The 66,986-nt window shown below is 47.1% G+C and overlaps 2 protein-coding genes and 1 non-coding gene across 4 annotated transcripts; all 3 read left to right on the top strand.

The window, feature by feature from the left end:
* The first annotated feature begins 23,724 nt into the window (after positions 1 to 23,724).
* On the top strand, positions 23,725 to 29,567 carry LOC119303297 (probable xyloglucan glycosyltransferase 9). Of its 2 annotated transcripts, XM_037580414.1 has the most exons (6): positions 23,725 to 24,546; positions 24,630 to 24,938; positions 25,040 to 25,330; positions 25,423 to 25,536; positions 26,091 to 26,765; positions 29,418 to 29,567. In XM_037580414.1, the coding sequence occupies exons 1-5, from the start codon at positions 23,800 to 23,802 to the stop codon at positions 26,739 to 26,741; spliced, it is 2,112 nt and encodes a 703-aa protein (XP_037436311.1). In that variant the 5' UTR covers positions 23,725 to 23,799; the 3' UTR covers positions 26,742 to 26,765; positions 29,418 to 29,567. The 2 variants fall into 2 exon arrangements, with proteins under 2 accessions (XP_037436311.1, XP_037436310.1); XM_037580413.1 differs by lacking the exon at positions 29,418 to 29,567 and having other exon boundaries at positions 26,091 to 26,847.
* A 3,038-nt stretch (positions 29,568 to 32,605) lies between these two features.
* LOC119304463 lies at positions 32,606 to 32,723 on the top strand. Its single transcript, XR_005148287.1, has one exon. It is a non-coding gene; the product is annotated as a U5 spliceosomal RNA (small nuclear RNA).
* A 4,941-nt stretch (positions 32,724 to 37,664) lies between these two features.
* LOC119298037 (chitinase 2-like) lies at positions 37,665 to 39,204 on the top strand. The gene has a single exon (XM_037575580.1). It carries the CDS (start codon positions 37,676 to 37,678, stop codon positions 38,657 to 38,659), a length of 984 nt encoding a protein of 327 aa, XP_037431477.1. The 5' UTR covers positions 37,665 to 37,675; the 3' UTR covers positions 38,660 to 39,204.
* Positions 39,205 to 66,986: the final 27,782 nt, after the last annotated feature.

Here is a 66,986-nt window from a genome sequence, read left to right as displayed (position 1 = left end):
AGGAGCCTGTAGAACTGCGTGTAGTCGCCGCTGCCGTCGTCGTCGTCGCCTCCTCCGCGACCGCCGTCCCTGCTGCTCCCCTGCCCAGGGTCGCCGACGCGCGGCGGGTTGGGCGGTCCAGGGGCGTCCTCATCGTCGTCGCTGTTGAGGATCACCACGCCGTTCTCGTCATCGCGTCCACGCTAGCGGGCGGCTATCTCCTGCAGGGCTCGACGCTGCCGGACCATCTCGTCACGGAGGTAGTTGTCCCGCGCCCACTTTAGGGCGGCCTCGTCGAAGAAGCCGGACCAGGCTATGGCCTCGTACTCCGCGGGGAGGCCGAACTCCACCTTCGGCCTAGCGAGCCGGGCAGAGGTGGGGGAGGACTCGGTGATGCGGACGCCGCAGCTGCAGGTGCGCCGGCTGATCGACGCATCCTGGGGCTCCAGCTTGACAGGGAGGAGGGAGGGAGAACTGGACGAGCGGCCAGACGAGGAGGAGGACGTCGGGTCCATGCGTCTTGGCGTCCAGGAGCTCCCACACTGGCGGGAGAAGGTGGGGGGAGCGGGGTACTCCAGCCTCGGCGTGTTGCCGCCCTCGATGTACTCGAGGACGGCCTCCAGCGTGCGGCCGGGCACGCCCCACCATCGGCATTGTGCTTCCCGGAGGGCATGATGCCGTTGGTGGCCTCGAGCTGCTCGGCGTGGCGGCGGCGGAAGTACGGCTCCCACAGCGTACTGTCGGGGGCGTACCTTGGCCCTTCTCTCGCCGCCTACGACAGAGAGGAACGGATACGGGCGATCTCCAAATGCCTAGCCGCCCCGGTGGGCGGCGGTGGCACCGGGACCCCGCCGGCGCTTATCCTCCAGTCCCGGGCACCCGCGGGTCTGGCGGGACCGGGTACACGGCCTCATAGAGAAGCCGAGCTTCGTCCTCGCGAAGGTGGCGGCGGCCGAAGCCGTTCACCGCCGCGCCATCACCTGGGAAGCGCTCGGCCATTGGGTGAGGCGAGAAGAGAGGGAGGAACGGGGGCGTCGACGGTGGAGAGCGAGGTCTGTGTGTGGCTCACCGGTGCAGGAGGGGGCGACTTATATAGGCGGCGCCCGCGTGGCCACCGTGTGTACGCGTGGCGGGAGAGGGACGCGCGTCGCCCCGCTGCCCGTGAGGCATCAATGGAGGCTGACCGGCGCGGCAGCGCGCGCCCGCGGGAAACCGAGGCAATGAGGGCAACAAAGCGACGAGAACAGCCGAGTCGCTGCCAAGGAGGGCCCGCCGATTTTCGCGCCAAAAACGATTCGGCCGGCGCCCCAAGCGCCCCCAGCGGGTTCGGTCTGGGCCCGCCGGCGCCAATTTCGATCCAAGCCAGCAAAAAAAAAGGGCCTTTAAGGACGCGACTGGGCCGATTTTTTCGACACCGGCGACCAAAAAATCGCTATAGGGGCCTTATTCGGGGCGCGGCTGGAGATGCTCTAAAATCTGAAGCCCAAATGGACAGCCGGCGACCGCCATTACCACCTAGACGACCTGATTTGCGGCTTAAACTAGGATTAAGTGGACTATATGAACCGCCATTGCTTCCAAGACAACATCCATCGAAATCAAACAGAGCACCACTCTCCGCGCGTTCACGGAAGTAGAAATTTCGAGAAATCTATCGGTACCTCTGATGCGTAGGAGGGGAATTAGGGCAGAACAACCCCGCGGGTCGGTCTGATCGGACAGGATCGAGGAACCCTAGAGTTTGGATTGGGGCTGGTCTGCCTCCGCCTCGTCGCGTCAGACTCAATCCCCTCGAGGCGGAGGAGAAAATTTGGCGGCAGGACTAGGATGCAGGCGATTTTATTTTTCTTTGAGGTCTGGTGCAGCCGAGGTTGTGTGGGAAGCCGATGAGGAACGGTAGCATGGGCTTGACTTTGTTTTTAGGGTAATAGCATGGCCTTGATAACTGGGTTTTAGCCCATGAGGCTGCATGGTAGTAAATGGGCTTGGTGATCTCGTCTGCTGCTTTGCTACGAAATCACTAGTAGTAGTTACCCAAAAAAACTATTAATATTATTTAAGGTATACCCGATTCTCAAAAAAAAGGATTACCCTTTGCAAAGATGCAGGAACTATATCCCTGGCGATATATATGCTACCTTCGCCTGAAAGCTTTTCCCCACGCGTAGCCATTGCGCCGGTCCGATGAAACAATTTCATCTGTTTTTCTTCGATCGGTCAGGTTTCAATCAAGAGGACGATTGATGTTGGCTGCCTTCGCTCTGGTTTCTTCATTTTTTTCTCTTTGGGTTTTATTTTTTCTATATCTATATCTACTATTAAAAAAATAGATATTCTTAGTTTGGTTTAATCCTTTTCGTTTGGTTTACACATGCTAAGCGATATGGCCCAAGTACTTGTATGTTGATGGGCCTTTTATGGGTTTCATAGAGACCGCAGAAAATAATTGGGTCAAAATAAATCAACATTGTGGGAATTGAACATAGGACCTCATGTCTAACTCTTCGATGTAAAACAACCAATGACGTATGCGCCTTTCATATTTACTAATCCCAACTCGCTCTAAATATACGAGTGATAGCCATCATATTTAGGACGAGCTAATTGAGAGAATAAGCTAATAAATGAAGGATTGTGGGCTTAAATAGAATATTAAATGGATGTGGCTAATTAAACAAAGAAGTATGCGTAAACCAGTGGAATAACTAAAAGAAAGATTGTGGTTTTAATAAATTCAACATGAAGGATTTAAGGTAAAAAGGTAGGATAATTAAAAGGAAGGATAAGTAGGCATCAATGTGTTAGGGCTACTAAATTAGAAAATGGGTGACAATATCATGGTAATTAATGAAAGGATTATACTTAAATGCCATTAAATATACTTAAAATGGAATCGGTGGAAGATTATGCCCGGCAAAGAAAATATGAACACGGCTAAATTGCAACGTATTTTTTATGTTCATTTTGTAGAAGGATGCTACGTTGCAGCATGTTCTTCATAGTGAATTTGATGATGTGGGACATTATGCTTGCACAAAATATCCAGTTTTCCCGTTGCAACGCACGGTCATATGTGCTAGTTTACTCCTATATTCTTTAACAAGTTTTCTTTGGTTTTTCATTTTTCAACAGCTTTTCTTCGTTTTTTTTCTTGGTTTTCATGTTTCTTTTACTTCTTCAGTTCCTTATTTCTTTTCTCAGTATTCTATGGATTTTTTGTATTTCCTTTTTTTTCTTGTTGTATCGATTTTTCTTCCTTTTACCTTTTTTCTTTGGTTGTCTTTTTCTCATCCCTCCTTTTTCTTCTTTCTTTGTTATAGTTCTTTTTTCTTTTTTTTAATTTCTTTAGATTTTTGTTCTGTTTTCTTATTTCTTCTCCCGTTTTCAATGGTTTTATTTTATTCTTCATTATACTTTGGTTCTTCATTTTTTATTTTAATTTCATTTTTTGTTTCTCTTTTGTTTTCTTCCATGGTTTTTGGTGGTTTTTCTTTTCTCTCTGATTTTTTGTTTCTTTCTTGATTTTCAATGGCTTTCTTGTTTTTCCTTGTTTCTTTTATTGGTTTTCATTGTTTTCCATACTTTTTGCACTTGTTTCTTGGGTTCCTTTTTTATTTTATTTTCATTGTATTCTTTTGTTTCTATTTTTGGTTTTCCTTGTTATTTCATTTTTCCTTGATTCCTTTCGTTTTAGTTCTACATTTTTCAATACATCAAGAACATCTTGTAATACAGGTTGAATATTTTTTAAATACAAGTTTAACATTTTTCATACATGGTTACCATTTTTTTCTATACACATTTTAAAAACTTTTCAAATGCTTGATTAAGAATTTTCAAATACAAGATTATTTTTTTAATACATGGTCAACATTTTGCTATTCACATTTTAAGATTTTAAAATGCTTGATTAACATTATACAAATACAAGATTAACATTTTTTAACACATGTTCAACATTTTTTATACACATTTAACTTTTTGAAATGCTTGATTAACAATTTTTCAAATACTTGTTTAACATTTTTCAAATGCTTTATTAACATATGCTAAATACATGATCAAATTTTTTGGCACACATTGTATATGTTTTCTATAGATGAGAAACATTTTCTTTATACACATTTAGCATATTTTAAACAATCGGTTGACATTTTTTGAATACAAGTGGACTAGTTGTTCCCTACTTTTGAACGGTAATTATCTACGAAAGGAAAAAGGCTCGGCCCCTGACATATTGCGTCGAAACGTTCATGAGCTGAATTTGCATGGTTTGATCATGTAATTCCTATTTTCCGCTACTGTCCTTAGCTAGATTTGCATGGTTTGGTGTAATTCCTATTTGCCGCATACTGTCACGGGAGCTATTGATCGTGCGATGGCCGCAGCTGGCAATTTGGTAGGCTGGGATAGCACGCAAGAGCGCCAAATAATGTGCCCAGCCGTTGACGTATGTCGCGCACTGGGCGCATCCGCGGGAGAACTTTCTCTTTTGCATTCGTGTGTTTGTTTGTTTGTTTTGGGGGTGAGGGTGATTTTGGATTTTGCTTCGTTCTTTCTAGGTTTTTTTATTATTATTTTGGTTTTTGGGGGGTTATGTCTTGCTAGGTGTGTGTGTTGCACGTGAAGCACAATTTTTTTCCATCTGAAGCGCATGTGTATATTTTGTGCTCTGCTTGGTGCAGTTTAGTTATGCTTCTTTGCTACCTGAAAAGTGAAGCATGGATGTTCTCTTTCGCGTGAAGCCTAATTGCGCTTCACAGAAACTGAAGCAAAGATGTGCTTTTTGCATGAAGCAAAATTGTACTTCCTCGTGAAGCAGCGTCGTGCTCCTCCCACAAGTGTGCTCCTACAAAAGTCAAGCAGTTCGTATCGGTGTTACAGGCTTACTACGTGTTTTTTATTCCATGTGTGTTTCTGTGTTGGTTTTCAGCAGGGTTTTTCGGGTTTTGGTTTATTGTGTTTCTTCTTTAGGGTTTTTCTCTATTCAGTTTCTTTTCTTTTTTGACACTTCTCTACTTTTAAGTAAACATTGAACATTTTTTGTATATACGGGGAGCATTTTTTATACATACTGAACATTTTTCAAATACATGATGTACATTTTTTAAAAATCCATGTTTGGAAAGATTTGTCCTATCCTGGCGTCCGGGGCGTCATATTTGGTTTGGCACCCCGCACGACCTGAGACGTATCCCACTTCATGAGGCATTTGATGAATAAATAAGGTTTTTACCCCTCAAAAAAAACCTATCCTGGCGTGCAGAAATTCTGGTTTTAGAAAACCTCTACGAAATCGCTCAAAAAAGTGGAAACCTCTACGAAAAGTGTAAGTCTCTTTTTTGCCGTTTACGGGAACCTTCCAGAAGGTTCTATCTTGATTTTTTTTTTACTATGTTTCCTTTACCCAAAAAATTCGAAAAAAAATTGCTTCTTCCAACAAATGTTCCGAATTTCAGAAAAATGTTCACATCTTCAAAATACTCCCTCCGTACTAAGCTTTAAATACTTATTTTGGGACGGAGGGAGTATGTTAGTGCATTCCCCAAAAAAAATTGTGTTTTCAAACAATGATTGGATTTTTGAAAAATATTTGTATTTCCGAAAAAATATTCATGTTTTTGAAAATTATTAGTGTTTTTATAAACTGTTTAGAGATTTCAAAAAATGTTATGAATCTTTTTTAAACATGTTTAAAAAATGTTTACTTAAAAAGATTTTTCCCTAAATTTATTTTAAAAACATTGAAAACCAAATATTGTGCGATCGGAACAGTTTGTTAATGGATTGTCCTGCTCGCCATGCCCCCAGCTCATAGGAAAACATGTACAATATTGCTCTGCCACTGATTATAATATCTTGTAACTCCTGCTTGCTAGTCATACACCCCCTCCCTTCCTTTTTCTGTCATGGTTTGGTTTCCTTGCCTAGGCTGAGGAGCACCCATATTGAACCTATAAAACAAAGACAAGTAAGTAAATAATAGAGGACATCAGCCAAGGGATTAGAGGTTTTGGGTTAAAGACTAAGGGTGGTTGCCATCGCCAGACAAGACTCGTGCTTTCTGCAGTTTGGAGGGATGGTCAACGGTGAGTAATACATATGCAGCAGTAACGATATATGAGGGTGATGAGGTGAGGCAAGTTGACATATTATCGCCAACGTTGGAGGACATGACAGATAGGTACGATGATAGCTCTAATCGCACACCACGAGAGATGGCTAAAAGAGTCGGGGATTGTAGATGGTGATGAAAAGTGGTGAAGTTATGAAAATATGGATTGTCCATTGTGGTGCTGGTCTAGTGACAGTAAACATAGAAATCGGTCGAAGAACAAAAGCAGTAGATGAGGCATTTACGGAAGACGAACACAAAAAGAGAGCACATTATACTCCACCAAAATAGTACGCCAAGTAGACCACAAAAGAATATACAATTGTCGAGCCTACAAACAAAGCATGTATTATACGTTAAATGTAAGATTTAAGTGAAAATCCTACATGTTTAGAATCACAGACTTTTATCTACAATAATGTTTGAGCTAGGCAACTGCATACTTTAAAATGTACTTAGTTTATAGTTAATGCCACAGCAGGTTAACCAGTATTGCTTGTCACAATGTTAGGCTTACATATTAGACTTTTTTGTTACATTTTAATTAAACTATGCATAGAAAATAGATGAAACAAAAGTAATAATTATTGCATACGGAACATAATGGAGCGGACATTGAACCCATGTATAATAATATTTTTTTTCAGAAGTTCAGATTACTCATGTGTTTTATGCTTTTGTACCATTATGTGTATGTTTGAACGAAGAACTTTTGTCTTGGGATTTAGGGCCTAGCAGCTTGGCGATATGTTTCCTTGCTTAAGGTTGGCAAAAGGTTTTTCTTTTCTTTGTTTACATCGATGTACTAAACTATGTAGTTTTTGGTGGTTTGTCTAATAGAAATCGACGTGGTAGACCGTTGCTTTGAAAACAAAAAGTACATTTTACGCAAAAAAATATACATTGATTACGATTAGTTCATCAAGACCACATGTTATGTGTAGTAAAGCAACTTCATATTTTGAATGATGAAATTGAGCTATGATCCTCTAGGTGATTACATCATATACAACAGATAAAAAATCCAGAAAAAAGAGTTCATCAAGGTGTGGATATTCTTCTGACATAAGAACTTTTCTATCACCAAAAAACTAAATAAACATCTTACAACATTATGCGTGTATTTCCATATTGCACGGTACTACCTCGCCACAAATAAAAGGTCCAAAATAACAAAACAGTAGGGACATGACTATTCTTAGCTCGAGCACAAATTAGCTCAGATGAACCATAAAATCAGAACTTTTTTTAGTGTGTGTGAAACACTGACAAATGTTATGAGTGCTTGCAAAATGTCATCATGAAATCACATTCGTGGAAGTCGTGGAAAAAAAACGATGCTCCAAAAACGCTATTTTCAAAAGCATTTTGGAGTGTTGATTTATTTATTTTTTTGCCGCGACTTCCACTAATGTCATTTTAACATGAAAAATGGCAAGCTCTCAAAACGTTTGTTAAAGTTTACCCAAGATTTTTTTTTAAGAAAAACGAAAAATAGCAGCATGGTACTATGAAAAATAGCAGTTGGGAGATTTCCAAGAAGTAGCAGCATAGTACTATGAAAAATATCACGAGAAGCCTAACTCTGCCGGCCAACCAATCCGACCGTGAAACAAAGAAGCGCTGGTCCCTCTCCGCGTCCGTCCACCCCGCCTCTGCATCTGCATGCATGCACGCACAGCACGGGAGAGGCGACGCGTCTCGCGAACCCACGATCCGACTGACACCTCAGATCAATGCCGCGATTCACCAGCCAGCTCGGCGGATCCGGAGCGGAATCACTGTGAAGCCCGTGGGCGCGCGCGCGTCCACCGTCCATCGACCATCGTCTGTGCCGCGTTACGTCGGGACGTCGTCGAGCTTCTCTCGGTTGTCTTCAGGTTGAGGTTGAGGGCAGGCGCCCCCTCGAATGGACCGAGCAACGGAACGAGAATCATTCTCCCACGCGGCAGGTTGCTTGGACGAGCACGTTCGCCACGGACAGCGACCGTATCGGGAGCTTCTGCCGGCTGAACGTCTGCAGGGTGCCGCCCAAAACGGACCGAACAAGAATCATTCGCCCATGCATCAGGTCGTTTGGAAGAGCGCGGTTGTTGCCTCTCACGTCCGGTCGCGTGTACCATCACAAATTGATGGTGCTGGTACCGTAGCTAGTGTCGGCCTTATTAGGGGTTAGCCCGAGACCAAGGCAGAGGGCACGTGGACTCCGTTAACCATCAATACCTGCATGCATGCCCAGCTAAAGCCAGTGGCCAGGCCACATGCTCACATGCGCTCGAAACATTCCAGGAACCACGGCCTCGAACACGGTGCACAAGTGTGTTCTTTCTGGTTTAACTATTCGCAAAGGTAGTACTAGTACATGTTATCACGAGCACCCCCTTGCCCAAAACGGTGAAAGCAGCGAGGCAACCACTTAATCTGATTCTGGTCCGTCAACGAGGCTGGGTCGGGGCGGCGGCGGCGGGCCGGGTGGCGCCGGGAATCAAGCAGAGATCGCGGCGGTCGGCGAGGTAGGCTCGAATCGAAGGGTCCCGTCCCGGGGTGGAACGTGGCTGACCTGACCGACCTCACAGTCACAGGAGAGACGACGAGGCGACAGGAGGACAGCGGGGGTGGTCCGCGGGGTAAATGCCGATTTGGCCTGCATGTGGCGCGTTGGTGACAGGCACGCACGTACGGCCGCCTTCCGGTTCAGCTGCCGCCCTCTTAATAATACTAATAAACAAATGAAAGCGAGATAAGGTTGTTTGTACGTACGTGCTACGTGCCACTGTTACCATCTGCATGACCACTTGTACCGTGTACGTGCTACTGCTACTCATTTGAGCGTTTGTCGGGTATTCCAGCATTATACTGTCAGAGTGCAGTAGTGCAAGTCTAAGCACATACTATACCACACCCTGAAAGCACGAGGAGAAGTTGAGAGTGAAACACGTCGACTTTGTCACCCGTTTTGCGCTAGCAAACACGGCCAGGCACCGTCCGAAGCCAGTGCCAGAGGAGCCCCTCCGGCCGCTCGGCTAGACGCATCATCGTCTCGTCATGCATGTGGAGCGCACGCACGTATGGCAAAGCTACACAAAACATGGTCCAGTCCAGTGACAAGAGCACAAAAGAAGATGCGGCCGACCTCGCATCACCCACATGCGCCTTCCCGCGACTCCAGGGACGCTAGCGTGGGCTACCCCGGTCGAGATTGGACGCTAGCCACGACAGTTCCGGCGTACCATCGCACGGTCACTCCCATGCATGCCGTGCGCGTTTCACCGATTCTCGCAACGCGGCTGGTTTGCCTGATCCGGCGCCGGGAGCGGGAAGTTGCTACTAGGTTTGACAAGAAAGATCTGCCAGCTTTACACAGAAAAGAATCTTGGGCATTTGTTTGCATATATATGCTCCTACTTGAACGTGTGCGCTGTGAAGTCAGGAATAGTCGTCACTCATCAGTGCTCATCCGGAGTGGGTTTTCAGGTCCGGAACGTGCTTCAAACAAAACAAAACAGATGTCCTTCCTTGTTTACTCACTTGAACTTGGCCGACATACAAAGCCTTTGTCTCTCTCAACTTTTGCCATCCGCTCCGGGAACTGAACCCGGGGCGTGTCGTTAATCCGACCACGACCCTCGTTATATATATTCGAAAAAACAGATTCAAGCTTGCCGGCCGTCGCGCGTAGCACTCCATTTCCGGGCCAATCCATTAAAAATCGAAGATATGTCGATCTCGAGATGAAAAAGGAAGCGAAAGAGAAGCAAACATCGCGCAAAAGCTTTTGAAACGCTTTTAAAACCGGACGAGGACAGTGCCGATGGTCCCTGCGCTACACATGTTCGTCGGTTAATTTAAATGCATGCGCTGCTGTCGCCCCGGCGATCTCGTCCCTAATCACGGGCCGGTTCTCGCCGGTCGCCTTTCGCCATCGTCTCCCTTTCTCCTTTACTCCGGCACATGCGACACGACCGCCCCGGCTTTGTCAAGTCGCCTGGCATGTACCCGTACGTGTTCGACTTCCACTTGCGTCGCAGTTGGAGATATGCTAATTAATGCCGTAATTCGTGGTTCATGGCACATTCCCATCATCAAGGCCAAAGATAAACAAGCCCATTCCCATCATCCACGTAGGTAGTAGATTGGTGGGAGGTCACCCTCATGCAAAGAATGAAACAATCGGGCCTCTGGACAGTACTGCACGCAGGATCATGAAACCGCGGCCGTGCACGGAGAGCGCGTAGACACACGCACACGCACGCACCGCCCGCAGCAAAACGCACGTAGGTTGGGCGTGCACGCTTGGCACTTTGAACCCTCTGGTCGCTACAGGCATCCAGCTACGTGCCAGTGCGTGTGTGTGCGCCAGTGCCACCATGCCGGAACGGTCAGCGGTACAAAGCAAACAGCGTCTGGGAGCGAACAGGAAACGACGAGGGGCAGTTCAACGGTAAATGTATTGGGATTTGTAGGATTTTGCTCCATGCCTCTTTGAAGCCTGCCACCCACTCACCTAGCTAGGCCTAGGCACATGTGGACATGTACGTGTTATTTTCACTTGTGCGCTAACGTGCGACCCATGTTACCGCTACAGAGACAAAGACGAGCCGCTGAACCATCATTATGTCCAGTCAGTATATACAGGTGTAAAGCGTCCTGTAGTTAGTGGCCTTGGGTCCGCCGGTGCGCAAGATACACTGCGCGGGGATAAAAACGCTTTCATCATCACAGAAAGTACCAAGGAAGCCAAAGGAACTCTCCTTGGATCCACCTGTCAGTCAGTCAAGCCATGGCTCCTGACAAAGTCCGAGATTATGCTCAATCTGAACACTAGTAGCACGCAGTCAGTCAAACACGTGTTTCGTAGCCGTTAAGCTACCAGAAGAGAAGAGCCGTGGACATGGCTGCCTTACCTGGAGCAAAGACAAAGTGCCCACCCAGTTTGGCCTTCGGAAGCAGCATCATCTGCGGACTAGTTTTACCACCCCGAGTTGACACGCTGGTACACAGACGCACATGTCCATGTGGGCTTGTGGTCTGTGGAGCATGTATGTCTGTCCCCGATCCCAGTGGCGCGTTAATGGACACACGCACGTAGGAGTACGTACGTACGGGGGGCGGCGCGTGGCCTCCCTCCCTGTCCTGGCACCACATCAAGGGCGCGCCACGGACGGACACGGGACCTTCACTCCCTTGCCGTGCAAGCTCCGCCGAGGCGAGGCGATGCACCCACCCACCCGGCCACCCCAGCTAGGCCGCCCATTGATGGCCGCATTCATTGGCACACGCATACGCCCGCTCGTCTCCAAGAGAATCCGCCCGCTCGTCACGTAAAAGATCATGGATGGGCCGCCGCCCGGGCGAAAGATAGTCCATAGGTCGCTCGCCCGGAGGATACGGGAACGTGCCCCGCTTTCCGAGCTCCGGCTTCCTTCTCGTGGGGGTGGGGCCGCCGACCGCCGGAGACCCGTGCGGGGCCCGCCTCTGCCTGCGGCACGGGTGGGCCACACGCGCTGCGTTACGCTTTGCCTTTTACCACCGCCGGCCTTTTTCCCTTTGCTTCGGTGTCGCTTTCTTTACCGGTGTGGGCTACGTACGGCGCGGACAGGGAAAAGAGTGTCAGGGGCATCCGACGGCCCTGTTTGAAAGGGCCGACGTCGGTCAGGGTCCCCGCCGTCGGATCCGCGACGTCGCGCGGCTCGAGAACGCTGTGCCGCTGTCGCTGTTCACGGGGTGACACGAGAGATGATAATAAGCTGCTGGGTCCTGGCTGGCTCCATTTTTGCAGGAGCGACCTCGCAGGCCCAGCGAATTACCGTGTCGGTAAACAGGCAGACGGTTGTGTGGAAATCCAGGAAATCAATCCTGCGAAGATACTTTGTTTAAAACACAGGGATAAAAAATTTCACTGCGGTGCCAAAGAGAATCACCGTGATTTACTATCGGATATATATACGGGCGGGACAAGTGCTCACGACGTGGACCTAAGCAGGTCTTTGGCAGCAATATGACTGCATTTATCAGCTTTGGCAGTGCTACGCAATCTTACAACATAATTTCCAGATCTTTTTTTTTATAGAAATTTATTGTCCTAGTAGCACGTATAAAGGACCTACATATGGTTAACCAGTAAACAAATTATATGTGTAGTGCTAGGCAGCAAGGTTGAGTAAATACCACGTTCACCTCGCGGTGTGATCCTCCCGTTTGTCTCCCACCCTTTTCCCAGCGACGCCTCCCCCAAGTCTCCATGGCAGGCCCCTCCGATGTCCGGTCGGCGGCGGGAAGCGGTGGTTTTGGCGGCGACACTGGTGACCTAGGTGTGTTTTTTCGATCAGCTTGATCTGAAAGACAGGGTTTTTGATAGTCTGGTGGGGAAGATCCAAAGGTGGAAAAGGTGCTAGATGGTTCGCATTGGCTAGGGTTCACACCAACAAAACCTTTAGCCATGTATGCGTTCTTCGCACACATATGTGTGTCATGGAGCACGGTGCAAGAAATCAGATTCCGTCCCGTCTGTTAGAACCTCTTCGTTGTCCAGGCATCTTGTTTTGGTGATTGGGAAAGGATGATGGAGCAGGGGTCACATATCTTCAGATTCTGGGCTATACTCTTATGTCTATATGACTGGATCAATCCTGCATAAGAGGTTGTGATTGCATATATGCTAATTTGGCTTTAGATTCACAAGATCTCGGATGTGTTTTGTAAGGAGATGATAGAAAAGCTTAAGAAGAATTCGGGTAAAATTTTAGACATGAGATTGAATGGCAACTCGACGGATGACTACATTAGGATGCGGGTGCATCATGATATATGCCTACCTCTCACAAAATCTGTCGGTATTGTTCATGGAAAAGGAACACCAAGTTTACTTGGTGAGGTATGAAAAGCTCGCCAAGCCCCCCACTTATGAGGTATTGCCATATTCAGATCGCTATGTATTTCGCAAAACTTTATATCGTAGATGTTGCTGCCACGTTCCACTTGGAGCTATTCCAAATTGTTGTTCTATTATATGTATCCGGTATCTCTACTCAGAGCTATCCGGATAGGTGTTAAGCTTGCATCGACGTAACTCTTTACGTCGAACTCTTTATCATCTCCATAACCAAGAAACATTTCCTTATTCCTCTAAGGATAATTTTGACCGCTATCTGGTGATCCAGTCGTAGATCACCTTTATACCTTCTTGCCAGACATGTGGCAAGGCACACATCAGGTGCGGTACTCAGCATGGCATACCGTATAGAGCCTATGACAAGAGCATAGGGGACGACCTTCGTCCTTCCTCTTTCTTCTGCCGTGATCAATCTTTGAGTCTTACTCAACTTCACACCTTACAACTCAGGCAAGAACCCCTTCTTTGACTGATCTATTTTGAACTCCTTCAAAAACATGTCAAGGTGTGCGTTCTTTGAAAGTATCATCAGGCGTCTTGATCTATCTCTATAGATCTTGATGCCCAATTTGTAAGAAGCTTTATCCAGGTCTTCCTTTGAAAAACACTCTTCAAACAACCATTTATGCTTTCCAGAAATTCTACATTATTTCGGATCTACAATATGTCATCCACATATACTTATCAGAAATGTTGTAGTGCTCTCACTCACTTTCTTGTAAATACAAGTTTCTAGCAAACATTGTATAAACCTAAAAGCTTTGATCACTCCATCAAAGCATATATTCCGACTCCGAGATGCTTGCTCTAGTCCATAGAAGGATTGCTGGAGCCAGCATACCTTTTAGCATCCTTAGGATTGACAAAACCTTTTATTGTATCACATACAACTTTTTCTTACGAAAACTGGTAAGAAAACTTGTTTTGACATCCATCTGTCAGATTTCATAATCGAAAAGTACAGCTAATGCTAACATGATTCCGACGGACTTAAGCATCGCTACGGGTGAGAAATTCTCATCGTAGTCAACTCCTTGAACTTGTGAAAAGACTCTTTCCCACAAGTCGAGCTTCATAGACGGTAACATTACCGCCCACGTCCGTCTTCTTCTTAAAGATCCATTTATCTCAATGGCTTGCCGATCAACGGGCAAGTCCACCAAAGTCCATACTTTGTTATGATACATGGATCCTATCTCGGATTTCATGGCTTCTAACCATTTGTCGGAATACGGACCCACCATCGCTTCTCCATAGCTCGTAGGTTCATTGTTGTCTAACAACATGATATCTAAGACAGGATTGCCGTACCACTTAGGAGTAGTACATATCCTTGTCGACCTACGAGGTTCGATAGCAACTTGATCCGAAGCTTCATGATCACTATCATTAACTTCCTATTCAACAGACGTAGGCGCCACAGAAAACATCTTTCTGTGTTGCATCACTCTCTGGTTGAAGTAAAGGTTCGACAACCTCATCAAGTTCTATCTTCCTCCCACTCAATTCTTTCGAGAGAAACTCCTTCTCGGGAAAGGACCCGTTCTTAGCGACAAACAATCTGCCCTCGGATCTGAGATAAAAGGTGTACCCAACTGTCACCTTTGGTATCCTATGAAGATGTGTTTGTCCGCTTTGGGTTCGAGCTTCTCCGGCTGAAGCCTTAAGCATCACAGCCCCAAACATTAAGAAACGACAACTTTGGTTTCTTGTCAAACCAATGTTCATACGACGTCATCTCAACGGACTTAGATGGTGTCCTATCTAAAGTGAATGCAGCTGTCTCTAACGCATAACCTCAAAATGAAAACGGTAGATTGATAAGAGAGATCATAGATCGCACCATATCTCATAGTGTTCGATTACGACGTCCGGACACACCATTACCTTGTGGTGTTCCAGGTGGCTTCAACTGTGAAACAATTCCACAATGTCTTAAGTTATTGCCAAACTCATAACTCAGAAAATCCCCTTTTGATCAGATCGTAGGAACATGATCTTATTGTTATGATGATTCTTAACTTCACTCTGAAATCGCTTGAACTTTTCAAATGTTCCAGACTTGTGCTTCATTAAGTAGATATACCTATATCTACCCAAATCGTCAGTGAAGATGAGAAAATAGCGATATCCACCGCACGCTTCAATTCTCATTGGATCACACGTATCAGCATGCATGATTTCCAACAAGTCACTTGCCCGTTTCATTGTACCTGAAAACGGGGTCTTAGTCATCCTGCCCATGAGGCATGGCTCGCATGTGTCAAGCGATTCAAAATCAAGTGACTCCAAACATTCATCAACATGGAGTTTCTTCATGCATCTTACGCTAATATGACCTAAGCGGCAGTGCCACAAGAAAGTGGTACTATCATTATTAACTCTACATCCTTTGGCGTGAACATGTGTATTACCATGACCGAGATTCAATGAACCATTCACATAGGGTGCATGACCATGAAAGGTATTATTCATGTAAACAGAATAACCATTATTCTCTAATTTAATTGAATAACCGTATTGCAATGAACATGATCTAATCATATTCATGCTCAACGTAGACACCTGATAACATTTATCTAGGTTCAATACTAATCCCGAAGGCAGATGGAGCGTGCGATGGTGATCTCATCAACTTTGGAAACACTTCCAACACACATCGTTACCTCGCACTTAGCCAGTCTCCGTTTAGTCCGTAGCTTTTGCTTCAAGTCACCAATAATAGCAACTGAACCGGTATCCAATACCCAGGTGCTACCAGGAGTACTGGTGAGGTACACATTAATAACACGTATATACTTTGTTGAAGTTGCCAGCCTTCTTATCTACCATGCATTTGGGGTAATTCCGCTACCGGTGACCGTTCCCCTTACAATAGAAGCACTCAGTCTCGGGTTTGGGTTCATCCTTGGGTTCCTTCACTGGAGCGGCAACTGGTTTGCCATCCATGAAGTTTCACTTCTAGCCCTTGCCCTTCTTGAAACCAGTGGTCTTGTTAAACCATCAACACTTGATGCTCCTTCTTTGATTTCTACCTTTTGCGGTCTTAAGCACCGCGAACAGCTCCGGGATCAACTCCATCCCGTGCATATCATAGTTCATCACGAAGATCTAGTAGCTTAGTGATAGTGGTTAGAGAACTCTATCAATCACTATCTTATCTGGAAGTTTAACTCCCACTTGATTTAAGTGATTGTAACATCCAGACATTCTGAGCACATGCTCATTAGCTGAGCTATTCTCCTCCATCTTGTTGGCAAAAGAACTTGTCAGAGGTCTCACACCTCTCAACACGGGCATGAGCCTGAAATCCCAATTTCAGCTCTTGGAACATCTCATATGTTCTATGGCGTTTAAAACATCATTGGAATCCCGATTCTAAGCCGTAAAGTATGGTGCACTAAACTATCAAGTAGTCATCAGGATGTGTTTGTCAGGTGTTCACAACATCCATAGACGACGTTGTAGGGGTTTGCACATCGAGCGGTGCATCAAAGACGTAAGCCTTCTATGTAGCAGTGAGGACACTCCTCGGACTACGGACCTAGTCCACTTAATTGCTTACAATATCTTTCAACTTAATCTTTCTCTAGGAACGTATTGAAACAAGGAGCTACAACGTGAGCTATTTATCTACAACATATTTGCAAAGACAATTTAGACTATGTTCATGATAATTGAGTTCATCTAATCAAATTATTTAATGAACTCCCACTCAGATAGACATCCCTCTAGTCATCTAAGTGAAACATGATCAGAATCGACTAGGCCGTGTACGATCATCACGTGAGACGGACTAGTCATCAACGGTGAACATCTCATGTTGATCGTATCTTTTATACGACTCATGTTCGACCTTTCGGTCTTCCGTGTTCCGAGGCCATGTCTGTACATGCTAGGCTCGTCAAGTTAACCTAAGTGTTTCGCATGTGTCCCGAGGCCATGTCTGTACATGCTAGGCTCGTCAACACCCGTTGTATTCGAACGTTAGAATCTATCACACCCGATCATCACGTGGTGCTTCGAAACAACGAACCTTCGCAATGGTGCACAGTTAGGGGGAACACTTTTCTTGAAATTTTAGTGAGGGATCATCTTATTTAAGCTACCGTCGTTCTAAGCAAATAACATGTAAAACATGATAAACATCACATGCAATCAAATAGTGACATGATATGTCCAATATCATTTTGCTCCTTTTGATCTCCATCTTCGGGACTCCATGATCATCGTTGTCACCGGCATGACACCATGATCTCCATCATCATGTCTTCTTGAAGTTGTCTCGTCATCTATTACTTCTACTACTATGGCTAACGCTTTAGCAATAAAGTAAAATAATTACATGACGTTTATGTTGACACGCAGGTCATAAATAAATAAAGACAACTCCTATGGCTCCTGCCGGTTGTCATACTCATCGACATGCAAGTCGTGAATCCTATTACAAGAACATGATCAATCTCATACATCACATATATCATTCATCATATCCTTTTGGCCATATCACATTACATGGCACATGCTGCAAAAACAAGTTAGACGTCCTCTAATTGTTGTTGCAAGTTTTTACGTGGCTGCTATAGGTTTCTAGCAAGAACGTTTCTTACCTACGCCAAAACCACAAGGTGAATTGCCAATTTCTATTTACCCTTCATAAGGACCCTTTTCATCGAATCCGATCCGACTAAAGTGGGAGAGACAGACACCTGCTAGCCACCTTATGCAACTAGTGCATGTCAGCCGGTGGAACCAGTCTCACGTAAGAGTACGTGTAAGGTCGGTCTGGGCCGCTTCATCCCAGGATGCCGCCGAATCAAGATAAGACTAGTAACGACAAGTAAATTGACAAAATAGACGCCCACAACTACTTTGTGTTCTACTCGTGCATAGAAACTACGCATAGACCTAGCTCATGATGCCACTGTTGGGGATCGTAGCAGAAATTCAAAATTTTCTACGCATCACCAAGATCAATCTATGGAGTAATCTAGCAACGAGGGGAAGGAGAGTGCATCTACATACCCTTGTAGATCGCTAAGCGGAAGCGTTCAAGTGAACGGGGTTGATGGAGTCGTACTCGTCGTGATCCAAATCACCGATGATCCTAGCGCCGAACGGACGGCACATCCGCGTTCAACACACGTACGGTTGGGAGACGTCTCCTCCTTCTTGATCCAGCAAGGTGAGAGGAGAAGTTGAGGGAAAACTCCGACAGCACGATGGCGTGGTGGTGATGGAGCTCGTGGTTCTCCGACAGGGCTTCGCCAAGCACTACGGAGGAGGATGAGGTGTTGGAGGAGGAAGAGGGCTGCGCCAGGGGAAGGGGTGCGGCTGTCCTCTCTCTCCCTCACTATATATAGGGGGAAGGGAGGAGGGGGAGACGCCCTATAGGGTTCCCTAGGGGAGGGGCGGCGACCACAGGGGAAACCCTAGATGGGTTTGGGCACCCCCACCCCCTAGGAAACTTGCCCCCAAGCCGGGAGGGGCGGCTGCCCTAGGGGTGGCACCCCCACCTCTCCTGGTTACGTGAGATGGGGTGAGAGGGGCGCTCAGCCCCTTAGTGGGCTGATGTGCCCTCTCCCCTTGGCCCATAAGGCCCCCCAACGCTTGCCGGGGCCTCCGAAACCCCTTTCGGACACGCTGGTCATCACCCGGTACCCCCGGAACAATTCCGGACTTCAATACCCTTCGTCCAATATACCGATCTTCACCTCCGGACCATTGTGGAGCTCCTCGTCATGTCCGGGATCTCATCCGGGACTCCGAACAACCTTCGGTAACCACATACTATTTCCCATAACAATTCTAGCGTCACCGAACCTTAAGTGTGTAGACCCTACGGGTTCGGGAACCATGCAGACATGACCGAGATAACTCTCCGGCCAATAACCAACAGCAGGATTTGGATACCCATGTTGGCTCCCACATGTTCCACGATGATCTCATCGGATGCACCACGATGTCGAGGATTCAATCAATCCCGTATACAATTCCCTTTGTCCAGCGGTATTGTACTTGCCTGAGATTCGATCGTCGGTATCCGATACCTTGTTCAATCTCGTTACCGGCAAGTCTCTTTACTCGTTTCGTAACACATGATCCCATGATCAACTCCTTGGTCACATTGTGCACATTATGATGATGTCCTATCGAGTGGGCCCAGAGATACCTCTCCGTTTACACGGAGTGACAAATCCCAGTCTCGATTCGTGCCAACCCAACAGACACTTTCGGAGATACCTGTAGTGAACCTTTATAGCCACCCAGTTACGTTGTGACGTTTGGCACACCCAAAGCACTCCTACGGTATCCGGGAGTTGCACAATCTCATGGTCTAAGGAAATGATACTTGACATTAGAAAAGCTTTAGCATACGAACTACACGATCTTTGCGCTAGGCTTAGGATTGGGTCTCGTCCATCACATCATTCTCCTAATGATGTGATCCTGTTATCAACGACATCCAATGTCCATGGTCAGGAAACCGTAACCATCTATTGATCAACGAGCTAGTCAACTAGAGGCTTACTAGGGACATGGTGTTGTCTATGTATCCGCACATGTATCTGAGTTTCCTATCAATACAATTCTAGCATGGATAATAAATAATTATCATGAACAAGGAAATATAATAATAACCAATTTATTATTGCCTCTATGGCATATTTCCAACATGGCTTGGTAGATAGCGTCGGGTGCTCTAGTCACCTCGGTTTGTAAGGTGCAAACCCCAAACGAGCCACATGTGGCCTATGCGGAGAGGAGAACAAGGGTTCTTCTCAAGCACTTGTGGCTACACATGCGCCAGGTTCGGGACCTCCCATGAGACAACTTGTTAGTTGATAACGAAGAGGAGTGGATGTTGAATGTGTTGTTGCAGTGTCCTGAATCCATGCGAGATAAAGTCATCATGCTCGGCTGGCATGTGTGTCACATTCGTAATGAATTTTTGCATGACAAGGAGGTACCACGTGTTGACGCAACGCTATAGTTTTAGGACAGTTGTTGGAAGTCTAACGGGCATGCTTGAAAGTACCTAGTCGAAGAAATGCTAAAAGGGGAAATGTAGAATGGACAATGCATCAAGTGAAGCCATTGGTGCCCGCTATCCCATGGCCTCCGCCACTGGCGGACCATGTCGCCCTCTCTGTTGATGTCTCCTTCTTCCTGGAGGATGGCTTAGCGACGGTTGGTATGATGATGTGGAGACACGATCTTTACAATGTATCATTTTTCTTTCACTACAATGGTGCTATGGAGGCGGAGATTCATGATCTAATGCAAGGTATGGCTCTTGCCATCCAACGAACTACCCTTCTGGTCATTGTTCACTTGCATTCTTTGGAGGCCTTGTTGACCCCGTCAAGCGTTGGCATGGATCGTGCGGCTTATGGACAACTGGTTTAGAGATTAGATCGTTAATGTCTGGTAGGGAGTTTACTCCACAAAAGATATGTCGAGAGCAAAATAGAGAGGCAGGTCATCAGGCAAACTATAGTCGCACGGAGTGCACCACTGCGATGCGGCTCAAGCATAGTCCTGCATGTATTGAGGAATTTGTGCCTCTTGATTTTAACCTAGGGATGTTCATGCACTTTACCATCAAAGGGGTTCACTCTCATGATTGAATACGAAGCTTGCAACTCAATGTTAAGTTGTTATTACTGTTGCTAAAGATTGTTTGTCTAGACGTACCACATTACTAAACAAATTGACCTCTGTTGCTCTAGTGCTTGTTGTTTGCGGACACATGTGATAACTTGTATGGTTCCAAACGCATATTGTCCATATAGCATGGCAGTACATCTTGACGAAAATTTGGTATTTTGAGATGGTGAGTAGTTTCGAACATACATTTTTATATTGATAAAACTAGGCTTTTAAATATATTTTCTATATGTATAATAGTCACCGAAAGTAAATGTCCTCGATAACTACTCTCTCCGTTCTATAATATAATATCGTTTTTTCAAGCCCAACTAAAACATCTTGCAAAACGATATTAGTATGTACTCCTTGATTCCTTCTGCATTTATGAGCAATTACCAGCTACATTTTCTAGCACCTTTTTATACCTTGTACATGTATAAGTTGTCACTGAAATAATTAAGAAACCAATATGAATGTGTAGTACTATTATTTGGCAGAGGCACCAATTAAAATTTCTCCAACGAGTTGTCCCCCAAAAATACAAATCAGATTTTGACCCAACATTGTGTTACACAGGGACAAATTCTCTGAAAATTAAAGGTGGAGAGTTGTTTCTGGCAAACGTGGGAAACCTTGTTCCTCCAGTAGTGTCAGAGAGAAAGGACCAAATATAGTCACTGCCATCTTTTCGCCAGAAGGACCAGATCAAACCCAAGTTTAGTAGTTTACCCACAGAAGTTACTCGAAATCTGTCATGTGTAAGACACAATCAGCGCAAGCAAGAAAAACGTTGAAATAATCATGGTTACTACAAAAATGAATAAAGAAAGGGATCATGCTATAAATCTGACGTCAGGTTTTTAAACATGGCACATTAAAGGTGTCACAGCATGGCAATTTCCTTAAACAAGCATGATAAATTCTGTAATGTTCAATTACTTAGCTAAGATTTGCCATGCTTGCTGAAGGGCATTGCCACGCTTGCGACACATAATTTGCCTAAGAAACATTCGCTTTACCATTAAAAAAATCCATAGCCATATTTTTAGCACTTCCATAAAGACATGGGTGATAGACGACAAGAAAAATAAAAGGATGAAAAAATGCACAAACTTTTTTTTCCGAAAGCACAAACCAAAGTGTAAAGCCGAGGTACCATGCAATTGCATAATGGATCCCACATCAGAATTAAACCACAGGAAACACGTGATTTTCTCACCATAATTATCGCCATACAGGAAATATGACCAATGGTACACATCGCACATGTAGCAACTCTCAATCTAGAATAATTTGATTTTCAATTACCGTGTGACCTATTTTCCAAATGAACATGCGAAAATACTAGGGATCCACATGCACATTACCATCAAAGGAGTTCCCTCTCATGTTTTCCATCCGAATATATATCATCACCAAATACAAAGCTCGCAACTCAATGTTAGGTTGTTCTTGTTGTTGCTAAAGAGTGTTTGGACCATTGCTTGTAGATGTTCCACATGACTAAAATAAAGTGACATCCGTTGCTCTAACGGTTGTTGTTCGTGGAGACATGTACTAGTTTGTGTTGTTTCAAACGTAGATTGTCCATAGAGATGTCGAATTGAAACTTTGTTGAAAATTTGAGATTTTGAGATCGTGTGTTGTTTCGAACATACATTTTCCACTCCATATTAATGCAGTAGCAAATTTTTGGATATTTTCTAGCACATGTATGCTATAATATTACATATTTATAGTATGAGCTTCTTAATTCCTTGTGCATTTGTAATCAATTACCAACATATATTTCCAACCATTATTTCTTTATACATGTATGAGTACTGAAATAATGAAGAAAGTAATATGAATATACATACTCTCCGCAATCCATATTAGTTTTAGTGTACTAAATCAGCGATAATTAATATCCCTGCAAAAAAAACGACAATTAATATGGATACAGAGGGAGTACTATTATTCGGCAGCGGCATCAATTGAAAATTTTCTCCAAAAAATACTCAGGGACCATTCTCTGAAAACAAAATATTGGAGGGAAGTTCTTGCCAGATGCGAGGAACCCCCAAAGTACACTACGTCACACTCACACTGTTCCTCTCGTGTCAGAGAGAGAGAGAGACGAGCAAATACAGTCATTGCCATCTTTTGGGACCAAATCCAACCCAAGTTTAGTATAGCTTACCCACAGAAGTTACTACTTGAAAACGTAAAAAAGTCAAAATAAAACCTGTGGGTACTCCGGAAACTTGAACAAGGAAGCGAGCACAACGGATGATAAGACTTTACGGACATGAAAATATAGTAAACAAAAGGGTGAAACATGCACGGGCTTTATTTTGTTGGAAAGCATGGACCAAAGTGTAACAGTTTGACTAATTCACATCTAGATGTTTTTTTAAGGATGTCACATCTAAGCTCCCACAAATACATATGCAGCAACAAGAAACAAAAAAAAACAAAGACAAAAAAATAGACCACAAACAAAGTGAATATCAGTTTAGATGTGACATAATTATGTCATATCTAAATGTGTTCTAGACATACCCAAGTGTAAAGCCGAGGCTGGTGCCATGCAATGCAATTGCATGATGGATCCCACCAGAGAGCTGAACCACAGGAAACGCGTGAATTTCTCACCGTAATTATCTCCGGCAGCGGCAGCGGCACAGCAGCAGGAGTGCAAAGGAAGGTAAGTGAATAAATTAGGGGGGGTAAAAGGACATGCGGCGAAGTAAAAGGGAATTAACGCAGGGAAAGACAAAGGAAGGAAGCGCCCTAAAATATTTGCCCCCACGGCCGGGCCGATCCCTCTCCCTCTCCCTCTCCCTCTGTCTGTCTGTCTCTCGAGACGCGTCGAGCTGTTCCCAGCCCGTCCGCCCTCGTCCTCTGCCCGCCGCCCTCCTCTTCTTAAAGCTCTAATGGCAGTGGAGTGAGCTGCGCACTCGCACAGTGGAGTTCTGAGGTGGTAGATTGGTGTGCGGCGGCGGCGGTGGTGGAGTTGGAGTCGGGAGGGGTGGAAAGGAGGGAGGACGGAAGGGGGCGCCGGGGGCCAGGAATAGTGTGTGGTGGAGTGGGCGTCTAATTTGGGGGCGGGGGGAACGAAAGGTCCAGGCCCTTGGCCGGAGGGAGGGCGGGGGTTGGGTTCTCGGACCGGCCATTCATGGCGCCGTGGACCGGCTTATGGGGCGCTAGGGCCGGCGCCGGCGCCTACCGGGGCACGCCGGTGGTGGTCAAGATGGAGAACCCCAACTGGTCCATCTCCGAGATCTCCCCGGAGGACGCCGAGGACGAGGACTTCCTCGTCTCCGGCGCCGCCCGCCGCAAGGGCGGCCGCGGCAAGAACGCCAAGCAGATCACCTGGGTGCTGCTCCTCAAGGCGCACCGCGCCGCCGGCTGCCTCGCCTCGCTGGCCTCCGCGGCCGTCACCCTCGGCGCCGCCGCCAGGCGCCGCGTGGCCGACGGCCGCACCGATGCCGACGCCGGCGCGCCCGGCCCGGCTCGCGAGAGCCCCGTGCTCCGCTCCCGCTTCTACGCCTTCATTAGGGCCTTCCTCCTCCTCTCCCTGCTCCTCCTCGCCGTCGAGCTGGCCGCGCGCTTCCACCGCTGGGACCTCGCCGCCTCCGCCCTGGCCCTCCCCATTATCGGCGTCGAGTCGCTCTACGCCTCCTGGCTGCGCCTCCGCGCCGCCTACCTCGCGCCCCTGCTCCAGTTCCTCACCGACGCCTGCGTCGTGCTCTTCCTCATCCAGAGCGCCGACCGCCTCATCCAGTGCCTCGGCAGCTTCTACATCACCGTGAAGCGCATCAAGCCCAGGCTCAGGTCCCCGGCGCTGCCGGACGCCGAGGACCCCGACGCCGGCTACTACCCCATGGTGCTCGTCCAGATACCAATGTGCAACGAGAAAGAGGTCAGTGTCGCTCGCTCTCAGGCCGCACCATTAATCCCCTTCCAAATTCGCAGCCTCGTAACCACCCATTGTTCGTCGTGCAGGTGTATCAGCAATCAATTGCGGCCGTCTGCAACCTCGATTGGCCGAGGTCCAACTTCCTGGTTCAGGTTTTGGACGACTCCGACGACCCGACGACGCAGTCGCTCATCAGGGAGGAGGTCGCGAAGTGGCAGCAGACCGGGGCCCGGATCCTGTACCGGCACCGCGTGCTCAGGGACGGGTACAAGGCCGGGAACCTCAAGTCGGCCATGGCCTGCAGCTACGTCAAGGATTACGAATTTGTTGCCATCTTTGACGCTGACTTCCAGCCAAACCCCGACTTTTTAAAGCGCACCGTGCCACATTTCAAGGTAGATTCAGGGGAATGTTTGTGCTACTACTTTTATTGTTATCAATCGTCTATGGTTTTAGGATTCCAGTTCTGATTTGTCAATTGTGTTGCTGTTGTTAGGACAACGATGAATTGGGGCTGGTGCAAGCGAGATGGTCGTTTGTGAACAAGGATGAAAACTTATTGACCCGGTTGCAGAACATAAATCTTTGCTTCCACTTTGAGGTGGAGCAGCAGGTGAATGGTGTCTTCTTAAACTTCTTCGGGTTCAATGGCACCGCCGGCGTGTGGAGGATCAAGGCGCTGGAGGAGTCCGGCGGGTGGATGGAACGGACAACAGTGGAGGATATGGACATTGCCGTTCGGGCGCATCTCCATGGCTGGAAGTTTATCTTCCTGAACGACGTCGAGGTATTGTCATGAACAATTTCTTCTGAATAGGTTATTTGAAAGTTGTGCGCACCATTTCAATTGAGCTGAAATGTTTGTCTTAATGTCGACAGTGCCAATGCGAACTGCCAGAGTCATACGAGGCTTACAGGAAGCAGCAACATCGGTGGCATTCCGGTCCAATGCAGCTATTCAGGCTTTGCATACCGGACATCATCAAGTCCAAGGTGTTGTTATGCTCGTTTTCTTGCACACTACTACTATTTAGATAGTGCTATAAGCTAACTGAGATGTGGCACGTGAGACGTGCTCCACTAATCTTAAAATTGCTGGCGGAAACTCTGAAATGTTACTTCTTTTGAATTGAGAGTATGTAAACACCCAATTCAGCATGCTCTTCTCGCATTTTGTGGCGGTTGCTTAGGTTACACTTTGAATATGCTTCGTCATCATTTGCCTTCAGCTGTTCAGCACACTGCAATACAAGTGCTCCCTCTGTAACTTAATGTCAGACATCTTTGCGGTTCAAATTAAACTGCAAAAACGTCTTACATTAAGTTACAGAGGTAGTATATAACACCGTGGTGTACTTGCTATTAGAATGCAGAAATTTAAATTCGTGACGGTGTTTCAAATGTAATTGTTATAATTTGTGTAAGAATGCAGGAGTTTAAAAGGTAACTGTGTTTACTTTCTTTATCTGTTATCATGAAAATTATGTACCTCTCTCTAATATAGCATCAATTTAGTTATGTATTAACTCCGTTTTATTTTACTGCAGATTTCGGTGTGGAAGAAATTCAACCTGATCTTCCTCTTCTTCCTGCTTCGGAAGCTGATACTACCATTCTACTCCTTCACGCTCTTCTGCATCATCCTCCCGATGACGATGTTTGTGCCCGAAGCCGAGCTCCCCGACTGGGTCGTGTGCTACATCCCAGCCCTCATGTCCCTGCTCAACATCCTGCCGTCCCCAAAGTCGTTCCCTTTCATCATCCCGTACCTGCTCTTCGAGAACACCATGTCGGTGACCAAGTTCAACGCCATGATCTCGGGCCTGTTCCAGCTCGGCAGCGCCTACGAGTGGGTGGTGACCAAGAAGTCTGGCCGGTCGTCGGAGGGCGACCTCATCTCCCTGGCGGCGGCGGCGCCGCCCAGGGAGCTGCGGCAGCAGCAGAAGACCGGGTCGGCGCCGAGCCTGGAGGCGCTGATGGTGCTGAAGGAGGAGCAGGCGAGCCCGAGGAAGGAAGGGAAGAAGCAGAAGAAGCACAACCGGATCTACAAGAAGGAGCTGGCGCTGTCGCTGCTCCTGCTGACGGCCGCCGCTCGCAGCCTGCTGACGAAACAGGGTATACACTTCTACTTCCTGCTGTTCCAGGGCATCTCCTTCTTGTTAGTAGGCCTTGACCTCATAGGCGAGCAGGTCGAGTGAGAAAATGTAAACATGGACACTGATCTATCTACTCCTATAAAAGAGCGAGTTAGTGGTGATGGTGTGCCTGCCTTCGTACCGTATGCATCGTCGAATCTAGAATCTATGGCTGTGAGTTGCCCACGTGCCACTTAAACACCCCGCACATGAGATGTATTCTGAAGAAGTTGTCCGAAACACATGCGGCGCTGACGAGTAATCTTTTTCTCTCGCGAAAGAAACCGAACCATCGAGAACCCCCTCCCAAATTCTTCGCCGTCAGCCCCTCCCCTCACTTTCCCGGTGGCTGCCGGAGTTGATTTGATTGGGGGCACCTCCGCTTAATAAATTGGATTTCCTTCAAGCTTGCCTGGGTTTCTCCCCATCTAGATCTGGCCGTGTAGGCCGTTGGAGACGGAGACGATAGCCGTGCTGCCCATGGAGGCTACCAGTGGCAGAACAACCATGAGCCGGGCTGGGTGTTGCAGGCACGCGGAATTTTGCCGGTGGCGAGCTAATCGTTCCTGGCGGCCCTGGTGCCAACTACCTCGAACCACTATGTCCGTTCCCAACAATGCTCATCCCTCTGTAAGTTCCGTGTATCTCCCATTGGATCCAAGAATTGTTCGTTTTTTTTTGGAGAAGAGATGTATATGAGATTCATACATTTGTGTGGTTGAAACCATGGTCTCTCACAAATATTTACAAACAAATCAGTCGTGGATCTGCAAAGTACCTCTTCAACAAAGGATTTAGCCTCTTTAACCTATTCTTTGCAGAAATTTGTAGTTTATCCTTCATGAAATTCCTTGTATTCCATCCTCTCAGACTGTACCCGATGCACTATTCAATATTCAGACTGTTTTTGCATTGTGATCTATGTCAGGTTTTAGTATGGCATGATTTGGGGCAAGGTAAGAAGAGCAACATGATCAAGATGGCTAAATGCATTCTTAAGTAGAGACATTCCAAGTCCAACACTCAAAGAATAAAGATAAGCTTTTCTTCTTTGCTGTATCAGGATCAGAGGCATCAAGTAGTATGCTCTACTCTATTAGTTTGTTAGCTTCGTAATTCGCTTCAGTTTGTTCAGGGGATTTACCAGTTCAGTTAATTAGATGGCATAGCGCTCATTTTTCTGCTTACAGGGAGTTATGTGTTTAGTGTAAACAGTGGGACTCATTTTTGGATTAGATGTATGCTTTTCTGAAAGATAGCATTTGGGTGGATGAACACATGGTTAGGGAATCTTACGAGGTGGTGTTTTTTCAGTTCTTTATTTCTTTACAGTAGGAAAGGGGAAGGGAGAAGAGAGGCTGGTCCATGAAGTTGTATTTCAGTTCAGAGCATACTATACCTTTAGTTGCAGATCATTGAAGAGTACCACTGTAACCAACGTCACAAACTCTGCAACCTTTCAGTTGTAGAAGAAGGCAGGAGAGGGACTGGATTAATCTTCCTCCCTGTGATCAGAAGAAACAAATCTTTATGGCGTTGATAGAAGGAGTTCGCCTTAATAAAGAGGCTACTGGACTTTGTTAAACAACCGTCCTTTCTTGATTTATCCAAGAACAGGAGAGGGCGTTAAAACCAACAATTTGTCTGAAAGGTTGTACATGACTGACTACAATATGGTTAAGTTTTACTCCCTCCGTTCTGAATTACTTGTCTTGAATTTATCTAGATACGGAGGTATCTAGCACTAAAATGAGTCTAGATACATCCGTATCTAGACAAATCCAAGACAAGTAATTCGAAACGGAGGGAGTATAAGTTTATGGTTGTGAGAAAATGTATATATGGTCTAATTTTCTCATTCATGTACAATACTGTTAGAATTTCTGGTCCACAAATCCCCCTCTATTAATTACCCTTTTGTTCATTTTGTTCAGCCGAGTTGAATTCTTCAATCGGACATTGGTTTTATTAGTTGAACATTTGTAATTGGTTGCGTAATCAGTAACTTTTACTTATTTAAAATGACTGGGACACCAAAACAGAGTAGTTTGTAGTTCATTCACATTATTTTTTGTAGTATACCGTGTACATTCAGTCCAATATATGTACGTTACAATCATGGCCAATTCCGTACTCCAAATTTGTGCTCAGTTCATTGTAAGGTCCTGCAAGATTATTAAGGGATAATTTTGGTCAGGAAGCGGCACCTTCTAGGCATTCCTGTTCTTTGGCATTTTAAGCCTTCAATTATTTACGAAGCTATTGATAAGTAGCTATGTTGCTTGGCTTCTCACCGTGTTCTAGGCATTATCTTACAATCAATTGATTTGTCATCCTATAATGTAAATGATGGGTTTTTATAAATTTGAAAGAGCTCATACTTCAGTTATTTCACTTTCCATTGATAGATGGAGTGTTCGTCATACAGTAGGCATCTTTGCTGAGCTAGCACTTTTTTTATTGGGGAATTACTAAGAATATTGTGTACAAAGATGTACTCACGTAGTAGTTCTGTTATGCCGTGTGAAAGGAGACATTGACAAAATTTGTAGAAGCAATTATGTTTTTTAATTTATGTGGTATACTTATGTATGAACTAGGTTTAAATTTCCACTCATTCATATATTTGTCATCATTCTTCAATATTTTTTTGTTATGTTTGAACTTCGCCTTCCATAGCACTTTGAATGAACAATATAAAATTTGATCTCCGTTGCAACGCACGGGCAACTTACTAGTAGATTTTAAAAGTCAGTCTCAGTGGTTGGCACCAAGGGAGTGTGATGTCTCATGATTCTTTTGTAACGAGATTTTGATGTTGGTGTGTGTGTGGATCATGTCCTAGGGTCGATCATGTAATGCAGACTATCGTCCGAATGTTGATCACTGAAGGAAGACCGGAACGTGGCTGATTGGGAGCCGTCCTGCCTGTGGTGTGGCAGATGCTTGTTATCAGGTGGTGCATGGTTGATTTGGTCAATGTGTTTGGGTTGGCACCGGCAAAGGTGAACCCGCCCTGGACGGCGTCACATGACGGGTGGCTTTTCGTGTGTGATATGAACAGAAGTTGTGAATCTGGATCCGGTCAAGAATGGTTTCCACCCGTCAAAAGTTTCTAGTGAGGCGCTCATGATGAACCAAAAGTTTCTAGTTGAGCTGTGCGCAACTGAACCAGGAGTGAGACGCAGCGGTGTGAGCTCGGCCCGTACGCGCAGCCGCGCTCATCAGTCCGCCTCACCTTATCCGCAATTCCGCGTCGCGTGTGGCTGCGAGACAGCTGTGAGGAGTCAAGGGAGGGACGGGAGGCGTGCACACGTTTCGTGCTGCTGGTCCGGCGGGCGCTGCTGCGGTAAGCGCATTCCGCACGTCGTTGGCGCGTCTACGTATGCGGCCGTCGTGGACTAAGTGGACGTCTCCTTTCTTTCTTTCTTTCTTTCTTTCTTTCTTTTTTTCTAAAACAACCACTACTAAACCGGTATACTGGTAAACAACTGCACGCAGCTTTGTCTGATTCTTTGCTTGCGATTGGGAGCTCGCCCTCTCCTCGTGCAGTACGGTGCAAGCCAGCCAAAGGGACGGGATTGGTCGTGGCGCCTCACGGGGCACGACAGTGTGAGCCGGCCTCGCCTACGTACGTGCGTACGAGTACAACCTAGTGGACCGTCGCGCGTTTGAATTGAACCGAATTGAACCCGGCCGGTGTGATGATTGCGCGTGCACGATGGCAGTTGCTCCGCATCAGCAAGCTTGTAGAGTAGCCATACATATAGCCTTGATGATGGTGGTGACGGTGTCACGAATTATTGCACGAGTTGTAGAGTAGCCATACATCAGCAAGCTTGTAGAGTAGCCATACATATAGCCTTGTAGAGTAGCCATACATATGGTTGTGCCGCTCCTGCTGGGTGCTCCGTGGCCGTGGGCATCGGGCTATTGTAACGGCCCGTCTCCGGGTTGGGAGTGTTTGCTCCACTGACCCGACGTTGATTTCCGCGCAAGGAAACACTCATGCTCCGTGATCGATGGTCCAATTATTTGCGCCACCGGCAAACACACATGGTAAACGGGGTGTAGGTGGTACGGCGTGGTCTGCCGGTGTGGTGAAGTGCGGCAACAACATGTGGCCGACTTGATAGTAAAACCACGTAACTACGGTACAGATCCGGCCGTCCATAGTTGCTACTCTACTCCGTGAGGAGTAGCTGGTCTTGTAGTTTGCCCATGCGGGGGGCTCCAATCTTTTTTTTTTTTTGAGGATCATGCGGGGGCTCCAACTAGGGCTGGACCAAAAGCTCGTAACTCGCGAGTTTAATGAGCGATCGACAGTTCGGCTCGTTAAACTCGTAGCTCGCTTCTTAATGAACAGAGCCAATCATTGATTCAGCTCGTTAAGCTTAACGAGCTTAATGAGCAAGCTGATGAGTTTCACGAGCAGCTCGTTAAGCTCGTTAGTAATAAGGCTGCCCGTAATGAGAGTATCATAGGTAGTATCATACATGCCAACTAAGCAATTTTGATGAAGTGGCATAGAATTAAATGAAGAAAGAGAGGCTTGAGTATCATATCATGATACCGTATCATATTAAATGATGTGACACTTTGTGTCATGCATGGCAATAAATGTAGTCCTCTATGATACTAACATATGATACTATGCATTAGGGATGTAGTATCATAGACTTGTATCATATGTATGATACTAGTATATGATACTCCCATTACAACCAGCCTAACACAACACGTAATTTTATCTTACGTGACAAACTTTTGTAGAACCTTAGCCCATCTATTCAATCTAATCAACATATGAGGCAACGAACTACTGCGTTTTTTTTTGTGGTCACCACATTTCATCTTGAAAACCACACCTACACATTCATTATGTATATCGTAACACATTATAATCTGTTAACGAGCGCTCGCGAGCTTAACAAGGTTCAAACGAGCTGAGCCGAGCAGGGTTTTCTGCTCGTTAATCTTAACGAGCATTAGCTTAACGAGTACAAGCTTAACGAGCCGAGCTGCTCGTTAGTCCACCCCTAGCTCCAACCATTGATGGATGGATTGATCATATCAGCCTTCCTAGCACGCACCGGCACAAGTTTACAGCAACATTTGGCCCAAGATACCTGTGCAGGACCCATTTCCCCCTGCAAGATCGGTGCATGGTTTCTTCATCTTCATGGTCACGACTCACGAACAAAGGTGAGACGAGTCTGAATCTGAAAAAAAAAACAGACGAAGCGACCATGCGTACACAGATCAAATCCATGCGCGAAGCAAAGCCCAACGGAGCAACTCCTCACAACACCACGGACCCACACGGTTCACTTTATTTGGGCCATGGGCGCCCCTTGTGTGGGCTTTGCTGGTGCGGTCGGGGGCAGAAGACAGCACAGACGGGGGAGCTGAGCGTTTGGATTAGTCCCACCTCGCCTGGCTGACGGAAACTGGGCAGGGAGCTGGTCTACATAAGCGGTCGAGGTGTGCTGAGTGAGAGGCACGCAGCTGCTTGGTGAGCACAAAGCGAACTATTCTTTGGGCGGATTTGATGAACATGGATGCACGTTTACCCATTATGAATAGTAAATTCAAAAAAATGCTATAAAAATCAAAAAAATCCGATTTTTTTTAAAATATACATAGTCAACTGCTATACTTGCATATGAAGTTTCATGAAGAAATCATATCTGTGGTAATCTGGGCAAAAATGACAAAATTGAAGCTATATTAAAAAACGCTGTTTAATGAAAAGTATGGTCGCATTTCTATTTTCTTCACTAAGAATACCATGGGTATTAATACATCATGAAACTTCACACGTGAGTAGAATGATCGACTAAGATTCATACTACGAAATTTCAGATTTTTTAATAGTTTTTTTAGTATTTTTTTATGAATTTACTATTCACATGGATGCGCGTGCACCCTGTTCACCTTTGTATTTTCGACTATTCTTTTGCCTTTTACTAAAGAATACTGTGTGCACGCCATAATAAGCAGCATCTCATAATTTTTGAAGGGTGTTTTTTTTTATGAGAAGCGTCCAACAAATCTGAATTTTAAATCTTACTAGTGTTTAGACGTCTTTCTGGAAGAATGCTACAGTAGAAAGATCGTAACAATTCGAAATTATAGGTGGCAGTGCCGATGATCATCATAACTGTCGTGGTTACAGTTTTTATTTTTCTTTTAGAAGGGTCAATGGTTTCAACTTGACAAAAGTATTTATGGAACCACCCCGTCCTGTGGCCTTAGAGTAATGGGGGCTCGGTGGATCCCGACCATTGTTGTTTAGAAGGCTTTGTTTTTAGATGTTTTTTTGAGTTTTGTTAGGTTTTTTGTCCTTCTTGAAAAGTCGTCGAAAATTCGGTGGCTCTCTCAAGATGGAATAAGGTTCTTCCCGTCTAGCCCCCGTTTTGGTGGTGCGTCTAGCATCGTCAGTGGACATATGGAGGTATGTTTCCTACATAACTGCAGTCGGCACTAGGTAGCCTAGTATCTGAATGTAATTTTTATTATTTCTTGTGATTGTTGTACTTGCATAATTGAAGATGATTTGATCGAAAGTTTTTCAGAAAAGAAAAGTTTCAACGGACAAACCTAGTCATCACATTTTCGACGTGTCGTCGCTAGATCACATACGCAAACTGCTACATAGACCAGCCCATGTAACATTTTTTTTGTTTAATTCAGGTTTCTCTAGTTAACAATAAAGGAATTCGTAAACATGTTTCAGCTTTATTTTCCTTTCTACCTGTTCTCTTTTCAATATTTCAGGGTTTCTTTTTTTCCATTTCAAATTTTAATTTCACTAAAAATTTCTAAAAAAACTGCAAACACCTCATAACATTTGTAACCAGTGTTTTCCTTAAATTTAGGGCGTTTTTCAAATTAACGTTTAAAACTTGTTAACATCTAAGGAATTCATAAACATTTTTTAAATGCACAAACATATATTCTAAAATCAGGAACACGTTATTTTAAATTCAAAATATTATTTAAATTCGTTAACGTTTTATTTTCTGGAACTAAAAAAAGACGAAGCTTATTGGCCATGGCCGGTCCATTTCAGGAACCTTGTGCGTCATAGTGGTAATTAATCTCATACGGCTTCATCTAGATCTAGTTTTTTTGAAGGCAAACATCTGGATCTAGTAGTTTCAAAAGTTTCACATGGCCTAGAATGGCTCATTGAGGCAAGAATTAGATGTTCACGACCAGCAAAGTAGCGTTACTAACACCCTGGTGAGTTCAAGGCTATGTGCAATGCAAAGTTCCTGGAGAGGTGCTTAGCTGAAAATTTTGTTTTACTCAAGTACCAGTGCTTAATTGTAGAGGACCAATTTTTAGTTAGTCGCCTTGCTATAGAAATAAGCATTGATGCTCAAGGAAAAGCTGATTTTATTTATTCACAGTCTGTTTTCTAAACTTCTACCAGTATGCAGTTTATAAGTGACGTTTTAGATGAAAATAACCTAAGGGCAGCCACAGTGTGTTGCCAAATGCATTCTTTTTCAGCAAATTTGGTAACACCTCCGCAATGGTGGAACATCTATAATTAATATTTTACAAACGCGAGTGTTCTTTTAACATAGTACACATGCAAGCACTCTTATATACACGCATACACTCATCCATATAAATATACACACGCACACCCTACCCTGTAAGAGCATCTCTAACAGACCTCGTATAATGCCCCAACCCGCAAAATAACCGTCAAAATACGGGTCCACGCGAAAAATACGCTCGATCAGACACTGTAAATGTGTCGGAAGCTTAAAAAAATCGAGGGGCGCGGTAAAATCCCACCCCCAACCCGCGAAAACACAGATTTCCCTGTCGACCCGACAGTGCCCTGTATCTCAGAAAAGCGGTTGGCGGGAGGGACATTTCAGCCCGCGCGCGTTCCCTACCCCCTTCCGCAGCCGCCTGCCATCGGTTTCGCCCGTCCGCCGCTAGCGATTCCGGCCATATCTACGAAGGGAATCACGCCGCCGGGGCGCTCCTCATCCGGTTCCACCTAGCCGCTTCACCGGCTCCCCGTCACCGCCCCGGGATCGACCGCCGCAGAGCCACCGCCCCGAGCCGCTTGTGAGTACTTGTGCTTGTGCTTTCGGATGCGATATGCATAGTTGGTTCATGCGGCATTCATATTTGTGATTTTAGATGGAATTGAGCTCTCGCGAGAGGTTTTTGCTTGAGGATTTGTCCGACTCGAACGACACGGATGTTGAGACGCTGCTTGAGAACTATCGGCAGCAGATGTTGGTGATGGCCCTCGCCATGAAGGAGCACGACGATGAGAACCGAAAGAGATGGCGAGGATCGACCGTCGGCCGTCTTTGCATTCCTCGCAATCGCCATCTTTTCCTTCCGGAGTGGTAAAGAACCGTCTTATACAATGTAGATACACCTGAGTAGCTCAAGCACACAATTAGTACACTAATTGTGTTGCCATCAACACCAAAGCAATAAGTGGAAAATGCCTGTTCACCACGCCCACCCCAACCACTCAGCTGTCGCTCCCCGTCGCCGACCAGAATCACGGATCCACGCCGCCACGCACAGTCTCGAGCCCGTGGTCATGGCAGTGCTTCCTCCTCTCACAGTGGAGCTTTCCACTTCCTCGACTCCCACCCCTGCTCCAGCCGCAGAGGAAATACCTCGGCGGTGCAGTAGTGGGTGTGAGGGACGTGGGTTGTGGATATCACCGACGCGAATCCACGAGAAGATTTGGATTGGATCATTCCAATCGGCGGTGTAGGCAATGTAGGAGTACGACATAATGTCGGAGCGCCTTCACGACGCGGTTCATCTTCCCCGATAACTTACCGCATTTGACTCCGGTCAACCCTGGGTTGCCACCATACAGAGATGCTGGAAGACCTGGAGGCCAGCGAGCACCTTGAGGCAGAGCAAGCCGGCAAGGCGCACATGACAGAGCTTCGCCGCATGTACCTAGAGCGCGTCGAGGAGGAGCGTCGGTTGTACGAGCTGTACAAGTCAGATGCGGCGCCGATTATTTGTCTTTGCTCCAGCGGCGACTCCGGCTCCAACGGTGACGGACATGGCGATGGCGGTGGTGATGGAACGGGCCAAGGTGGTGTCGGCGAAAAGGGCCAAGGCGTGGCGGTAGACCGGGTGAGGAGACCATGACCGAATCGGAACGGGAAAGGTTCATAAACAAGAGCGATAATGAGTAGTTTCTTTAACTTTTATGCAATCTAGTTTAAATTTTGTTTAACTTGTGTAAAATAGTTTATGAAACTTATTGAATCGAGTTTGATGAAGGAGTTTGAATGAAATTTGCACCGAATTTGTGTTTTTTTAGGAGTTAGGTATAGGTTCGGTTAGAAACGACACTTTTCTGTTTTCTTGAGGAGCGAATATACTCCTCCGAAGAATACTCAACCATTTACTCCTTTATAGTATAGGAGGCTGGTTATAGATGCTCTCACCCGCCTCATACGTCTGGGCGGGCCGCCTGGTCACTAACCGGTCATGATTTTTTTGACCCAGATGGCCCCCCTCTAACGGGCCTCAAAGGCCCGGGCTGACCGGCACCCCTTATATCCAGGTCAAATATGGGGCGCCTCGACACGTCTGCCATCTAAGGACAGACGATGGGGTCCCACGTGGACTTATCCGGAAACTCGGCGGTCCGACGGACGCCTCCTCCGCCGTCGCGGTGTGAACGCCGCGTGGCGCCGCTCCGGCTCACCGCCCGAGATCAAATCCGACTATTTAAACCGACCGTCCCCCAACCCTAGCCCATCCACCTCCTCCCTCTCCTTGCCGCCACCCGAGCCTGTCCGCCTCCTCCCCCCGCTCTCCGGTGGCTGATCACCACGTACGCTATGCTCACGCCCGAGCGCCGGAGGCAGATTGTGGAGGAAATCCAGGCACGGCGCCGCTCGCATCGCTGCAGGCTGCCTCCAGACTCGCCGGAGCCGGAGGAGGATGAGGAGCAGCAGTCGGAGGAGAACGAGGAGCATCATCAGCCGGAGCCGATGGAGGAGGCGGATCAGGAGGAGGACGAGGCGGAGCTGCCGGAGCAGGGTTTCAACATGGCGGAGGCGGAGTTCACCGTCGCCCAAGCCGCGGAGATGGCGGAGCAGCATGCCATCCTGAAGTCCATCCAGGATGAGGCCTACGTGAAGGCCAACGGGTAGTTCCTTCAGCAGGAGCAGGCGGCGTCCGACGCGCTCTTTGCCGAACTCGAGACAGAGATAGAGGAGGATGAGGCCAGAGCGGAGCAGCCAAAGGCGTCGGAGGCTCGGGAGCTGCAACTGAAGATTGTCGACATCTCCGACGAGGAGTAGCTAGATCTCTATGTATTATGCAGGTTTTTAAGTTTGCATGCTTTTGTATGGATTTGACAATCTAGTATGAGATGTCCGGATGTAGTTGTGTTGATTTGAGGAGTGCCCGATCACTGCCCGCGGATGCGTGTGAGGGTTAGATTTTTCCTATGCGTCTGTAGATACTCTTGTACTTGGATACTTGGGGATCACGATAATCCACGGGACTAGAAAAGTAAAGGGGTGGAATCACATGAATTCTTAGTTCTGTGTCTACTTCCAAGCATCTGTCGATCTGATGCCGCAGATTATGTAGGCTAGCATCTTTGACATGTTAGTACCTACAATGAAATTCCTTTAAAATTCGTCCATGTCAAACAGGGCTTCGTTGTTTATAGCTTTCAGCAACCGGATCGCAGCCCCTAATAAGTTGTAAACAGATCGCCAGTTCACTCACATGGCCGGCTGCTAATCCTCGTACTCTGACTTCAAATTATAAGATTTAAAGATGCGGTCTAGGACAAGTTATTGAATCAAAAGAAGTACAGGCGCCCCATGTTGCAGTGGCCAGTAGGTACGAGCCGACGACTTTCCTCCATCGATAGCCCCATCATAATCGTAATCTAGTGTATAAAAGGGCGACATTTAGCGCCATGCATGTCCAGCAGCAAAGGCGAAACCCATCAGACCATGTCGACACGGAGAGCTCCTCCGAGTCTGGCCACGGCGGCGACGGCTATCCTGGCTGTCCTGGCCGCGGCGCTCGCCACCACGGGAGCTCGCGCACAAATGTGCGGCGCGCAGGCCAACGGCGCCAAGTGCGCGAACTGCCTCTGCTGCAGCCGCTTCGGGTTCTGCGGCAGCACGGCGGACTACTGCGGCGCCGGCTGCCAGAGCCAGTGCAGCGGCTGCGGCTCCACTCCTTCCGGCGGCCAGGGCGTGGCATCCATCGTGTCCAGGGAGCTCTTCGAGCGGATGCTCCTCCACCGCAACGACGCGGCGTGCCTGGCGCGCGGGTTCTACACGTACGACGCGTTCCTCGCGGCCGCCGTGGCGTTCCCTGCCTTCGCCGGCGCGACGTTCAGCACCAACACGCGGAAGCGGGAGGTGGCCGCGTTCCTGGGCCAGACATCCCACGAGACCACCGGCGGGTGGCCGACGGCGCCCGACGGCCCTTACTCGTGGGGCTACTGCTTCAAGCAGGAGAGGAACCCGCCGTCCAACTACTGCGAGCCCAGGATAGAGTGGCCGTGCGCGCCCGACAAGCAGTACTATGGCCGCGGCCCCATCCAGCTCTCCTACAACTACAACTACGGGCCGGCGGGCCGCGCCATCAGCGTGGACCTGCTGAACCAGCCGGAGCTGGTGGCGACGGACCCGGTGGTGTCATTCAAGACGGCGCTATGGTTCTGGATGACCCCGCAGGGGAACAAGCCGTCGTCCCACGCCGTGATCACGGGCCAGTGGTGGCCGACGGCGGTGGACATGGCCGCCCACCGGCTTCCCGGGTATGGCGTGATTACCAACATCATCAACGGCGGGCTCGAGTGTGGGATCGGGCCGGACACACGGGTGGCCGACCGAATCGGGTTCTATACGCGCTACTGCAACGTTCTCGGTGTTGGCTACGGGAGCAACCTGGACTGCTACACGCAGCAGCCATTCACCGGCTGAGAAAGTAGATTCTCAGCTGGCTCGCGGGGTCACAAGTGGGCACTCGTGCCCTGGCCCTGACGGGTCCATAAGGGCCCAGCTGGCTTCCTTTCAGCAATTCCTTTTATTGTTTAGGAGACCTAAATGTTTTCCATTTTCACGGAGGCGGAAAACAAAAAATTAAATCCTATATCCTCATTTCCAGAACTTATCATGTTGGATCCACCATCTTCAAAAGTACAAATCATCATTATCGTCGTCACCAACATAAGGCATTGTGGGGAGCATCTTCATCTTCACCATCTTCACAAACAACACCGTCTACATCTTCGATGTCACCCCCATGTGTTTGTTTATGTATGTTAGTTGATGCTTTATGTTTTATTGGTATGAGATCCAAACTTTCAGATTGCTATTCATATTCATATGCTCCCACATATGCTTATGCCGTGACTCGCGAGTAGTTCATTACATTCTTAAGGACATATGTAACATATGCTACAAATCCTAGACTCGATCAGGGAATGATTCATTGTCACTCATGTCTGCCTACGATTCCGCTGTATTCGAGATTTCTATTTGATAAAAAAATATTAGCGGATTTAAAAGAATATGAACTGAAAACTGTTTTAAAATTCTACGCTCCCTAGGAATGTCAGTTCTTGGTGCATTGGGATTTTGGGGGGCACGCGTGGGCCTACCTTTACGCGGGACTTTTGCATGTTCAGGTTCTTTGGGCCGTTCGTCATGGTGTCTGGACCTCCTAATTGGCGCCTTTTGCGCCAGTTATTGAGCTGGCACTCGCACCGTCGCCGGCATATGGGCCAGCCCATGAGCCGCTCACTCACTCGTAAAAAGAAAAACCTAACTCTCGCTACTGCTAAGCGACCGCTCGCTTCCTCCAATGTTTTTCAAGAAAATCCAAAAGAAAGAAAAAAAATTCAAAAAGGTCATGCATTTGAATTTCTTAAAAAAGTTCATGATTTTAAAAAATAGGTTTCACGAACATGGAAAGAGGTTCATCAACTTTGAAAAAAAATCAATGATTTTAAAAAGTTCATCTTTCTTGAAAAATTCACAAATATTTTAAAATAGTTCACTATTTTTTTTTGGAAAAAATGACCAATTTCGATAAAATTTCATCTATTTTGCAAAAAGAAAACATAAATTTTAAAAATAGTTCATTGATTTTGAAAAAATAAAAGATAAACTTTAATAAAACTTCATCAATTTTGAAAAGTGTACATCGATTTTTTTAAAAAGGTTTCATCAAATTTGAAAAAATCGTGCATTTTAAAAAATAAAATAGAAAAAAGGAAAAGGAAAAGAAGACAAAAAAAAGACCGGTCCAGGAAAAAAAAAATGTTGGGAAGCTTCCCAAAACCAGGAAACGATCTTTCCCATGGCACTGTAGATGGGCCGGCCCATGTAAGAGTGCCTTAGGCGCCCGTTAAGGAAATGTACGTTAATGGGCATTGAAGGTGCCGAATAGGAAATGCATGCTCTTTGTGTTACTTCTCGTCGTGTGCGTTGTTTGCTTGTGGTTAGTTGGTTTTGCGGGCTACAAACAAGCTAGCCTAATCTCCACTAGTCGCCACCGAGACTAAAGTGTGTAACAACACTAGAGCCACGCACCAAACAATTCCACCTTCCTCTTAAAACAAATACCAGCTGAAATAGAAGCCAAGTTGTTAGGGCATCTTCAGTCGCGCCCCCAACAGGGCCCCCAGGCCACTTTTTTGGCGCCGGCGCCAAAAAAATGGCCCAGTCGCGCCCCAGGACGTCGAAAATCGCCGATTCGGACCTTTTTTCCGCCCGGCGGTCACAGACCGAACCCGGCGCGCTGGGGAGCAGTTGAGGGCTCCGACATTAGGGAAAAGCACGCCTGGCCCACAGCGACAACGGAAAAGTCAAGGTTTTCTTCCCCCGACTCGCCTCGCACCCCCCGCGCCCTCGACCACCACTAGCTATATCCCGGCGACGGTCGCCGCCCTACTCCGCTAGATAGCCATTCCCCGCCGGAAAATAGCAGTGCTTCGCCGCGGCAGCCCCTCCCACAGCAGCTGGGCGTTTCCGGCCTCCGTTTCCGGCCGCGGAGGCGCGGTTTAACGGCGGGTACACGCCCACCGAGCGCAAGGTGTTCGGCGTTTTGCCTGCCTCGGCGATGGACTCGGATGAGGAGGAAGAGCTCGCCGCGCTGCTGGAGGAGGAAGCCGCGGCCGACGTCCAGGAAGAAGAGCATCTCATGGTGCTCGCCGCCCTCGGCCAGCTGCTGGCGAGCAATGAAAAGCCCTGGCGACCGTGGCTCGGCGCCGGGGCGGATGAAAGCAAAGAACCGGCATCGTCTCCAAGGCTACTGCATGCTCTACTCCGACTACTTCGCCGATGCTCCACTTCATGGCGAGAGAACATTTCGGCGCCGTTATCGGATGAGCCGAAAGCTCTTCCTCAGGATTGTGAATTCCATCCAGGAGTTCGACAACTACTTCAAGTGCAAGATGGATTGCACTGGCGCTCTTGGATTCACCTCCATCCAGAAGTGCACGACAGCGATGAGGATGCTTGCATATGGAGCTCCCAGTGATTCACTCGACGACTATGGGCGCATGGCCGAGTCCACCAGCATAGAGTGTTTCTACAAGTTCTGTCGGGCAGTGGTGGCAGTGTTTGGGCCATAATACTTGAGAACACCCAATGCAGAAGACACTGCTCGGATCCTAGCCCAGAATGCAGCAAGAGGATTTCCTAGGATGCTTGGAAGCATCGACTGCATGCATTAGAAATTGAAGAATTGCCCATTTGGTTGGCAGGGGATGTACAAAGGCGCCAAAAGCGGTTGCAGTGTGGTGCTTGAGGCGGTAGCCACACAGGACCTTTGGATTTGGCACTCCTTCTTTGGTATGCCAGGAACTCACAATGACATCAACGTGCTGCAGTGCTCTCCTGTTTTTGCCAAGCTCGTTGAGGGTCATTTTCCTCCGGTGAACTTCAAGATCAATGGGCACCAATACAACAAGGGGTACTACCTAGCAGATGGCATCTATCCGAGATGGTCGACATTTGTGAAGACGATCTCAAACCCTGCGGCAGGAGGCAAGAACGCCTGGTTTGCGAAAGTTCAGGAGGCTTGCAGGAAGGATGTCGAGCGGGCATTTGGTGTGCTCCAATCTCGATTCGCTGTTGTTCGGTACCCCGCTCAGACCTGGTCCAAAGATCAAATGTGGGAGATTATGACTTGCTGTGTCATCTTGCACAACATGATCATCGAGAGCGAGCAAGAAGACCCAGTGTTTGACACTGAACCATACTACAGGCAGGGTCCTCTAGCCGAAGTTGATCACCAGCTACCGGCAACTTGGACTGCCTATCTCAGTATGCGTTAGGAGATCCGAGACCCACAGGTGCATCATCAACTGCAGAAAGATCTGATTGAGCACCTATAGAGGCTCAAGGGGGACGCCGTGTGATGAAATACGAGTTTTTATTTGTTGAACTATATAATTTGTATTGAACTATTTGTTGTTGTACTATTTTGTTGAAGTATTTGATTTTTCCGTGATGAAATATGTGATAAGGAATAATTGTGTTGATAATTGAACGCCGAGACACGGCGAAACCACGCCGAATATGGGCATATTCTCGCCCATATGGGCTCTTTATTCGCCGAAATTGAGCTGTAAAGCGACGACTGGGCGCAAAACCGCCCCCAGCGCCGATTGTATCGCCGGCTTGCCCACAAGGGACGATTTTTATGCGTCCTGAGGGGCCAACGGCTGGAGATGCCCTTACCAACCAAAGAAAACAGCGCCACGCCCTAGACAATTTGTGCCCAGCCCAACATTGATAAAACCAAATTGAAACAACCCACCATGATAATCCAGAGATGTCCTGCTCGTGTTACACGCAGGATTGCAAGTTTCTACGTCGCGACCCATACAGCGCTATATGTGTACTACGCTAGCGATTTTTTTCCTTGATCGGTTGTTAAGCTGATTTTTTACTTTTGGTTCTTTTTTTCTATTAAAACTTCATTTCACAATATTCAAGAATTTCAGTTTTTGGTGAATTTAAGAAAAAAATGACGAAATGTTTATGAATTTAGACAGTAATAGTAAATATGAAGTTGTTCATGATTATGCAAAATATTCATAGTTTTCTTAAATAATGGGTTTTCAATTTTTATGAATTTTCAAAAATGAACACAAAGTTTAAAAGTCTTCAAGGATTTTAAAAAAAATGTGTTTTTTTCATGAATATGAAAAATCTTGAATTTTTAGAAATGTTCATGAATACTAGAAAACTATTAACAAATTATATGTTTTCAAATTTCAACAAATGTTCATGAATTTAAAGTATGTTCCAATTTTTTAAAAAATATTTAAAACTTAAGAAGAACAAGAAGAAAAGAGAATAAGGAAAACAAATATAAAAAACAGGAAAACAAAAGTGAACATGAAAACAAACTAGTGGTGGAAAAAACCAGAATGAAACCTTCCCAAAACTGAAAGGACCGTCCTACATGGTTAGCCTGTAGGGGCGTCAATGTTTGCTCGACTACCTCTGTAGTATGAGTGGAATATTAATTCGCGTAATAATCTTTGGAATAAAAAATAAAATTATATATGACTTTGTTTCCTAAATGGAAAATATAATAAGGGCCATATTAAAGTAACATAAATGTGTATTTAACAAAATAGTATAAATCATATAAAAGTTTATGTGGGCTAATCAGTAAATATATGTGACTTTCTCCGAAAGAAAGGGAAAATATAATAAGGCTTATATTTTGACATAAAAGTCAGGCCTACGTATGTAAATGCATGTCACATAAATATTTCACACTACTAGTTAAATATGTTCAAACATTGTATGTTGTCGTTCAACAACATTAACATATATCATTTAAGGTATTCATGTGAGTCATAACTCATAACAATTGTTTCAATACATCTTAGAAATCCTCCATATGTTTCAAAAACTTGTGTGTTTCAAACTTTTCGAAAATGGTCATGTATGTTGTAGAATGTTCTCTTTACACGTGAGTTATGTAATGTTCCAAATGATGAAAATGACATATTTTTTGCGCATATATATTTTCCTTGTTCTGATGCATATAAATGCAATATCGGCTTAAAAACAAAGAAGGAAAAGCAAAATGAATAGAAACAAAATCATAAAAATTAAAGGACAATAACCAACAAATAATGCGAAGGAACAAAGTTAAGAAAAACACTTTGGGCCTTAGTATAGGAAATGCTAGATTGACCAGATCTTGGATTTCGGTTCTACGTGACCTCTTCCCACTAATTCCCCACCTCCCTCGTGTTTTTCACCATAGGCCTCCATCTCACCCCGTAACTTTCCAACCGTAACAAAAATCCCCTAGATGTAGCATCTGGAATATATCATAGGAAGTGTTCACGGAGTCATGAAAATTGTTTTGGTGCATCTTAGAAATCCTCCATATATTTCAAAAGCTGTGTGTATTTCAGTTGTTTTGAAAATCTTCAGGTATGCCATACAATTTTCAATAAACTCGTGAGTTGTCCAATGTTTCAATAGATGAAAATGATGTATTTGCTAGCATATATATTATATTTATCTTGATGCATAAAAAAACAATATTTTAATTTAAAAAGAAGACGGAAAAACATAACAAATATTTTTTTTGAAAGAACAACAAATGCTGAAAAGGAAACAAAGTAGGAAAAGAAAACGAAATGATACATGTATCCTCCATGTAAAAATTGCAAGGCTAAAGGGAATGAGGATTACAGACGGAAGTATGCTCTTCACACTCATAGCCTCAAACTTATGGACAATTTTTGTATCACTCATGCTACTTTGCTATCAATTCCAAAACTTTGGGCATACTTTTTATCAGCTTTTATTGGGCTAATATATTAATCCAGTGCCCAGTGTCAGTTTTTGTTTTTGTTGTTTTTGGTATTTCAGGAAAACACCTGAGAAAAAAATCAACAAAAATAGTTCAGGAAGTTTCAAGCCTTAGGTCATCAACTTGAGACTCAAAATAGTCTGCAAGAATAGAAGTATATAGTAGATAACAAGCTCTTTTCCGATGTCGTTAGTAGGAAGGTGAGTACTTGAAGGTATCTCATTAATATGAGGTATACCGTCATATTAATGAGATTATATATGTTGTAAATTATTAACATGACCTGCTTGTCATGGTATGACATGAAGGCTGGACCCATGTGATTGTCACTTTTATAACATGTCTGTCCAATTCATATAATGCATTTTTTTATGAACTATAAAGATAAGAATATTATTAAGTTGTGGAGCAGTTGTAACTAGTCCTATTCCAAATCGAACCGTTATGTGAAAGAACACACAGGTGCGGTACCACCGCTCCAAGCAGTATACCCTGGCTGTTGCGGCTAAGGCGTAGAACCGCCCTGCCCGCCGGTTATACAGGTTATTGAAGGAAATATGCCCTAGATGCAATAATAAAGTTATTATTTATTTCCTTAGATCATGATAAATGTTTATTATTCATGCTAGAATTGTATTAACCGGAAACATAATACATGTGTGAATACATAGACAAACAGAGTGTCACTAGTATGCCTCTACTAGACTAGCTCGTTAATCAAAGATGGTTATGTTTCCTAACCATGGACAAAGAGTTGTTATTTGATTAACGGGATCACATCATTAGGTGAATGATCTGATTGACATGACCCATTCCATTAGCTTAGCACCCGATCGTTTAGTATGTTGCTATTGCTTTCTTCATGACTTATACATGTTCCTATGACTATGAGATTATGCAACTCCCGTTTACTGGAGGAACACTTTGTGTGCTACCAAACATCACAACGTAACTGGGTGATTATAAAGGTGCTCTACAGGTGTCTTCAAAGGTACATGTTGGGTTGGCGTATTTCGAGATTAGGATTTGTCACTCTGATTGTCAGAGAGGTATCTCTGGGCCCTCTCGGTAATACACATCACATAAGCCTTGCAAGCATTGCAACTAATGAGTTAGTTGTGAGATGATGTATTACGGAACGAGTAAAGAGACTTGCCAGTAACGAGATTGAACTAGGTATTAAGATACCGACGATCGAATCTCGGGCAAGTAACATACCGATGACAAAGGGAATAACGTATGTTGTTATGCGGTCTGATCGATAAAGATCTTCGTAGAATATGTAGGAGCCAATATGAGCATCCAGGTTCCGCTATTGTTTATTGACCGGAGACGTGTCTCGGTCATGTCTACATTGTTCTCGAACCCGTAGGGTCCGCACGCTTAAGGTTTCGATGATAGTTATATTATGAGTTTATGAGTTTTGATGTACCGAAGGAGTTCGGAGTCCCGGATGGGATCGGGGACATGACGAGGAGTCTCGAAATGGTCGAGACATAAAGATTGATATATTGGAAGCCTATATTTGGATATCGGAAGTGTTCCGGGTGAAATCGGGATTTTACCGGAGTACCGGGAGGTTACCTGAACCCCCCGGGAGGTATATGGGCCTTAGTGGGCCTTAATGGAAGAGAGGAGAGGTGGCCACGTCTGGGCCGCGCACCCCTCCCCCCTAGTCCGAATAGGACAAGGAGAGGGGGGCGGCACCCCCCTTCCTTCTCTCTCTCCTCTTTCCCCCCTCTCGAATCCTATTCCAACTAGGAAAGGGGGGGGGGAATCCTACTCCCAGAGGGAGTAGGACTCCTCCTGGCGCGCCCTCTCCTGACCGGCCGCACCCCCCCCCTTTGATCCTTTATATACGGAGGCAGGGGGCACTGTTGGGGAACGTAACAGAAAACAATTTTTTTTCCTACGGTTTCACCAAGATCCATCTATGAGTTCATCTAGCAACGAGTGATTGGATGCATCTACATACCTTTGTAGATTGCGAGCGGAAGCGTTCAAAGAACGGGGATGATGTAGTCGAACACGACGTGATCCAAATCACCGGAGATCCTAGCACCGAATGGACGGCACCTCCGCGTTCAACACACGTACGGTCAGCGTAACGTCTCCTTCTTCTTGATCCAGCAAGGGGAGAGGAGAGGTTGAGGAAGATGGCTCCAGCAGCAGCACGACGGCGTGGTGGTGATGGAGCTGCAGTACTCCGGCAGGGCTTCGCTAAGCACTATGGAGGAGGAGGAGGTGTTGGAAAGGGAGAAGGAGGCAACCAAAGGCATAGATCAAAAGCCCTCCTTCCCCCACTATATATAGGAGGGCCAAGGGGGGGGGCGCCGGCCCTAGGAGATCCAATCTCCTAGGGGGGGCGGCGGCCAAGGGAGGTTTCCCTCCCCCCCAAGGCACCTAGGGGTGCCTTCCACTAGTGGGACTCCTCCCCTTTGGAAACCCTAGGCGCATGGGCCTATTGGGGCTGGTGCCCTTGGCCCATGTCGGCCAAGGCGCACCCCTACAGCCCATGTGGCCCCCCGGGGCAGGTGGCCCCACCCGGTGGGCCCCAGGGACCCTTTCGGTGGTCCCGGTACAATACCGATAACCCCGAAACTTGTCCCGATGGCCGAAATAGCACTTCCTATATATAATTCTTTACCTCCGGACCATTCCGGAACTCCTCGTGACGTCCGGGATCTCATCCGGGACTCCGAACAACATTCGGGTTACTGCATATACATATCCCTACAACCCTAGCGTCACCGAACCTTAAGTGTGTAGACCCTACGGGTTCGGGAGATATGTAGACATGACCGAGACGACTCTCCGGTCAATAACCAACAGCGGGATATGGATACCCATGTTGGCTCCCACATACTCCACGATGATCTCATCGGATGAACCACGATGTCGAGGATTCAAGCAACCCCGTATGCAATTCCCTTTGTCAATCGGTATGTTACTTGCCCGAGATTCGATCGTCGGTATCCCAATACCTCGTTCAATCTCGTTACCGGCAAGTCACTTTACTCGTACCGTAATGCATGATCCCGTGACCAGACACTTGGTCACTTTGAGCTCATTATGATGACGCATTACCGAGTGGGCCCAGTGATACCTCTCCGTCATACGGAGTGACAAATCCCAGTCTCGATCCGTGTCAACCCAACAGACACTTTCGGAGATACCTGTAGTGCACCTTTATAGTCACCCAGTTACGTTGTGACGTTTGGTACACCCAAAGCACTCCTACGGTGTCAGGGAGTTACACGATCTCATGGTCAAAGGAAAAGATACTTGACATTGGAAAAGCTCTAGCAAACGAACTACACGATCTTGTGCTATGCTTAGGATTGGGTCTTGTCCATCACATCATTCTCCTAATGATGTGATCCCGTTATCAATGACATCCAATGTCCATAGCCAGGAAACCATGACTATCTGTTGATCAACGAGCTAGTCAACTAGAGGCTTACTAGGGACATATTATGGTCTATGTATTCACACGTGTATTACGATTTCCGGATAATACAGTTATAGCATGAATAAAGACAATTATCATGAACAAAGAAATATAATAATAATACTTTTATTATTGCCTTTAGGGCATATTTCCAACAGTCTCCCACTTGCACTAGAGTCAATAATCTAGTTACATTATTATGAATCGAACACCCATGGAATTCTGGTGTTGCTCATGTTTTGCCCTAGGGAGAGGTTTAGTCAACGGATCTGCTACATTCAGGTCCGTATGTACTTTACAAATCTCTATGTCTCCATCTTGAACATTTTCACGAATGGAGTTGAAGCGACGCTTGATGTGCCTTGTCTTCTTGTGAAACCTGGGCTCCTTGTCAAGTGCAATAGCTCCAGTGTTGTCACAGAAGAGTTTGATTGGCCCCGACGCATTGGGTATGACTCCTAGGTCGGTGATGAACTCCTTCACCCATATTGCTTCATGTGCTGCCTCCGAGGCTGCCATGTACTCCGCTTCACATGTAGATCCCGCCACGACGCTCTGCTTGCAGCTGCACCAGCTCACTGCTCCACCATTCAACATATACACGTATCCGGTTTGTGACTTAGAGTCATCCAGATCTGTGTCGAAGCTAGCATCGACGTAACCCTTTACGACGAGCTCTTCGTCACCTCCATAAATGAGAAACATGTCCTTTGTCCTTTTCAGGTACTTCAGGATATTCTTGACCGTTGTCCAGTGTTCCTTGCCGGGATTACTTTGGTACCTTCCTACCAAACTTACGGCAAGGTTTACATCAGGTCTGGTACACAGCATGGCATACATAATAGATCCTATGGCTGAAGCATAGGGGATGACACTCATCTCTTCTTTATCTTTTGCCGTGGTCGGACATTGAGCTGAGCTCAATTTCATACCTTGCAAAACAGGCAAGAACCCTTTCTTGGACTGATCCATTTTGAACTTCTTCAAAATCTTATCAAGGTATGTGCTTTGTGAAAGACCTATGAGGCGTCTCGATCTATCCCTATAGATCTTGATGCCTAATATATAAGCAGCTTCTCCAAGGTCCTTCATTGAAAAACGCTTATTCAAGTAGGCCTTAATGCTGTCCAAAAGTTCTATATCATTTCCCATCAAAAGTATGTCATCTACATATCATATGAGAAATGCTACAGAGCTCCCACTCACTTTCTTGTAAACGCAGGCTTCTCCATAAGTCTGCATAAACCCAAACGCTTTGATCATCTCATCAAAGCGAATGTTCCAACTCCGAGATGCTTGCACCAGCCCATAAATCGAGCGTTGGAGCTTGCACACCTTGTCAGCATTCTTAGGATCGACAAAACCTTCCGGCTGCATCATATACAATTCTTCCTTAAGGAAACCATTAAGGAATGCCATTTTGACATCCATTTGCCATATCTCATAATCGAAGAATGCGGCAACTGCTAACATAATTCGGACAGACTTCAGCTTCGCTACCGGTGAGAAAGTCTCATCGTAGTCAACCCCTTGAACTTGTCGATAACCCTTAGCGACAAGCCGAGCTTTATAGATGGTCACATTACCATCCGCGTCTGTCTTCTTCTTAAAGATCCATTTATTTTCTATGGCTCGCCGTTCAACGGGCAAGTCAGTCAAAGTCCATACTTCGTTTTCATACATGGATCCTATCTCGGATTTCATGGCTTCTAGCCATTTGTCGGAATCCGGGCCCGCCATCGCTTCTTCATAGTTCGAAGGTTCACCGTTGTCTAACAACATGATTTCCAAGACAGGGTTGCCGTACCACTCTGGTGCGGAACGTGTCCTTGTGGACCTTCGAATTTCAGCAGGAGCTTGATCAGAAGTATCTTGATCATCATCATTAACTTCCTCTCTAGTCGGTGCAGGCACCTTAGGAACATTTTCTTGAGTTGTGCCCTTTTCCGGTTCAAGAGGTAATACTTCATCAAGTTCTACTTTCCTCCCACTTACTTCTTTCGAGAGAAACTCTTTCTCCAGAAAGAGTCCGTTCTTGGCAACAAAGATCTTGCCTTCGGATCTTAGGTAGAAGGTATACCCAATGGTTTCCTTAGGGTATCCTATGAAGACGCATTTTTCCGACTTGGGTTCGAGCTTCTCAGGTTGAAGTTTCTTGACATAAGCATCGCATCCCCAAACTTTTAGAAACGACAACTTAGGTTTCTTCCCAAACCATAATTCATACGGTGTCGTCTCAACGGATTTAGACAGAGCCCTATTTAAAGTGAATGTAGCTGTCTCTAGAGCGTATCCCCAAAATGATAGCGGTAAATCGGTAAGAGACATCATAGACCGCACCATATCCAATAGAGTGCGATTACGACGTTCGGACACACCGTTACGCTGAGGTGTTCCAGGCGGTGTGAGTTGTGAAACGATTCCACATTTCCTTAAGTGTGTACCAAATTCGTGACTTAAATATTCTCCCCCACGATCTGATCGTAGGAACTTTATCTTTCGGTCACGTTGATTCTCTACCTCATTCTGAAATTCCTTGAACTTTTCAAAGGTCTCAGACTTGTGTTTCATTAAGTAGACATACCCATATCTACTCAAGTCATCAGTGAGAGTGAGAACATAACGATATCCTCCGCGAGCCTCAACGCTCATTGGACCGCACACATCAGTATGTATGATTTCCAACAAGTTGGTCGCTCGCTCCATTGTTCCGAAGAATGGAGTCTTGGTCATCTTGCCCATGAGGCATGGCTCGCATGTGTCAAACGATTCATAATCTAGAGACTCTAAAAGTCCATCAGCATGGAGCTTCTTCATGCGCTTGACACCAATGTGACCAAGTAGGCAGTGCCACAAGTATGTGGGACTATCGTTATCAACTTTACATCTTTTGGTATTCACACTATGAATATGTGTAATATTACGTTCGAGATTCATTAAGAATAAACCATTGACCATCGAAGCATGACCATAAAACATATCTCTCATATAAATAGAACAACCATTATTCTCGGATTTAAATGAGTAGCCATCTCGTATTAAACGAGATCCTGATACAATGTTCATGCTCAAACTTGGCACTAAATAACAATTATTGAGGTTTATAACTAATCTCGTAGGTAAATGTAGAGGTAGTGTGTCGACGGCGATCACATCGACCTTGGAACCATTCCTGACGCGCATCGTCACCTCGTCCTTCGCCAGTCTCCGTTTATTCCGCAGCTCCTGCTGTGAGTTACAAATATGAGCAACGGCACCGGTATCAAATACCCAGGAGTTACTACGAGTACTGGTAAGGTACACATCAATTACATGTATATCAAATATACCTTTGGTGTTGCCGGCCTTCTTGTCCGCTAAGTATTTGGGGCAGTTCCGTTTCTAGTGACCCTTCCCTTTGCAATAAAAGCACTCCGTCTCAGGCTTGGGTCCATTCTTTGACTTCTTCCCGGCAGCTTGCTTGCCGGGCGCGGCAAGTTCCTTGCCGTCCTTCTTGAAGTTCTTTTTACCCTTGCCCTTCTTGAACTTAGTGGTTTTATTCACCATCAACACTTGATGTTCCTTCTTGACTTCTACCTCTGCTGATTTCAGCATAGCAAATACTTCAGGAATGGTCTTTTCCATCCCCTGCATATTGAAGTTCATCACAAAGCTCTTGTAGCTTGGTGGAAGCGACTGGAGGATTCTGTCAATGACCGCATCATCCGGGAGATTAACTCCCAGCTGAGTCAAGCGGTTATGTAACCCAGACATAGTGAGTATGTGCTCACTGACAGAACCATTTTCCTCCATCTTACAGCTGAAGAATTTGTCGGAGACTTCATATCTCTCGATCCGGGCATGAGCTTGAAAAACCATTTTCAGCTCTTCGAACATCTCATATGCTCCATGTCTCTCAAAACGCTTTTGGAGCCCCGGCTCTAGGCTGTAAAGCATGCCGCACTGAACGAGGGAGTAGTCATCAGCACGTGTCTGCCAAGCGTTCATAACGTCTTGGTTCTGTGGGACGGGTGGATCACCTAGTGGTGCTTGTAGGACATAATCTTTCTTGGCAGCTATGAGGATGATCCTCAGGTTCCGGACCCAGTCCGTGTAGTTGCTGCCATCGTCTTTCAGCTTGGTTTGCTCTAGGAACGCGTTGAAGTTGAGGACTACGTTGGCCATTTGATTTACAAGACATATTGTAAAGTTTTTAGACTAAGTTCATGATAATTAAGTTCATCTAATCAAATTATTAATGAACTCCCACTCAGATTAGACATCCCTCTAGTCATCTAAGTGTTACACGATCCGAGTCGACTAGGCCGTGTCCGATCGTCACGTGAGACGGACTAGTCATCGTCGGTGAACATCTTCATGTTGATCGTATCTTCCATACGACTCGTGTTCGACCTTTCGGTCTCTGTGTTCCGAGGCCATGTCTGTACATGCTAGGCTCGTCAAGTTAACCCTAAGTGTTTTGCATGTGTAAAACTGTCTTACACCCGTTGTATGTGAACGTAAGGTTCTATCACACCCGATCATCACGTGGTGCTTCGAAACGACGAACTTTAGCAACGATGCACAGTTAGGGGAGAACACTTCTTGAAATTGTTGTAAGGGATCATCTTATTTACTACCGTCGTTCTAAGTAAACAAGATGCAAAACATGATAAACATCACATGCAATCAAATAATAAACATGACATGATATGGCCAATATCACATAGCTCCTTTGATCTTCATCTTGGGGCTCCATGATCATCTTGTCACCGGCTTGACACCATGATCTCCATCATCATGATCTCCATCATCGTGTCTCCATGAAGTTGCTCGCCAACTATTACTTCTACTACTATGGCTAACGCGTTTAGCAATAAAGTAAAGTAATTCACATGGCGTTTCTCAATGACACGCAGGTCATACAAAAAATAAAGACAACTCCTATGGCTCCTGCCGATTGTCATACTCATCGACATGCAAGTCGTGATTCCTATTACAATAGCATGAACAACTCATACATCACATATAGATCATTCATCATTCATCACAACTTTGGCCATATCATATCACAAAGCACTTGCTGCAAAAACAAGTTAGACGTCTTCTAATTGTTGTTGCAAGTTTTACGTGGCTGAATTAGGGTTCTAGCAAGAACGTTTTCTTACCTACGTGAAAGCCACAACGTGATTTGTCAACTTCTATTTACCCTTCATAAGGACCCTTTTCATCGAATCCGCTCCAACTAAAGTAGGAGAGACAGACACCCGCCAGCCACCTTATGCAACTAGTGCATGTTAGTCGGTGGAACCGGTCTCACGTAAGCATACGTGTAAGGTTGGTCTGGGCCGCTTCATCCCACAATACCGTTGAAGCAAGATAAGACTAGTAGCGGCAAGAAAATTGACAACATCTACGCCCACAACAAATTGTGTTCTACTCGCGCAAGAAGAACTACGCATAGACCTAGCTCATGATGCCATTGTTGGGGAACGTAACAGAAAACAAAATTTTTTCCTACGGTTTCACCAAGATCCATCTATGAGTTCATGTAGCAACGAGTGATTGGATGCATCTACATACCTTTGTAGATCGCGAGCGGAAGCGTTCAAAAAATGGGGATGATGTAGTCGAACACGACGTGATCCAAATCACCGGAGATCCTAGCACCGAACGGACGGCACCTCCGTGTTCAACACACGTACGGTCAACATAACGTCTCCTTCTTCTTGATCCAGCAAGGGGAGAGGAGAGGTTGAGGAAGATGGCTCCAGCAGCAGCACGACAGCGTGGTGGTGATGGAGCTACAGTACTCCGGTAGGGCTTCGCTAAGCACTATGGAGGAGGAGGAGGTGTTGGAGAGGGAGAAGGAGGCAACCAAAGGCATAGATCAAAAGCCCTCCTTCCCCACTATATATAGGAGGGCCAAGGGGGGGGGGGCGCCGGCCCTAGGAGATCCAATCTCCTAGGGGGGGCGGCGGCCAAGGGAGGTTTCCCTCCCCCCAAGGCACCTAGGGGTGCCTTCCACTAGTGGGACTCCTCCCCTTTGGAAACCCTAGGCGCATGGGCCTATTGGGGCTGGTGCCCTTGGCCCATGTAGGCCAAGGCGCACCCCCTACAGCCCATGTGGCCCCCCGGGGCAGGTGGCCCCACCCGGTGGGCCCCCGGGACCCTTCCGATGGTCCCGGTACAATACCGATAACCCCGAAACTTGTCCCGATGGCCGAAATAGCACTTCCTATATATAATTCTTTACCTCCGGACCATTCCGGAACTCCTCGTGACGTCCGGGATCTCATCCGGGACTCCGAACAACATTCGGGTTACTGCATATATGTGACGCCCTTGATTCAATCGTACACTAATCATACACGCAAATGTGTACGATCAAGATCAAGGACTCACGGGAAGATATCATAACACAACTCTAGACACAAATTAAAATAATACAAGCTTTATATCACAAGCCAGGGGCCTCGAGGGCTCGAATACATCAGCTTGAATACAAACGAGTCAGCGGAAGCAACAATATCTGAGTACAGACATAAGTTAAACAAGTTTGCCTTAAGAAGGCTAGCACAAAAGCATCTACGATCGAAAAGGCAAGGCCTCCTGCCTGGGAGCCTCCTAACTACTCCTGGTCATCGGCGGTCTTCGTCACGTGGTAGTAGACGCCCTCGGTGTAGTAGCAGTCGTCAAAGGTGTCATCTGGCTCCTGGACTCCGTCATCTGGTTGCATCATCCGAGAAGAAAGGAAAAGGGGAAAAAGAGGGAGCAAAGCAACCATGAGTACTCATCCAAAGTACTCGCAAGCAAGGATCTACACTACAGATGCAACATTATCAAATAGGGGTTGTATATGTGGACTGGGCTGCAGAAATGCCAGAATAGAGAGAAGGCCTAGTCCTATCGAAGACTAGCATCTTCTGGAAACCACCATCTTGCAGCAAACAAGAGGGAGTAGAGTAGCATAAAGTAAAGTGGTAGTAGTGTTATCAACCTCGGCCAGAGATCCTTTCTCGACTCCCTGCGAGAAAGCAATCCTAGAGCCATACTATCCAGTTATCAACACAATCAAGTCCTCATCACCATCCAGTTCTCATCACAAGTATCCAGTTCTAGTTGTATCGATCGGGATACAACTCCAAGTGTCTGTTACCGTAGGACAGGCTATGCATAGATTAGTTCTTCCCTGCAGGGGTGCACCAACTTACCCACCACGCTCGATTGACTCCGGCCGGACACACTTTCCTGGGTCATGCCCGGCCTCGGCCAAACAATACGCCGCAACCCGACCTAGGCTTAATAGAGAGGTCAAGCACGCCGGACTAAACCTATGCCCCCAGGGGTCATGGGCCATCGCCCCGGGAACTCCTGCACGTTGCGTGGGCGGCCGGTGAGCAGACCTAGCTACCTCCCTAAAAAGGCAAGAGCTTACCAGTCCAACCCGGCGCGCGCCGCTCCGTCGCTGACGTCTATTAAGCTTCAGCTGATGTACACGACGCAGAACGCCCATACTATGCTCACGTGATGGTTAGTGCTATCAGGCCAGAGGCCCCTTGGATCAAATATCCAAATCGTAGTGGATTAGGAACGCGCGGTAACAAGCAGAGACTCACGAAAGATGTGACGCCGTTGCCCCGTCTCGAGGACTTGCGGCAAGGACTAAGAATGCCCGACCACGCCTCGTAATTATCTCGCGGGCACCCTCCAGGTCAACACGTCTCCACATCACTTTCCAAGTAACAGTTGTAAAGTCCAAGTATCCGTGTGTCCAAACATCAAGAGGAAAACCCAAGGAATCACCCCCGGTGGGTTCCACTCAATGTAATCATCAAGGTGAACGTAGAGGAATCACCCTCGAGGTTCACACTTGAGGGGTTGCATGACAGAGCCGTGTCGGAAGTGGTTAAGGAGGAAATCACCCTCGATGACCACGACCGAATAGCTACACTACAGGTTAACATCAGAAGTGCTGTAGAGGTCTCACCCTCGGCACTCGATAGTAACCCAGCAGTGTCGAGCAACTAAGGGGAAAGTGATGTGCGGTGCCGGGGCCTGGTCTTCAATCTCGTTGATCGGGTCTTCAATGATGAAGCAGGGGCAACAAGGACAAGGTGGGGGTCACTAATGGATCACTAACCGACCTATACTAAGCAATTTAGGATAAGCAGGTAAGGTACAATAACAGATACAAAAGCAGGCTATGCATCAGAATAGGAGCATACAATAACAGTAGCAAAATCTAATGCAAGCATGAGAGAAAGGAATGGGCGATATCGGGATGATCAAAGGGGGGGCTTGCCTGGTTGCTCTGGCAAGGAGGGGTCGTTATCGACGACGTAGTCGATCACCGGGGCATCAGCGGCCTCGGGGTCTACCGGAGAGAAGAGGGGGAAGAAACAGTAAATACATAGCAAACAGAAGTAACACTAAGCATGACATGACGATACGTAGCGCTAAGCGTGCTCTAACGCGGTACTACATGTTGCAGACGAAGGGGGGAAACATCCAAGGGTGAATTCCCGACGTTAGGTGGATTTCGGACAAAGGAAAAGAGGGGGAAAGTTCCATGTTCAGCATGCTAGGGGCATGTGATAGATGAACGGATCACGTATTCGGATTCGTTGGATTTTTCTGAGCAACTTTCATATAGAAAACATTTTCATCCGAGTTACGGTTTATTTTCTATGAATTTTTAAAGTTTTATTAATATTCAGAAATTATTTAAATTAACAGAAAAGGAATATGACATCAGCATGATGCCATGCTGACATCAGCAAGTCAACGGACCCGCTGACTGGTCAAACTGACCAATAGGTCCCACCAGTCAGCCTCTCTTACGTAACAGAGTTTATTTCAAACTAAACTGGGGGTTATTTAGCTACTGGGCCCCACATGTCAGTGACTGGTTAGGTTAACTAATTAGTTTTATATAAAAACCCGGTTTAGTTAATCTAATTACATGGTGGGGCCCGCACGTCAGTGTCACAGAGAAGCCCAGTCAGCATGTTGACTGGTCAACCCAGTCAACAGGGACCCATGGGGCCCAGCGTCAGTGGCACAGATGGCCCACCTGCCAGGCCACGTCGGCGACGGCGCCGGAGACAGCTCCGGCGACAAAAAAACGACGGCGGCACGCTCGGGAGGTGGTCGGGTTACGCGCACAGGGCGCCGTTTCTAGCGCGACCGAGCCCGTTCGAATGAGAAGACGACGAGGAGGCGATCTGGGGGGTGGGAGAGGCTGCGGTGGTCGGGAACATCGACGGCGAGCAGCGAGGCGGACGCCGGACTCCGGTCGTCATCGGGATCGGGGCTGGGGGCACGAGAGGGCGAGAGGAAGGGCTCGCCGGGCTCCTGGGAACACCAGGAGCACGATGGAGGGCTCAGATGGGGGCCATGGCAGCGGTGGCCACGTCGGTGACGCAGCAGGGCGACGGTGAGCTACGGCGGTTGCGGCGAGCGAGCTAGAGAGGGAGGCGGCCTACGTGAGAGAAGGGAGAGGGGAAGGAGCTCACCTTGCGGCACGCACGGTGGCCCTCGGAGGCTTAGTAGCAGCAGAGACGTCGCCGGAGTCGAAGGAGATCGACGGCAGCCGGAGATGGGGACGAGGGCGAACGACGGCTGCGGTGCTTCCCGGTTCCAGCGGAGGGCGTCAGTCGAAGGAGTCGAGCCTAGCGAAGCTCACCGACAGGGTCAGCGGGCGCGGGGCCGCCGGTGGCCGCGAGGACGGGCGAGGCACGGCGGCGACCGCGTCGGCCTCCTCTCCAGAACGAAGGAGTGGGAGAGGGAGAGGCGGAGAGGGCGAGGGGGTTTTGAGGCGTGGGTGGAGGTAGGTGGGGAGGAGGTCGAGGCGTCGAGGGGAGGGGCCCTTATCCACCCGCGGCGTTGCCGGCGAGGTGGTCGGGCGGCGACGCGCCCCTGTAGCGGTGCGCACCGGGGGAACAGGAGGGAGGGGAGAGTGATGCGGGGAGCTGGGCCGGCTGGTTGAGGTGGGCCGAGGCCCATGGGGGGGCACGGTGGCCAGCTGGGCCAGTCGGCCCAGTTGAGGGGGGGGGGGCTTTTCCTTTTTTTTTGTTTTTTCTTTTCCAGCAGCTTTTGCATTTTCTTTTTGCCACAATTGACTTTGCAAAATTATGCCACTGGCCAAAACAATCTCAAAGAATTAAAGTGCACTGCCTCAAAAAGGTTGGGAGGCTTTTGGAATTGTTGCCAATTTTATAAATTAAAAAGGGCATTTAATTTATTGCTTAGGTCACTGTTTTAAGTAGTTTAGGCCACTTAAACCCTTTGCAAAAATGTTGGTTCACCACCAATATTAGTTGTGGATTATTTGGCACATGATGAACATTTTTGTGTTCATGTCTGAGCATTTTGAATTTCACTCATAACTTTAAATTTAATTCAACTAGAATGTGAAAGAGTATGAGACAAAAATGATCAGGCACATGTTTAGCAAAACAATCAACTTAACCCCAAGGGTTACTGTAGCATCATTACACCGGGGGTGTTACAACTCTCCTCCTCTAAAAGAAATTCTCGTCCCGAGAATTAAGAGGTAGAAGGGAACAGGTTGGGGTATTCAGCACGGAGGTTATCCTCGCGTTCCCAAGTGGCTTCATCCTTAGAATGATTTGACCATTGCACCTTGAGGAACTTGGTAACCTTCTGGCGTGTTCGACGTTCAGCTTCTTCAAGAATGCAGATCGGATGCTCCTTGTATGTGAGATCATCTTGAATTTCAATCAATTCCGGATCCACTTCATGTTCCGGATCCTTGAAGCATCGACGAAGTTGCGACACGTGAAAGACGTCATGAACATGAGAGAACTGAGGTGGCAACTCCAGTTGATAAGCCACCAGTCCTCGACGGGCCAGAATGCGGAAAGGACCAATGTAGCGCGGAGCTAGCTTGCCCTTGACTCCGAACCGATGAGTGCCTCTCAAAGGAGTGACACGCAGATAAGCTTGTTCACCAGGTTGATAAGTTGAACCCCAGTGTTTCCGGTCATAGTTGCTCTTCTGGCGGGACTGGGCCACCTTGAGATTATCCCGGACAATGCGAACCTACTCTTCAGCTTGTTGAATAATGTCTGGACCAATGAGTGCCCGTTCCCCAGTTTCTGACCAATTCAGAGGGGTTCGGCACTTACGTCCATAGAGCACTTCGAAGGGTGCCATCTTCAAGCTGGCTTGATAGCTGTTGTTATAAGAGAACTCCGCATAAGGGAGAGATTCTTCCCACTTCTTGCCAAAAGAAATAACACAAGCTCGAAGCATGTCTTCAAGAATTTGATTGACTCGCTCGACTTGGCCTTGGGATTGGGGATGATAAGCAGTGCTCCAGGTAATATGAGTTCCCATTGCCTCTTGGAAACTATCCCAGAACTTTGAAGTGAATAAACTACCACGGTCTGAACTGATCTCCTTCGGAATGCCATGGAGTGACACAATTCTGGAGATATACAAGCTTGCTAATTGACTAGCAGTGATTGTCTCCTTGACTGGCAGAAAGTGAGCAACTTTCGAGAATTGGTCGATGACAACAAAGATAGCATCGTTACCTTTCTGAGACTTGGGAAGGCCAGTGACGAAGTCCATTTGGATCTTATCCCACTTCCATTCAGGAATTGGAAGCGGTTGTAGAAGTCCAGCCGGTTTCTGATGTTCTGCTTTGACGCGACGACAAACGTCACATTCTTCAATATATCGAGCAATGTCTTGCTTCATATTAGACCACCAGTACTTCTGACGGATGTCAAGATACATCTTGGTACTTCCCGGATGAATAGAGAGAGGGGTGTCATGCGCTTCTTTCATCACCTTCTCTGTCATAAGCTCGAACCGGGGTACTACAATGCGATCTCTAAAGTATAAGGTTCCATCTTCACCAAGTGAGAAATCTCTGGATTTCTCTAAGGCAAGATCCTTTTTCATCAAATCAACGTGAGCATCTTTGACTTGAGCAGACTTAATTGCTTTCAGCAGAGTTGGTTCCAGTACAAGGTTATTCAGAGAACCCTGTGGAACTAGTTGAAGGTTTAGCTTGCATAGCTCTTCATAAAGGCGGGGTTGAGCTTTGTAGACCTGGTGATTATTGCAATAAGACTTTCGGCTTAGGGCATCGGCCATTACATTAGCCTTGCCAGGTGTATAAGATATACCGCAGTTGTAGTCAGCAATAGCTTCCATCCATCGCTGCTGACGGAGGTTCAAATTTGGCTGAGTAAACAGGTATTTCAGACTCTGATGATCGGTGAAGATCTCACAACGATTACCGAGAAGGTATTGTCGCCATAGTTTTAGTGCAAAGATAACCGCAGCAAGCTCGAGGTCATGAACTGGGTAGTTTTCCTCGTGAGGACGCACTTGACGGGAGGCATAGGCAATCACTCTGCGCTCTTGCATTAGGACGCAGCCTAATCCTTGACATGAAGCGTCGCAATAGATGACAAAGTCCTTGCGAGAATCAGGGGGAGCAAGCACTGGGGCAGAAGTTAGTTTGTCCTTGAGTGTCTGGAAACTTTCCTGACATTTGTTTGTCCAATCGAACTTAACGCCTTTGTGAAGCAGATTAGTCAGTGGCTTGGCGATCTTGGAGAAGTTCTCGACAAAGCGGCGACAATAGCTGGCCAGTCCAAGAAAGCTTCTGACTTGCTTGACAGTCTTCGGAGGGGTCCAGTCAAGAATAGCCTGAACGCGCTCTGGGTTGACGGCAATACCATCCTTGGAGATAACATGACCAAGGTAGGTGACTTCGGGTAACCAGAATTCACACTTGGAATACTTGGCATAAAGTTGATGCTCTCGAAGCTTCTCCAGAACAAGACGAAGATGTTCAGCATGTTCTTCTTTATTCTTCGAATATACCAGTATATCATCCAGATAGACTACGACGAACTTGTCGAGGTAATCCATGAATATATAGTTCATCAGACGAGAGAATGTAGCTGGAGCACTGGTTAAACCGAATGACATGATGGTGTACTCGTAAGAACCATAACGAGTCACAAATGCGGTCTTTGGAATATCCTCTTCACGAACACGGATCTGGTGGTAACCCAACCTCAAGTCGAGTTTAGAGAATATCGATGAACCAGCCAGTTGATCATACAGATCATTGATCCGAGGAAGGGGATATTTGTTTTGAATTGTAGCTTGGTTTATAGGACGATAGTCTTGGACCAAACGGTTCGTACCGTCCTTCTTCTTGACGAAGAGAGAAGGTGCTCCCCAAGCAGAGGAACTTGGATGAATGAAACCCTTGTGAAGAGATTTGTCGATTTCCTCCTTAAGCTCAAGGAATTCATGAGGTGGCATCTTGTAGGGTCGTTTTGCAATAGGAACGGTGCCTGGTTTCAAGTCGATGACGAACTCGACAGCCCGGACATGGGGTATTCCTGGAAGTTCTTCTGGAAATACGTCTTGGAAGTCGCGAACGACTGGAATCTTTTCAATTCCCTCAAGAGGTGTTGCGTTCAACGCATTCAAGACATAAAGTCGTGCTTCAGCATTTTGAACAAGCTGAGCATGGTAGCTTACTATCTCATCGGAAGGATGTAGGAGGTGAACGACCTTGGTGGCGCAAACGATAGAGGCAGTATGCGCTTTCAACCATTCCATTCCCAGAATGAGGTCAATATTGGAAGAATCAAGAATAATGGGAGAAACACGAAATTCCAACCCTTCAATTTCAACGGGGACGTCGCGACCAATCATGGTAGTTCGACACTGACCCGCAGGGGTGCGCACCACTATCGGAGTGTTCATGGGCTCGCAACGAATGTCATGTGCGTAGGCAAAATTTTCTGACATGAATGAATGTGATGCTCCTGAATCGAATAAAATAGAAGCCGGTACTGAATTAACAAGAAGAGTACCCATCACAGTGGCAGGCTGGTCTTGAGCTTCATTCAGATCAACATGATTAGCCTGACCATGACCATAAGGTCTGGCATTGTTGTTATGGGGCTGATTGTTACGGCCAGTTGAAGGTAGAGCCAGCTGGCTCTTTTTCTGAGTGCACTCTTTAGCAAGGTGGCCGGGGCAGCCACATCTGAAGCACAGACCATCATTGGGATCGGGAGCAGGAGCTTGGGATGGTACAACTCGAAGAGGCTGCCTCTCTGGTGGAGGAGGCAGACGAGGGGCAGCATAGGACTGTCTTGGTGTAGGTGAAGTTGGACGATACATGCTGTGGGGAATCCATATCCGACGCTTCTGCGCTGACGGGCCCGAAGATGGGCCAGCGTCACGGCTACGCCTGAGGGATCCCTGGTGTTCCTGAAGACCAGTCTCAACCTGAATAGCCTTGTTCACCAAGGTGGCGAAGTCGGCAAAGTCATGAATGAGCAGTGCTAGCTTGATATCAGGGTGAAGTCCATCACGAAACTTCTCTTGCCTACGAGCATCAGTTGCAATGTCTTCTTCAGCGTATCGGGACAATTCCAAGAATTCCAGCTGATAAGCATCTACAGACTTGTTGCCTTGGGTGAGGTTACGGAACTCGCGCTTCTTCCTGTCCATGATTCCCCGAGGAATGAAGCGGGCACGGAAAGCGGCTTGGAAATCCGGCCAAGTGATGACCGTTCCAGCAGGTAGGGTACGCCTGTGGCTGTCCCACCATTGAGCAGCGGGACCCTTGAGGAAGAAGGATGCGAAGGTGACATAGCTGGCAGGGGCAACACTAGCAGACTCCATTTCATACGTGATGTCTCGGAGCCAGTCATCAGCATCAAGGGGCTGAGTTGAGCTGCGGTAGATTGTCGGATTGAGGCCCATGAAGTCCTGCAGAGTAACTAGGGCTGGCTGCTGGTTCATATTCGGACAAGGAAACTGAGCCATCATTCCTTCCATGAACTGGCGGTTCAGCTCAAACTGTTGCATCATTCCAGCAAAGAATTCGGGTGGTGGTGGATCGTTGCCACCACGGCCACGACCAGCAGGTCTAACCATCCTGCTAACATGTAACATGGGTAGTTCAGTATCGGGCATTTGCAAAGACAAAGGATCATTCATGATGAAAACATGCATAATGAAGGAGGTAAGATGGATTCCACTCCGTAGTCAACACGACAGGTGTGTGTACTATTCAAGAGGCTATTCTAAGGAATAACTATGGCTTTATCCAACTTCGGGGTGAATGTGGTCACGGGATCCTAATGTTAGTAAATTTGTTTAACCCGAGTAGAAGAGAGTTCAGAGTCCCAGAGTATAGACGAGGAATAAAAGATCCTAATACCACCCAATAGCGACGTGGGCCCGTAAGCCACACAGCCAATGTTAGTAAAAGTTTTTCAGTGACTAGACTCAACTTCGGCCAAGGAGTTGGAAAGGGGGCTACCTACAGGCAGTCGGCTCTGATACCAACTTGTGACGCCCTTGATTCAATCATACACTAATCATACACGCAAATGTGTACGATCAAGATCAAGGACTCACGGGAAGATATCACAACACAACTCTAGACACAAATTAAAATAATACAAGCTTTATATTACAAGCCAGGGGCCTCGAGGGCTTGAATACATCAGCTTGAATACAAACGAGTCAGCGGAAGCAACAATATCTGAGTACAGACATAAGTTAAACAAGTTTGCCTTAAGAAGGCTAGCACAAAAGCATCTACGATCGAAAAGGCAAGGCCTCCTACCTGGGAGCCTCCTAACTACTCCTGGTCATCGGCGGTCTTCGTCACGTGGTAGTAGACGCCCTCGGTGTAGTAGCAGTCGTCAAAGGTGTCATCTGGCTCCTGGACTCCGTCATCTGGTTGCGTCATCCGAGAAGAAAGGAAAAGGGGAAAAAGAGGGAGCAAAGCAACCATGAGTACTCATCCAAAGTACTCGCAAGCAAGGATCTACACTACAGATGCAACATTATCAAAGAGGGGTTGTATATGTGGACTGGGCTGCAGAAATGCCAGAATAGAGAGAAGGCCTAGTCCTATCGAAGACTAGCATCTTCTGGAAACCACCATCTTGCAGCAAACAAGAGGGAGTAGAGTAGCATAAAGTAAAGTGGTAGTAGTGTTATCAACCTCGGCCAGAGATCCTTTCTCGACTCCCAGCGAGAAAGCAATCCGAGAGCCATACTATCCAGTTATCAACACAATCAAGTCCTCATCACCATCCAGTTCTCATCACAAGTATCCAGTTCTAGTTGTATCGATCGGGATACAACTCCAAGTGTCTGTTACCGTAGGACAGGCTATGCATAGATTAGTTCTTCCCTGCAGGGGTGCACCAACTTACCCACCACGCTCGATTGACTCCGGCCGGACACACTTTCCTGGGTCATGCCCGGCCTCGGCCAAACAATACGCCGCAACCCGACCTAGGCTTAATAGAGAGGTCAAGCACGCCGGACTAAACCTATGCCCCCAGGGGTCATGGGCCATCGCCCCGGGAACTCCTGCACGTTGCGTGGGCGGCCGGTGAGCAGACCTAGCTACCTCCCTAAAAAGGCAGGAGCTTACCAGTCCAACCCGGCGCGCGCCGCTCCGTTGCTGACGTCTATTAAGCTTCGGCTGATGTACACGACGCAGAACGTCCATACTATGCCCACGTGATGGTTAGTGCTATCAGGCCGGAGGCCCCTCGGATCAAATATCCAAATCGTAGTGGATTAGGAACGCGCGGTAACAAGCAGAGACTCATGAAAGATGTGGCCCCATTGCCCCGTCTCGAGGACTTGCGGCAAGGACTAAGAATGCCCGACCACGCCTCGTAATTATCTCGCGGGCACCCTCCAGGTCAACCCGTCTCCACATCACTTTCCAAGTAACAGTTGTAAAGTCCAAGTATTCGTGTGTCCAAACATCAAGAGGAAAACCCAAGGAATCACCCCTGGTGGGTTCCACTCAATGTAATCATCAAGGTGAACGTAGAGGAATCACCCTCGAGGTTCACACTTGAGGGGTTGCACGACAGAGCCATATCGGAAGTGGTTAAGGAGGAAATCACCCTCGATGACCATGACCGAATAGCTACACTACAGGTTAACATCAGAAGTGCTGTAGAGGTCTCACCCTCGGCACTCGATAGTAACCCAGCAGTGTCGAGCAACTAAGGGGAAAGTGATGTGCGGTGCCGGGGCCTGGTCTTCAATCCCGTTGATCGGGTCTTCAATGATAAAGCAGGGGCAACAAGGACAAGGTGGGGGTCACTAATGGATCACTAACCAACCTATACTAAGCAATTTAGGATAAGCAGGTAAGGTACAATAACAGATACAAAAGCAGGCTATGCATCAGAATAGGAGCATACAATAACAGTAGCAAAATCTAATGCAAGCATGAGAGAAAGGAATGGGCGATATCGGGATGATCAAAGGGGGGGCTTGCCTGGTTGCTCTGGCAAGGAGGGGTCATTGTCGACAATGTAGTCGATCACCGGGGCATCAGCGGCCTCGGGGTCTACCGGAGAGAAGAGGGGGAAGAAACAGTAAATACATAGCAAACAGAGGTAACACTAAGCATGACATGACGATACGTAGCGCTAAGCGTGCTCTAACGCGGTACTACACGTTGCAGACGAAGGGGGGAAACATCCGAGGGTGAATTCCCGACGTTAGGTGGATTCCGGACAAAGGAAAAGAGGGGGAAAGTTCCATGTTCAGCATGCTAGGGGCATGTGACAGATGAACGGACCACGTATTCGGATTCGTTGGATTTTTCTGAGCAACTTTCATATAGAAAACATTTTCATCCGAGTTACGGTTTATTTTCTATGAATTTTTAAAGTTTTATTAATATTCGGAAATTATTTAAATTAACAGAAAAGGAATATGACGTCAGCATGACGCCATGCTGACATCAGCAAGTCAACAGACCCGCTGACTGGTCCAACTGACCAATAGGTCCCACCAGTCAGCCTCTCTTACGTAACAGAGTTTATTTCAAACTAAACTGGGGGTTATTTAGCTACTGGGCCCCACATGTCAGTGACTGGTTAGGTTAACTAATTAGTTTTATATAAAAAAACCGGTTTAGTTAATCTAATTACGTGGTGGGGCCCGCACGTCAGTGTCACAGAGAAGCCCAGTCAGCATGTTGACTGCTCAAACCAGTCAACAGGGACCCGTGGGGCCTAGCGTCAGTGGCACAGATGGCCCACCTGCCAGGCCACGTCGGCGACGGCGCCGGAGACAGGTCCGGCGACAAAAAAACGACGGCGGCGCGCTCGGGAGGTGGTCGGGTTACGCGCACAGGGCGCCGTTTCTAGCGCGACCGGGCCCGTTCGAACGAGAAGACGACGAGGAGGCGATCTGGGGGGTGGGAGAGGCTGCGGTGGTCGGGAACGTCGACGGCGAGCAGCGAGGCAGACGCCGGACTCCGGTCGTCGTCGGGATCGGGGCTGGGGGCACGAGAGGGCGAGAGGAAGGGCTCGCCAGGCTGCTGGGAACACCAGGAGCAAGACGGAGGGCTCAGATGGGGGCCATGGCAGCGGTGGCCACGGCGGTGACGCAGCAGGGCGACGGTGAGCTACGGCGGTTGCGGCGAGCGAGCTAGAGAGGGAGGCGGCCTACGTGAGAGAAGGGAGAGGGGGAGGAGCTCACCTTGCGGCACGCACGGTGGCCCTCGGAGGCTTAGTAGCAGCAGAGACGTCGCCGGAGTCGAAGGAGATCGACGGCAGCCGGAGATGGGGACCAGGGCGAACGGCAGCTGCGGTGCTTCCCGGTTCCAGCGGAGGGCGCCAGTCGAAGGAGTCGAGCCTGGCGAAGCTCACCGACAGGGTCAGCGGGCGCGGGGCCGCCGGTGGCCGCGAGGACGGGCGAGGCACGGCGGCGACCGCGTCGGCCTCCTCTCCAGAACGAAGGAGTGGGAGAGGGATAGGCGGAGAGGGCGAGGGGGTTTCGAGGCGTTGGTGGAGGTAGGTGGGGAGGAGGTCGAGGCGTCGAGGGGAGGGGCCCTTATCCACCCGCGGCGTTGCCGGCGAGGTGGTCGGGCGGCGACGCGCCCCTGTAGCGGTGCGCACCGGGGGAACAGGAGGGAGGGGAGAGCGATGCGGGGAGCTGGGCCGGCT

Source organism: Triticum dicoccoides, chromosome 5A (genome assembly GCF_002162155.2).
Source record: "Triticum dicoccoides isolate Atlit2015 ecotype Zavitan chromosome 5A, WEW_v2.0, whole genome shotgun sequence".
In the NCBI taxonomy this organism is placed as follows: Eukaryota; Viridiplantae; Streptophyta; class Magnoliopsida; order Poales; family Poaceae; genus Triticum; species Triticum dicoccoides.
The sequence above is the reverse complement of the archived record's forward strand: the minus strand, read 5'-3'. Positions and strand labels throughout refer to the sequence as shown.

Bases quoted from the DNA above. Each gene is read 5' to 3' on its own strand.
- LOC119303297 (XM_037580414.1), top strand. From the start codon at position 23,800: ATGGCGCCGTGGACCGGCTTATGGGGCGCTAGGGCCGGCGCCGGCGCC. The intron at 24,939-25,039 runs GTAGATTCAGGG...TGCTGTTGTTAG, and splicing joins GCACCGTGCCACATTTCAAG to GACAACGATGAATTGGGGCT. The intron at 25,331-25,422 runs GTATTGTCATGA...TAATGTCGACAG, and splicing joins TCTTCCTGAACGACGTCGAG to TGCCAATGCGAACTGCCAGA.
- LOC119298037 (XM_037575580.1), top strand. From the start codon at position 37,676: ATGTCGACACGGAGAGCTCCTCCGAGTCTGGCCACGGCGGCGACGGCT.